Below are 72,089 nucleotides of genomic sequence, written 5' to 3'. Positions count from 1 at the left end.
GACAGTCAATCTTGACTGTCGACTGATTTGTCGCGCGTCGTATTGAGCGTCGAGAGAATGTCTTGTGTCGACCTACTGATTTTAGGTCGACAGGCGACATTCTCGCGATATATCATATTGACTGTCGACTGATTTGTCGTGCGTCGAGAGAATGTCGCGAGAATTTCGAGTGTCGCGCTCGAAGGTCGACACACGACATTCTCGCGACATTCTCTTGACGCTCAATACGACGCGCGACAAATCAGTCGACAGTCAAGATTTTCTGCATTTTTTTTCTAAAACCCAGCGCGATATGCGACACTCAAATATTGACCTTCGACTGATCTGTCGCGCGTCGAGAGAGCGTCGAGAGAATGTCGTGTGTCGACCTAGGGGTTTTTAGGTCGAAAAGCGACAATTGCGCGATATTGGCTCGATATATCGTATTGAGCGTCGAGAGAATGTCGTGCGTCGAGAGAATGTCGTGTGATTTTTAGGTCGACAGGCGACATTCTCGCGATATATCATATTGACTGTCGACTGATTTGTCGTTCGTCGAGAGAATGTCGCGAGAATGTCGAGTGCCGCGCTCGAAGGTCGACACACGACATTCTCGCGACATTCTCGCAACATTCTCTCGACGCTCAATACGACGCGCGACAAATCAGTCGACAGTCAAGATTTTCTGCGATTTTTTTTCTAAAACCCAGCGCGATATGCGACACTCAAATATTGACTGTCGACTGATTTGTCGCGCGTCGAGTGAGCGTCGAGGGAATGTCGCTTGAATGTCGTGTGTCGACCTTGAAGGTCGACACGCGACACTCAACTTGGCCCTATCCTGATTCCGTAGTATACCCCCTTAAATGTGGATACGGGATGTCACTTATTTTCGCGATGTACGCGCACAGATTGTTCCATGCAACATTTTCTGGGTATTGTACAAATGTAACAGAATATTCTTTAAAATGAATCAAATACATGAAAGTATGTGTTTACACTAGCGCAGTGGTCTGCAATTTATGTGCAAGTTTAATGAAGAGTATCGAACAAATGCACGGAATTGGCATACATTTGGATTATTTCAGTTGAAGTTAGATTTTTAAATGCATAAAACTGTTTTAATCCTTATTTTAGTCGTGTCTGTAATTATTTTCAAGCGAAGTTATGTTAGTAAAACAAAATACTCGGAGCGCATGCGTGTGACATCATCACGAGAGCCGCGTTCTTAATGTAAACAAAGTGGTCGAAATTAGGTCATGCTCGAAATAAGGATATCGTACGATAATTGTAAAAAGTAATTGTTTTATATATTTTGAGTACTCATGCTAAATGTATATATGTTTTTTGTATGAATCATGGACGAATAGTTTGAACGATATTAATCAATGTGGATAGTTAGTTTTCAGCTTTTAAAAAGCAATTTCTAGCATAAAACACTGTTAGATATAGTGGAGGCATTGTTCTGTATAACAATAATGTCGAAGCTTATTGTATTGAAATTTAAAAAAAAACAATACGATGACCCATTTTTTTGTCAATACTCGATCATAAATTTTAATTTCACAGATGATTTTTAAATCTGTGCCACATAATTATGAGAGCATGTGTCTCCAGTATATAACACGTTTAATCCCGAAAAATAAAAGGGTTATTATCCTCTTGTATAAAATGGGTACTGTTACCGATGTAAATATCTTTATCATACCACCGCATTGATATCTGCCTGATATAACGTTGTCTGAAATATTTTTTATATCATGGTCAACAGGAAGTTTTTATATAGTCAATGTTTGGAGTTACGTGGGATTTGCAATAAAGTCGACAATTTCTATCAACATGAATCAGGTTCAACGAAACAAACAATTTGATACCAAGAACGTTCATATTTTATTCTAGTTTAAAGTCATAAATCACAAAAACGTTTATTTAAAAAAAAATCACCACAGCCCGCACTACAGAAGTTAAATGACGTCATCAAATGGACAATATATATTAAATATCGATATAGTAATTGCACTCGCAAGTGTTGCACAGAAAGTCAAGACAAATGATAACTGTATGCTAATCCTCAACTATTTAAACAAACGATTATACACGCTCATGTCAATATTGACACCATCATCAAAATGTCAATTTCAATACACATCTCCAAAATGGCGTCTCCAAACAATTCGGTACAGGGTGTTCTTCGATTAAATTTGTCGCTGCAGTTCATTCCTGATCTCCAATTCAAGACGTTTATAATTAAAGCGGGTGTACTATTTCCCTTCGTAGTTTAAACAACTGTTTTCTCTATACGATGTTTAAAATAAGCGATTGTTCGTGTCGTCTTTTCGAACGCCCTTGCTACATATATGTAAACGTGTAAAAGCCGGACCAGCAAAATCATCGGGGATCCGTACATTTTAAATATACTAAATGGATTGTTTTGAAGAATTTTAGGGAAAGATGGTATGATAAACAGAAAACCAGGTAACTGTCTCATCGTTTTGTAATATATCAGGCTCGGCGCGAATAAAATAACGGCTCGGCAAGCCTCGCCGTTATATTATTCTAAGCCTTGCCTGATGGGACAGTAACCTGTTATTCTCTGTATAGAGGGTTGACTCTAGTAAGTTGCTTTTTAAAATTGTTCACATCAATATCGAAATGGTAAGAGATAGATAATGTACATACGTTATGTTACTAACTGTCGTTTTATGGAAACTGTTCATATTACACACTGTAAATATATTTACAGTGTATACACGCATCAGTATTATATTTCAAACTCACATATCAGCTTTGACTGTTTTATTGTATTTATATAAAAAGAGAAATGTTTGAATACTTTAAGCTTAATTTTCGCGTTTTTTCCCGCGTTTTCTGCGCTAAATAAAAGTTTTCTTACATGTAACAATTGGTTCTTCCTGATGTGTTGGTTTCATAAGGGTCATTGCTACATCATTCTGCGGGATTTCATAATTTAGAGGCAAAGCGGGGAGCCAGCAAGAAAGAAAATTGTGCAAGTAGAAGATTGTGTAACGATTCTTTAATTGATGTCGTTGTCGTTGTTTATGCGTAGAAAATTATGTGTGCGTTTATGTGTGGAACAGATATGGTATGTTCCCCTGTTTAAATTAATGTGGTAACCACTCTTTCCAGCTGCGTTTTATCTAACCCTCGGGAAAAATTGTGTAATTCATAGCAACAAGGTGATGTTGTGACGTGGTTGCTACTCGAGGAAGTCGTGGTAATGACATCACATCAGAATGCACGTTGTATAGCGTATGTTTAGTAACGCCTTGTTAGGTTGATCACACAAATTAACAAATTGGTAAAATGCCTTACAAAATAGTGGAACAACATAAATTAAACATGCACATGTCATGTCTGTTCCGCCGATGGCTTATGGTTATGGTTCTTCTGTATTTAACTTAAAATCTTGCTGCTGCTCATGTTTGTAGTTTTGTAATTTGTTAAATCAGAAAACAAGCAAAGTGTGAGTCGGAGTTCGATAATACGTTTGTCTACAATGAGGAACTCACAGACACGATTATCTCTCTTGCTGTTGACGTTCTTGGTGAGTTATTAACAAATTTCAGTGTCTTGTTGACTCTGTATAATGTGCCTGTGACTAAGCTTTGAAGGTATTTCAAGAATAGAGAAAACTGACGTTGTACATATTGTGTATGGAATATAGCACGTAAAATAATGGTCTGATATTACACGATATGGTCAGAAAATGCCTATTTAAGCATCGAGCATTTTTATAGTGCGTTTCTCTAATAGAGATTAAATGGTTTCTCAATCAAACATTATTTCTTTTTTGCATCCCAGGTCTTCCCCGTGAACCCCTTTTGGAGATGCTGGGAAAATACTGCTAGACCTACGAGACTATGACGAAATGTACGCGCTCCAAAAGCGAGATTTCCCAGATGTTGTTGCGCCATATTTTCGGTGCGATGAAGATTCGACGACCGACAGAATGAGCCTGCAGTATGACTCAAAGCGTTCGGCTCTTCATTTTATGGTGAAAGGTACGTATGCGCGTACATTATGAAATCATTCTGCTCATGTAATCTAGTAAAGATATATTCAAGAGTCAACGCGTCACAGTGTGTAACATTGACACAGTTTTGCTTTTAAAGAAATGCTTAACCTTAAACATTAAACAGACTCTTCTTAATGTCTCCTTATTTCAACTGAGTATCAGCATTAATGCCTTGTGAGGTCGCAGTGGTGAAGTGGTTATGGTGTCCGCCTAGCGATCGGGAGGTCGCCGGTTCGATCCCCACTGGAGCGTTTTTCACGAAACATTTTTTCTATTAAGAAGTAGCTTGGTGCAAAATTTTCTCAATATGTCCTTATTATAGGGGCATATCAATGGCAGTCACCCTATATTCAAATGTAAACACGTACATTAACATCGCTAATTACCAATATGAATATTTGAATTGCAGCATAAAAAAGTACTCCCTAAACAATGCTAAACTATTATTCGATATATGATTCAAACGAGATGCAGCAGATTTTCTGTTTTAGTTTCGATATTTGTATTATCCAAACTGCGTGCAACGTGGTATTATAGAATCGAATTATGTTCGATTCTTTCGTTGATTTTTTGCTTCGACTGAATGTGGACGCCGTTTGTTCAGTTGAAACCGCGTGATCCGATTATTTTAAGATTAATGAATAATTGGCTTGGCTAAGCGCGCCGATATTATTGATATTGGCCCGCTAAATATGATTGATGGCCCGCTCGCGACGTCATTTTGTTACTATTTATAGAAAGGATATGTATTATAAATGATTTACAATAATTATCCTCGATACGCTCTTTTCAAGTATAACTTTAGTCGCAATATGATTGCACAGGAAGTACATCGAGAACAACGTGCGCGCAAGTATGACCGGCTCGGAAATCCCCACCCGCCGGGCGTCCGCTTGATCGCGGCGTGGTAGTCTAGGGGTGTATTCTGTGCTCCGGGACCGGATATTCCGGTTGCAGCGGGAGCTGGGCAATGAGCGGCGGCGGAGCGACGCCTTTTACCAGACCTTCCTCCCAAAAGCCGCCATCGATCTGGTGTATCGAGACATGGCGCCGAATGGAAGAACACACAATGTTTATTTTTTTTTAAACTATACTAAAAATGCCTTTTATATTCGACGGCATGATTTGTGATTGTTTTGGTTTGTTAAATTACGATTTCGTAGACACAATATTTATTAATAACACTTTTAAGGAAATTTTAGGCATTTTATTCGGTCCTTTGCCGATGCTTTGCTGAAGTCGTCATATTTAAAGCTTAATAAACGCTTTGGAACTTAATCATAAACATTCGCCATTCAATTAAATTAATTGATATTTACATAAAAGAAATGTAATTCATATACAAATGATTCTATTGCTTTATCAAAAGCATGTCAAAATACCCCCAATAACCCTTGCAATACGCAGCACAAGTAACACCTTATTTTCTGTTTGCGGGTAAATATAATTGTCATTTTGCCATTTTGCTATTTATCTTTTTAATTGAACGAGTATCTTAGTGGGGGAGGGGTGAGTATAGCATTATATTTTGGGAACCAATTAATTTTTCATAGTATTGTTTATTTAGAATTCTACCAGCTGGCGACAGCGCTGTTCTTGACGTCGTTTATTTCCTGCCTATGATGGCCTTATGCGCACCCAGTGACGTCATAATTCTCCTCAACACGCTACAGACGACTTTTGACAATATCACGAAGATTCACACTTTAATAAAGTAATTTCTGTAAAATGTTGAGATATATTTATTGATGCAATCTATAGTGGCTCTAAAGTTGTGATTGCTTTACTGAGAAACATTACAGGTTTACAAGTACATGGACATCTATTCACTGACATCGCCATTACTTGCATAAAAAGGCAGTAGAAACAATTTGTATCACGACCCCTGGATGGCATCTACCATTAAAAAGGCACTGACATTGTTTTAATCTGATGTAAGTAAATTCGTACATTTCTTCACACTTAATTTAGTTTGCAGTTAAGCGGATTAAAAGCGCTCTGGAAAACGGGGCTTAATGCATGTGCGGAAAGTGTCCACAATTAGCCTATGCAGTCGGCACAGGCTAATCGGGGGCGCCACCTACCACCTTAACTTAACTTTCGCTAGAAAGAGACTTTCTTTAAGAGAAAAATACCATAAAACCGGAAAGTGTCGTCATTGATAAGCGTGTGTGGACAAAACCGACTAATCTTGGACGACACTTTACGCACATGCATAAGCCCCGTTTTCCCAGAGCAAGGCTCAAACATTTAGGTGACAGATTCTCGAACGAACGCAATCTTACTCATATTTCAGGTCGAGTCTGTCGGGGACGCCTATCTGGCGGTTTCCGGCGTCGGCATCAGTGAGAAGATGGAGCAGCATGTGGAGAGGGTCGCCATAACCGCTTGGAACATAACCTCGCCCCTGTATGGTGAATCAATCCAGGTAATTTTGTGTTTGGTTCTTAATTATTTAGAATTGCTATCTATAATGGCTGTCGCAAACACAGCATTGGGCATGCGCATTATGGGTAGGGACCTGACGTCGCCGCTTGTTTGCGAATATATCCAAGTAATGTTGTGTTTGATGTTTTGTTATTAAAATATGTAAAAAGGATGGCCGCATGGTGATAATTTCGTAACAATGATGTAGACGTCACTTTTTATGTTTTGTCCGATTCTTTCCCTTTAAACGCCACTGCTAGATGGTGAATATATCCAGGCTATGTTTTGTTTGATATTTTGTTATTTTGAATAGCTGTTTATGATGTTCATGATTATAACTAAGCAACGATTATGATGACGTCATTTAAAATATTTTCTCTTCAGTCCTGTAATCACCAATAATATAACAATCATTATAGAATGCGATTTTGAAAACAAAATCTTACATTAGTAATTTCCGAAACCTAGCTTCGTTTTGGTATTCACACTGGTTCTTTGGTTACCGATGTGCTTGGTCAGAAAGTCCCTCGGTTTGTCGCCATGGTCGAGATGTGTTCTCGCCCCCAGCCTTGAGAGTCAATGAGAACCCGAAAAAATTGACAACAGCCCCACGACATATCATTGAGTTGTAACCGAGTGTAGTTTGTATTGATATGAGTCTCACTCTAGAATAACCGGGCTTAATGCACATTGATGAGCCTCTGCATTCCGCACAAGTACAAAGCAGAAAGTGTTGCCCCAGATGAGCCTCTGCAATCCGCACAAGTACAAATCGGAAAGTGTTGTCCCAGATAAGCCTCTGCATTCCGCACAGGTACAAATCGGAAAGTGTTGTCCCAGATGAGCCTCTGCATTCCGCACAGGTACAAATCGGAAAGTGTTGTCCCAGATTAGCCTCTGCATTCCGCACAAGTACCAATCGGAAAGTGTTGTCCCAGATAAGCCTCTTCATTCCGCACAAGTACCAATCGGAAAGTGTTGTCCCAGATAAGCCTCTTCATTCCGCACAAGTACAAATCGGAAAGTGTTGTCCCAGATAAGCCTCTGCATTCCGCACAAGTACAAATCGGAAAGTGTTGTCCCAGATAAGCATCTGCATTCCGCACAAGTACAAAGCGGAAAGTGTTGTCCCAGATGAGCCTCTGCATTCCGCACAGGTACAAATCGGAAAGTGTTGTCCCAGATGAGCCTCTGCATTCCGCACAGGTACAAATCGGAAAGTGTTGTCCCAGATGAGCATCTGCATTCCGCACAGGTACAAATCGGAAAGTGTTGTCCCAGATGAGCCTATGCATTCCGCACAAGTACAAAGCGGAAAGTGTAGTCCCAGATGAGCATCTGCATTCCGCACAGGTACAAATCGGAAAGTGTTGTCCCAGATGAGCCTCTGCATTCCGCACAGGTGCAAATCGGAAAGTGTTCTCCCAGATGAGCCTCTGCATTCCGCACAGGTACAAAGCGGAAAGTGTTCTCCCAGATAAGCCTCTGCATTCCGCACAGGTACAAAGCGGAAAGTGTTGTCCCAGATGAGCCTCTGCATTCCGCACAGGTACAAAGCGGAAAGTGTTGTCCCAGATGAGCCTCTACATTCCGCACAAGTACACATCGGAAAGTGTTGTCCCAGATGAGCCTCTGCATTACGCACAGGTACAAATCGGAAAGTGTTGTCTCAGATGAGCCTCTGTATTCCGCACAAGTACAAAGCGGAAAGTGTTGTCCCAGATGAGCCTCTACATTCCGCACAGGTACAACTCGGAAAGTGTTGTCCCAGATGAGCCTCTGTATTCCGCACAAGTACAAATCGGAAAGTGTTGTCCCAGATGAGCCTCTGCATTCCGCACAAGTACAAATCGGAAAGTGTTGTCCCAGATGAGCCTCTGCATTCCGCACAAGTACAAATCGGAAAGTGTTGTCCCAGATGAGCCACTGCATTCCGCACAAGTACAAATCGGAAAGTGTTGTCCCAGATGAGCCTCTGCATTCCGCACAAGTACAAATCGGAAAGTGTTGTCCCAGATGAGCCTCTGTATTCCGCACAAGTACAAATAGGAAAGTGTTGTCCCAGATGAGCCTCTACATTCCGCACAAGTACAAATCGGAAAGTGTTGTCCCAGATGAGCCTCTGTATTCCGCACAGGTACAAATCGGAAAGTGTTGTCCCAGATGAGCCTCAGCATTCCGCACGGGTTAATCAGGGATGAAACTCAATGCCTAAACTAGATTTTCATTTTGAAGAGACTTCCTTTAAAAGAACATGCTACAATTGCGGAGAGTTGCGTCACTGATTTTCACGTGCTGACTGCTATGGAACGACTAATAACGCCCAGGCGGTTTAATATTCAAGTTTGTCTACACATTTGTGCATAAATCTAAAATCTAAGTTCGAATCTTAGTTCCAAAGGTTAGCTTAGTGGATCAGCAATTCGTTTTTGTACACCTATGATAAGCTTCTTTTTTTCCACAAGAATCTTGTGAATAAAGGGTTCTTTTTCGAAAAGCGGGGGAAAATGGAGTTGAGAGGCTATGGAATGTTGAAGACGTATTACCTGTTGTAAAACGATATTCTGTCGAGGACGATTTGCTCGGGCGTTCACACAACAGCCTGGGAGTGATGTAGAACGGATGGAGGGGTTGGCATATGCGCGGAACAACCGAGAGTATCCCAGCGCTGAGAGCACTTCTTCAGGTGGTTAAACACGTCATTTCCGCTTAAGACAAGTAACATCCGGTATTTTATGGAAATTGTGATAGATCTACAAGTGCCGAAGCTGGTGCTCTAAATGAGGGATGGGTAGGAAGCAAACGGGTTTGATCAAAGTTGAGCGTCACTTGTGTATATCTCATTATATACATACCGTGACGGCACTACGTTATTGTCATATTTGAACGGATGCGTAAGAATGGACAGAATGGACATACACTTTGATATAATTATAGCCTGCAATTCGATCGGAAATTTAAAGTAAAAGATGCTTGATCGATCGTTTGTTAAAATCAAAACTACTTTGAATTTGTTGCAGTCAGAAAGTGACGACTGTTCCTTGTTATTGTATTCTTAAACAACGATAATTACCGGTTATTAACGTCATATATATATAACAAATCCGTGATTTATCAATATGAGTTTCATTCCAACTTTTTCAGGCTTATTTTGTTACCATTTCAGTCAGTCAAAGACCGGTTACCGGTGACAGCGGATACGGATCGCTGCAGACGAAGTTACTTTCGGTCCAATCGTAAATGGACAACGCCGCACGTTCCAAAGGCTTATAAGTGTGCGTTGACAATGTTCGGAAATACTTTAACTGGTATTCGCGGTTCTTGTTACCAGGGTAAAGGTATGCAGCTAACCCTAACTTTTTCGAACTCAATATAGATGTAAAGATGTCTTAAAATTGCTCGACCATAGACACATGTATTTAATTGGTTTGATGGTTTTATTTTATTTGCTATTTAACTTGATATTTTTGTTTTGTTTTGTTTACATATCAGTTTTAAAGCCCCGTTCCCCAACATGCAATAGCTAAGAAATTGCTTCTTAAAACAAATCCAACTTCATCAAAGTCGGTAAAATAATAAAATAATAACGATTTGGTAAACAATAATAGTTTATTTGCACGCAAAAGATGCCATTGGTGAAAATCGTGTCATTATATTTCTTTCTTCTGCACAAGGCTTTTACGAACATAAACATTATTAAACGCATTTCTTACAAACAAATCAGATTTATTAAACGACTGAACTTGTTCAGTAGAGAACCAGAATTTATATGGTTGTATGTAACCTTGATCGATTAAGACATGTGCAATATTCGATCGAGCATGATGGCGAATAAACGAAATTGCACACGTGTTGTTTTGTTGAATTATTATAAAAAGTATAGTATATCTTTGTTGGTACGGACTATTAAAAGATTAAATCGATTCACTAGAACAGAACTCTAGTTTTTTGTAGAATGTTTAATAAGTCTAGTATGAATAGAAAGTACAGAATAACAATATTCTTTTATCATCTCAGGAATATCACATTTTTATTACACTCTTGTTTGCCACTTAAATGGTGCTTCATTTTTTAGGAAAAATAAAAATAGTTGTATATTTTAAAAGTCTTGATTTTGTTCTTTACCTGTAATATATATTTGAATGCATAAATTACTACCGACAGTTTTTACTGTGTGACACACTCGCACATACTAATCAACTGCGGAGGGTATTAAGTTATCCATTTAACAAGTTCCCAAGTTATGGTATATTCAAACAGAAAAATCTGCGCAGGCAAATATTAATTTAAGAAGAATTTATCGTTTATATCCGTCCAATAAAACCGATATTGATTTTTGGTTGGAAATATTGAAATCACGTTAGGTTAACTCGTGATGTTAAACAGACACCGAAACACAAAGACTGGATCATTTTCCGATAAATTGCGACACTATGGAAATAATTATTAAATGTTGTTTAAAAATAGCACCTGTGCTAAGAACTACATTTTACTATGCGAACTCGCAGGCACATTGTATTAATAGGAAGATTTCCAGATACGCAGAATGTTATCGTGTTATTTATTTTCAGAAACATAAGCACGTATCATATGAGTATATTTGCTTCACTCTCGAAAAACGGGGCTTAATGCATGTGCATTAAGTGTCGTCCCACATTAGCCTTTATTGTTCGCACAGGCTAATCAGGGACGACACTTTCCGCTTCTATCTAAGTTTACGTTTCGATGAAGTCTCGTCTTATCGAAAATCCAGTTAAGACGGATAGTTATGTCCCTGATTAGCAGAATTTAAGAACATGTATTTAGCTCCGTTTTCCTAGAGCGAGGCTTATATGAAGTGATCACGTGATGCATTTAGCCCCGTTTTCCTACAATGATGCTCATATGAAGTGATCACGTAACCTGTATTTAGCCCCGTTTTCCTAGAGTTAGGCTCATATGAAGTGATCACGTGACATGCATTTAGCCCCGTTTTCCTACAATGATGCTCATATCAAGTGATCACGTGACATGTATTTAGCACCGTTTTCCTAGAGCGAGGCTTATATGAAGTAATCACGTGATGCAGTTAGCCCTGTTTTCCTACAATGATGCTCATTTGAAGTGATCACGTGACATGAAGTATCGTCTTATCGAAAATCCAGTTAAGACGGATAGTTATGTCCCTGATTAGCAGAATTTAAGCACATGTATTTAGCACCGTTTTCCTAGAGCGAGGCTTATATGAAGTGATCACGTGATGCATTTAGCCCCGTTTTCCTACAATGATGCTCATATCAAGTGATCACGTGACATGTATTTAGCCCCGTTTTCCTAGAGTGAGGCTTATATGAAGTGATCACGTGACATGTATTTAGCACCGTTTTCCTAGAGTGAGGCTTATATGAAGTGATCACGTGACATGTATTAAGCACCGTTTTCCTATAGAGAGGCTTATATAAAGTGATAACGTGATGCATTTAGCCCCGTTTTCCTAGAGCGAGGCTTATATGAAGTGATCACGTGATGCATTTAGCCCCGTTTTCCTACAATGATGCTCATATGAAGTGATCACGTGACATGCATTTAGTCCCGTTTTCCTAGAGTAAGGCTCATATGAAGTGATCACGTGATGCATTAAGCCCCGTTTTCCTACAATGATGCTCATATGAAGTGATCACGTGACATGCATTTAGCCCCGTTTTCCTAGAGTTAGGCTGATATGAAGTTATCACGTGCGGATTTTATGATAAGTTTGTAGCAAACTCTTCGACATTTACGCTAGAATATTATTACAAAATCCAAGACTGACCTTGCATTAACCTCAATCTTTTTGAAACTTTGTCAGAATGCTTATTTGGACGATATATTGAAAGAATTCGAATCTTTGCACCACATTAGTCCAAAATTAGATCACCGGGCTAAATCTTAGAAAACCTTCTTTACCTCTCTATAAACACATCATTTAAGACTCAATTTTCATAAAACTTGGTCAGAATATTTATACTGAAAATAACTAGGCCGAGTTCGAATTTGGGCTATGCGCGTCCAAAGCCGGGTCAAATCTTAGAAAAGCCTTGTTACCATTTAAGAGGCCACGTCTATAACTCTGTATTGATAAAACTTGGTCAGATTGACTAAATGCGCGATGTCTAAGCCAAGTCTGGACCAAGTGCGTCATATTGATTAAAAAAAAACGTGTTACCACTCTTTATGATATTTGTTCAGAATGCGTTTGTTTGTGTTTATAAATACAATAATCCATCGATACATATCTATAACAATATCCCTTTGTATGCCCTATCTATATGAAATACTAATAGTAATACTATAACTATAACTTTTACTAGTAATAATATCTTTATTTTCTCCAGGTAACACTTTAAGATAAAACATTTAACATTTATAACAAAGTGTAACTAAAATCTATCAAACTGTTATTTTATTTGTAATGTAGCCAACATAAACACAATGCAAGATTACCACCAAATCTATCTTAAATAAGTTTATCTATGAATGTTATTATTTTACGAGAAAACAAGTAAAGAAAAATAATATATGAACATTCAAAAATAAAATTTAAAAATATTAATTATAATAATGATAATAATCTTCAACTAATTAATTTGGTTTATAAAACTAACATAAATCCAGCTAAGAATAAAAGTTAAATCAAAAGTGTACTTCATATGTTAATACTTAACCTTCTTTAAAAGAGAATTATAGCGATTTCACAGTTTACCTTTTACACGTACTTCTTAATCAAACGTTACAGATGCTTTATATGACGGATATATCGGTATATTTATTAATGTGTGAATTTATATCTGCTATGATTATTTAAAACGATTTTCTTGAATAAAAAAAAACAATGTCTTAGAAAAAGAAGACATTATCATTATAAATAAACATAAAATTGAATGTTATATTCAGTATACTGTAAAGGCAAGAGTAAAAGAGGTACTAAATGTGACAATATTGAAGCTTTACAGAAGTTAATGTTACAAGGTACGTGTTATTTCTGTTTACACATATTACTTCAAAATATTAACAAATTGTATACTTTATAATGAAACATGACCGCTCCTCATGGGTTGCACATAACTTACGTTTAACTCAATAAAGTACAAACTATTCGATACCATCGATGTTCCTTCTCCTATAAGGTTTAATTTGGAATTTCGACGCGGGGATCCACTTTTTTATTTTCTCAGTTCAAATGCGACTTTTTAAAGGCGGCGTGTTATGGGGAAACCATGTGTCTGTAGCTCAAATATTAATGTCATATTTATTGCTAAAATGACAAAATTTGCATATTTCAGATGTAAAGGTGCGTTACTTCTAATCTAATGATATGTCTACTGAGTGTGATATGGTTCCTGCCAATTTTAAAACATGTCTGCAATTAAGGGGTGAAGTTTTCTTATGTGCCAAGGGTTAACCCTCTACAAATCACAATGTCGACCCATGCATAACGATAGTTGCTCACAACATTAAAGTAATTGAGTTAGTATTACATTTCGGCTGAGTTCGAAAATGACTGTCGTTTGTCTAAAAACATGGCTGCGAGGTATTAGGACAGTTTTCCTCATAAGTCTATTGTGTAACATTGTTATAAATACCTGCTATTAACAGTTACATTATGTGGCGTCTGAAGTCAGCGCCCTCGGGGCCATACCGGTGATGTTGTCAGAACATTACTAAATCGAATGAAAGGTCATAGACACATTATTATAAGGATACCTAAGTGCTTGTTGTAAGAATGTTTTATACAGCGATCACACTGGGTTTATCAGTTGGTTCATCCGGAAACAATGTCGAGCTTATTTTGTGTGGTAACATTTTACATGCTGCACATTTTGATTGTCAAAACTAGTTGATGTCTTTTCTAAAATAACATGGTTATTTTAAGGTTGCAAAATAAATAGATATTTATCCAAACACTATTCCTGCTGTATATCTTAACAAACTGTTTTCAGTACGGCCATCTGCATAACCTTAAGTATACAATACAAGACTTATCATCTATAGCTTTGCACGAGATTATTGTTTTCATACATACAGATTGTCAAGTACCAAGTCTTTATATTAAACAGTTTACCTAAACAACTAAATTATCGTGCACGTAGCCCTGATACACGCGCGAAATAATCGATTTGATTCATTATCACATAAGCATTCTGTCGTGAATATCAATCAGTTGATTAGCAGAACTGACTGTTAAGAACATTCGTTGCGCAACCTGTATCAATAGATCGACCTGGCGGCTGACTATCTTCTCCAGGATGGAATCCGAGTAATCCACCTCCTCAGTCTTCTCTCTAATTTCCACGCATCGGTTCTTGTACTCCAGCACCAGCATCTCTATCTCCATCCTTTTCTTGCTGAACCACATCATCGGCTCTGGGGACGCGACAATCGCCTTTCTTATCTTCCCCAGTCTCAAGATTACATTGGGCCCTTCCTCTAGCATGTCCGTGATATCTGCTACCCATTTATGTTGCTGGTAATCATGCATACCACAGGCTTCCATAAGATTTCTTTCCGGAATCATGTAATAGCAAAGTCGTTTTTTCTCAATAGCAGTCCTAAGTTTTTTCAGTCCGTCATGCAACCAGTAAAGTAAGCTGCGTGAATGAAACTCTGTCTGTGGAGTATTTTCAGCTTGCCATAATATGATGTTTTTCAACACGTACGATGTTATTTCTTTATTATTTGGTTTTATTATATCTCTGAGGATCATTTTAAGAATGACATATACTTTTGCTTGTGTGTCGTTAAGGTTGTTTACAAGTTCTGCCTCGCCGGTGTTGAAACAAATCCTCCACTCCATGTGCTTGCAATCGCTTCCCTTAAACCCTACCGGAGTAACAAAGGCTCCTAATGATACTACTTTCTGAACTATAGTTGGTGATGGCCAATTACGTCGTCTGTCAGCCCATCTCTGTAGGATGCTGGGGCAGTAACAACGCAGTGCGATTACTCTGTCAAAATGAAGTACGCCTCTAATTGTTTCAGGCATCGACGGCCCTGCTCGTTCATGATGTCCCTCATACGCATTACTTTCCGAATATTCATCTAGCAATAAGCTACTACTTAATAGAACGCCCCCATTGCCATTATCACACAGAGCCTTGGTAATTATATCATAACGTGCGTGAGCAGCTGGTCTCTCTTGTAACAGTCTGCAGTGCCCTGGATATACACATGTATCCATCGTATCCATCCTAAACACATCTATGTCGTATGAAATAGTGAGCAGATTGATATCAGCTTCAACACAGAGGTATTTCGTCAGCACAAATAACATGTCCCAGTCGCTTTCCAAAAAGCAGGTCAGTCCCTCTGCCTTGCTCCCAGCTGTGATTTGTTCTCCGTTTTTTTGTTTATTCAAAGATCGTGCATTCATCAGCCTATCAAACTCCCTGTACTTCTCAACGCGCCACCGTCTCATCATCTCGCCGTAACCCAACCGGGTCATTATAGTACAGATCTCCATGGACACGTTTTCAAGATGATTCTATGAACAAAATAATACGATCTTTAAGTCAGTTTAAAATACGCAATTGTATTTGATTTAAATCATAAGCACTAACAAAAAATACAATTTGGTATACATATGTTTAAAATAAAGTTTAAAGTTTGCTTTTTAATTTCATGGAAAGAAAGTTTATTGAAGTTTATTTGAGAGACTTTTGATTTAACCCTGTGTGTCTGTCTGTGTGTCGGTCACACTTGATGTCTCAACTTAAGTTCTTGTTTGTTTTACATGCACTTTTATCATGCAAAAATGATAATAAGACAGCAGAAAATTGCATCATTTCAAGATGTTATTAAAAAAAATTGACAACAGGAGGGGACCCCCTCCAGCACCCTTCCCAGTTGAGCCCCCCCCCCCCCCTCTGAATAATTTCTGCGTAGGCCTCTGTAGTATATGACTTACCCGCTTACTTACTGACGACTGTACAGGCTGCTATGCCTACAAATGCTTTCAGTCTCAGACTTATCCGAGAGTGACGACTGTACAGGCTGCTTTGTCTATAATGCTTCAAGTCTCTGACTTACCCGATAGTGAGGACTGCACAGACTGCTGTGCCTACAAATGCTTTCAGTCTCTGACTTACCCGAGAGTGACGACTGTACAGGCTGCTGTGCCTACAAATGCGTTCAGTCTCAGACTTACCCGAGAGTGACAACTGCACAGACTGCTGTGCCTAGAAATGCTTTCAGTCTCTGACTTACCCGAGAGTGACGACTGTACAGGCTGCTGTGCCTACAAATGCTTTCAGTCTCAGACTTACCCGAGAGTGACGATTGTACAGGCTGCTGTGCCTGCAAATGCTTCTAGTCTCAGACTTACCCGAGAGTGACGACTGTACAGGCTGCTGTGCCTGCAAATGCTTCTAGTCTCAGACTTACCCGGGAGTGACGACTGTACAGGCTGCAGTGCCTGCAAATGCTTTCAGTCTCTGACTTACCCGAGAGTGACGACTGCACAAGCTGCTGTGCCTACAAATGCTTTCAGTCTCAGACTTACCCGAGAGTGACGACTGCACAAGCTGCTGTGCCTGCAAATGCTTCTAGTCTCAGATTTACCCGAGAGTGACGACTGTACAGGCTGCTGTGCCTGCAAATGCTTTCAGTCTTGACTTACCCGAGAGTGACAACTGCACAGGCTGCTGTGCCTACAAATGCTTTCAGTCTTAGACTTACCCGAGAATGATGCCTGTACAGGCTGTTGTGCCTACAAATGCTTTTCGTCTAAGACTTATCCGAGAGTGACGACTGTAGAGGCTTCTTTGTCTATAATGCTTCAAGTCTCTGACTTACCCGAGATTGACGACTGCACAGGCTGCTGTGCCTACAAATGCTTTCAGTCTCAGATTTACCCGAGAGTGACGATTGTACAGGCTGCTGTGCCTGCAAATGCTTCTAGTCTCAGACTTACCCGAGAGTGACGACTGTACAGGCTGCTGTGCCTGCAAATGCTTCTAGTCTCAGACTTACCCGGGAGTGACGACTGTACAGGCTGCAGTGCCTGCAAATGCTTTCAGTCTCTGACTTACCCGAGAGTGACGACTGCACAGGCTGCTGTGCCTACAAATGCTTTCAGTCTCAGACTTACCCGAGAGTGACGACTGCACAGGCTGCTGTGCCTGCAAATGCTTCTAGTCTCAGACTTACCCGAGAGTGACGACTGTACAGGCAGCTGTGCCTGCAAATGCTTCTAGTCTAAGATTTACCCGAGAGTGACGACTGTACAGGCTGCTGTGCCTGCAAATGCTTTCAGTCTTGACTTACCCCAAAGTGACGACTGCACAGGCTGCTGTGCCAACAAATGCTTTCAGTCTCAGACTTACCCGAGAATGATGCCTGTACAGGCTGTTGTGCCTACAAATGCTTTTCGTCTAAGACTTATCCGAGAGTGACGACTGTAGAGGCTTCTTTGTCTATAATGCTTCAAGTCTCTGACTTACCCGAGAGTGACGACTGCACAGGCTGCTGTGCCTACAAATGCTTTCAGTCTCAGACTTACCCGAGAGTGGCGACTGCACAGGCTGCTGTGTCAGCAAATGCTTTCAGTCTCAGACTACCCGAGAGTGACGACTGTACATGCTGAAGTGTCTATAATGCTTTCAGTCTCTGACTTACCCGAGAGTGACGACTGTACAGGCTGCTTTGTCTATAATGCTTTCAGTCTCTGACTTACCCGAGAGTGACGAATGCACAGGCTGCTGTGTCTATAATGCTTTCAGTCTCTGACTTACCCGAGAGTGACGACTGCACAGGCTGCTGTGCCTGCAAATGCTTACAGTCTCAGACTTACCCGAGAGTGACGACTGTACAGGCTGCTGTGCCTGCAAATGCTTCAAGTCTCTGACTTACCCGAGAGTGGCGACTTTACAGGCTACTGTGCCTACAAATGCTTCAAGTCACTGACTTACCCGAGAGTGACGATTGTACAGGCTGCTGTGCCTATAATGCTTTCAGTCTCTGACTTACCCGAGAGTGACGACTACACAGGCTGCTGTGTCTATAATGCTTCCAGTATGTGACTTACACGAGAGTGACGACTGTACAGGCTGCTGTGCCTACAAATGCTTTCAGTCTCAGACTTACCCGAGAGTGACGACTGTACAGGCTGCCGTGCCTACAAATGCTTTCAGTCTCTGACTTACCCGAGAGTGACGACTGTACAGGCTGCTGTGCCTACAAATGCTTTCAGTCTCTGACTTACCCGAGAGTGACGACTGTACAGGCTGCCGTGCCTACAAATGCTTTCAGTCTCTGACTTACCCGAGAGTGACAACTGCACAGGCTGCTGTGACTACAAATGCTTTCAGTCTCTGACTTATCCGAGAGTGACGACTGTACAGGCTGTTGTGCCTGCAAATGCCTCCAGTCTCAGACTTACCCGAGAGTGACGACTGTACAGGCTGCCATGCCTGCAAATGCCTCAAGTCTCAGACTTACCCGAGAGTGACGACTGTACAGGCTGCTGTGCCTACAAATGCTTTCAGTCTCTGACTTACCCGAAAGTGACGACTGTACAGGCTGCCGTGCCTGCAAATGCTTCAAGACTCTGACTTACCCGACAGTGACGACATTACAGACTGCTGTGCCTACAAATGCTTCCAGTCTCAGACTTACCCGAGAGTGACGACTGTACAGGCTGCTGTGCCTACAAATGCTCTCAGTCTCTGACTTACTCGAGAATGATGACTGTACAGGCTGTTGTGCCTGCAAATGCTCCAGTCTCAGACTTACCCGTGAGTGACGACTGTACAGGCGGCTGTGCCTACAAATGCTTTCAGTCTCTGACTTACCCGAGAGTTATGCCTGTACAGGCTGTTGTGCCTGCAAATGCTTCTAGTCTCTTACTTACCCGAGAATGACGACTGTACAGGCTACTGTGTCTACAAATGCTTTCAGTCTCTGACTTACCCGAGAGTGATGCCTGTACAGGCTGTTGTGCCTACAAATGCTTTCAGTCTTAGACTTACCCGAGAGTGACGACTGTACAGGCTGCTGTATCCAGACTCTGACTCTGTACATCCGACGCCTCCTTCTGCCATTTGTAAAACGCTGGAAGTAAATATAAGTTTTAATTATCAAAGATGTGATTAGATTAAAAAAGGCAAAATGAATGGTAATAATATATATTATTGTTTCAATGTGTTTTTTCAGAGTTTACGTTCTTATAAACTGTCATAAAACATCAGCATAACAGCAAGTTTGATCCTTTAATCCTAATGTCTATATGCACCTGGTTGCGTTAAAAAAATAGTGTTTGATGTGTGTGGTGTGAAATAGTACATGTTGTAGTTTTATTTTTTATCATAAGTACCCAGATAAGTATATCATTTCTGTGAAGAAAGTTAAAGACTTGAACACGAGGTTAGTTTCAACTTTAACTGTTATATAATGGTGTTTCATCAAACGAGTCAAGACAATGAAGTCCTGTTCGTATCAATGAACCTGGTAGTTATTGGTGTAACCATTTACGAATGCCCGAGCTTCGTTATTGATTGTTAAAATCACTATATGACGATGTGAGAATCTGCTGGACATCTAAATAAGAACTATATTGTTCATATGCGGACATGGATAAGCTTGGATCAGTCAAGATGTTGCAGTTGGTGATGCAAATTATTTAAATAATCTTTTAAGCAACGCGTTATTGATTGCTGCACGCAAAAATAGGCCGAGGACGTTTTAAACTCGAGTCAATGTCATCATTATAAACATACAAAAGCCTTCATAACATAGAAATGTACTTATCTATTGATTTAGCACCAAATAAAAGATTGCGCTTTTGAAAATCGGGGCCTCAATCACAATGTACAAATCGAACTGGGGAGACGCAGTAATGTACAAAAAGATAACAGAATATGCAATAAATGTTCTGCAAACTAAGTTCGATATCTGGATTGTGAATATCATGCTTATATGCGTGTGTGTGAATATGTTTTAACCAACTATGCCAAGATCTAAGAAACATAAATAACTGAATAATGTAAAAACTATATATACACAACCTGTATGTATTTTTATAAACATGTTCTAGACATATATAACTTTATTTCCTCCAAAAACACGAAGAGTAGAACAAATAATATGACACAAGTTTACAATTATTAACAAAAAAATAAGAGTTATTTGTATACAAAATGCAATATAGTACACTTCTTAAGCGATCAGAACACTAACCATTGAAATGATAAACAGAGTAAACTTAAAAACACAACTATTTGAACAATTATTTATAGGCATGGAAATAAATTTATATTATTAAGGAAAATTAATCGTCTAGAAAGGTAATTGAACCAGAAAAAAAAACAGTACGCATGTGGTGTTAACATTAAACATATAATATTACTTTATATATATTTGAACAAAAAAAGTTCTGAACGGTGTGTTTACATTCTGTCCAGCCCTTGTGTACTCCCCTGAAAACCCTGTTGATTCTGCTCCCTCGTAATGCCTATTGTTGTCATTTTGTCCTATTATAACGTGAATGTTAAAACCAGTCATAACAACGAGTATATATTAATTGTTTTAACGCGTATCTATATTTAGGGGATTAACCGATATACTCTTTTAAAGTATCTCAAACACATACACACAATAAGACGTTTTTTATTACAAAATTTATGGCAATTAAAAACACATTATACTTCTAGTTTGTTCAGTAAACTAATAGATAAGGTAGTTTGACTGGTTAATTAATTTTAATAGTAATAGAAAGTTTGAACTTTTATTTCGGGCATGGAAAAGTATGTCCTAAAAAAGAGAACATTGCAATTGTTTAATGCATATCTGTCCTTAAGGCGGAATACCACCGAAATGCCCCTTCAATAAATCTCAAACACAGGCACACAATACAATATTGTAGTTTGTTTTACGAAATGTAATTTCTATTTAACACATTTTGTTTCATTTGTTCAATTAACCATAGATCGTTATTTTGTTTGGGTGCCTCGTTGTTTCTGCGGTGTATTTATGATTGAATGCATTAAATTTAGAATAAATCTATAATTAAAAACAATGAGAAAATGTCCAAATAAAAATATATAATAAATACTAAACCGCTTATTCTTTACCAAATATATTTGCATTTGTTATATTTTGGTTCAACATATGAAATGTGAAACATCTTAAATACGCACTTATTTTTAACAAAATACATTCTCCTCCAGTTGGGTACGTCAGAAAGAAAGGATATATACATCCCTTATTCTCATAGTATCTGCCCTCCTAATAATATCGTTAATTTAACGATAACTCCTCAAGAGGTGCTGGAAAGTTTTCTTTTTTTTTTCAATTTTTAGGTGTTGTAATTTATTTCATATTTATCCATGACTGTTACGACGATCATTTTCATGATTTCCGGAGTTCATTGGAAAGTAGGTGATGCTTATTCTACAGTGGGGCAATGATTTTTTAATTACGTAGCACACAATTATGTCAGTTTGTTTATGGATCAATATTAGCTTAATCAAATGTTTATATATCGGTTATTCTTATATAAAATATTTATATACGAACAACAAGAGCAAGAGTTTTTCCATTCAGATATTTTTCGAAACAAGCACATGCGCATAGTTACAAATCTTAGCAACCAATCTGACGGGCCATTATTATGAGAACAATAGTACATGATACAGATTACTACAGGGAGCTTAATCTAGCCAGTATTTTGTCCAATAGCGATTTTAATGCAATATTCGTTGATATGTCCCAGAAAACACATTTAGCTTTATATTGACATATAGCACATACGTTTTTTTTGTATTTGTTCACTTCCAAAATTCGTATGTATTCATTAAGAGGGCCGATACTACGGCTGAAACATGCTAATAAAACCATGGTTCAGATGTTATATTCCAATTAAATCGGCCTAATAATGTCAAATCGGTCCCAGTCAAAACCGATCACAGGCACAATCGGTACTCTGATACCCGATGTTTATTTTACACCACACAAAAGCTCCTACGATTAAACAGGTTTAACACTTGCTGACGTCATTGTGTTATCTTTTATAGAGATAAACATTTTTAGAAAATGCGTGTTATTCTGTGCAGAGCATGTCTTAGCCGTTGTGTAAATGAATAAAGCTTAACATTATTTATTTGCTAGTTATAGCTTTACCTCGAATGTTTCTTGAATCGCTCACACACGCATTTGTATAATGCCATAAAACGGCTATATAGAACTTATTCATATTTTTGGTAATTGGTTAAACATGTCCAAACAGGCGAATTGAAATTTGAAACTTGTTTATTTGCTTAAACGCCAATAACTATGAAAATACATATCCAATGGCGTTTTACAATAAGCTGAAAATGATACAAGTTAAACAATATATAAATAATAAACCGATGATAAACCTGATAGAAGAGATAAAATCGGGGTTACTTAAAACATTGAACCATATACGGTATTCCGATAAAAATATATAAGCGGGCATAATCTTGAAAATTGCATAAAAATCACGGAAAATGTAAGTTTTTAAATTCTTCTTTAAATATTCTAAGGAATTCGATTTTCTAAGATCCTGAGGCAAGGAATTCCAAAGTATTGGCCCAGCGGTACTGAAGCTCCTGTCACTTAATAACTTTCGCTTATTGAACGGAACGTCATACAGGGCCATGTTTGAGCCGTATGACCGCAGACTTTTGGAATATGTTTCGTGAGAAGTTCAGTGAGGTTGGCCGGGGCCTCATCATTTGAGCACTTGTACATACATGTAAATTGTTTGAAGATTATATTATCCTTGCTTTGATCGGCAACCAGTGCAACTCATATAACGCTTGCAGAGGGGGGGGGGGGGGGGCGCCGTTGACCGTCTGTCATCCACAAGAACATTGCAACAACGACCCTTCATATATGAGTTCATCCACGCAAGTGCGGTGTCTTGAAGACCATAACAACCCTCTTGAATTCCCATCCCTCGGGGAATAAAATGGTTAATATATATAATCGAAATTGGACAACAATTACACGCTTGTAATGCTTTCATACATAATACAAAACATGATTTTCCGGCATGGTGTTTTAACTACATGTTATCAAAACAATGCGTGGTGAAGTGGTACTCGCTCGGTTTGTTTATTAGACATCCCGGATTCTTATCCCAGTGCATATATAAATATCGCGTTCTCTTTAAATAATGATTATTGAAAACTATTACAAATGGTAACACTTTGCTAGTAAATTCATTTAATGGCATTTATATAACAAATCAAAAACAGATGTGAACAATTCCCTTTAAAAAGCCATATAAGATTCAAGAGGCTAACACAGATGTGGTTAATGACTATATCGAAATCATGGAATTATTATATACCACCACAATATTGATGAATCGTGATCAGATATTAATCGGACCATATCTACACAGAGTATTCACAAAAGTAAGGTCACCAAATCTTAGAAAACCCGTATTACCAGTCGAGCAACCAATTTTATGAATAATTATGTATTACCCTCAGTCAGAATTTTAATCTTGACAAGATCATGTTTGAACCTGGGTTAAGTGGGGTCAAACACTATGTCACCAGGTAAAAACTTCGGCAATATGTGTACCTTGAACTCAAGTTAGCGCTTCGGGACCATCATTGCCCTCTTGCTAATATTTAGAATTTAAAAAAATCAACTGAGGGAACGGACGTAAGTACATTCACAAAAAGCTGCTGCTGACATTGCACAGCTCTTTGAAACATGCATTTTCAGCCGGGTATACGGGGTATCCTTATTTTTGTTTAATACGAGAATAATTTTCAAGATCAAGTAATATTAGCAGAAAGGCTTCCTAAAAGGCTAAACTTTTTTATATCGGATGATTCAATATTATCTTCTCTTCTATGAACATGATATTTATGGGAACTATTATTTGCAAGTGAAGTCGACTATGTAAACAGCAAAACAAAACGCCCTTAATCATTTTTAAGTACGTAAATATTAACGAATACCAACTGTTTATACGTTCCGTTATTTATATGTTTTTGTAAATTTTGTCTTGCTTGTGAGGCCAGGTGCATTGGTGCTTCCAGTGTTTTAAGAAAATAGTTTTAAGGTGTATTGAGTGTTCTAATAGTGCACCAAATACATACTTGTTTCAATGCAACTTTTGATATATTTATTTGCGTAAATTAATCGGGAAATTACATAAATAATATGTGTGAATGGTTGTAAAAGGTTAACGTCAGAGCAGGTGAAGTGTGTGTCATTAATATCTGACATATTATTATGGTTACAGCTCTCTAGGATTATCAACGGGACACTTAATGTAAAAAATGACCATTCTAATGCACAGTAATTCACTATGGAGAAGAACTCTATAAGACTATGTCTTTCGTTCCTATCCTATTCGAACATGTTCGTATTATAAACATTGTTGTAATTATATGTAAACAAAAGTGCATTGTTTGAAATAAATATGTTTAAACTAATGCACAGTAAGAAACAAACATGTGCCCCACCATCTTTACATGGTGCATAATTTTCACACAAAAGGCGGCTTTTTCTGTTATCAAAAATGTGATTTTTCAGTAAAATGCACGGTGATACAGATCTGATGATGATGATGATGATGATGATGATGATGATGATGATGATGATGATGATGATGATGATGATGATGATGATGATGATGATGATGATGATGATGATGATGATGATGATGATGATACTGCTGCTGCCGATGCTGCTGCTGATGATGATTATGAATTATGTGTGTTTTTGGTCAAAAACGTTCGTGGGAAACAAGCGATCGTCCATTTTATGCTTACAATGCAAGGTCGTCGATATCACGGCACCTGCCAAAAGCGCAAACGCTTAAGTTGATGTGTCGAGGGAAAGGGCAACGTGTATATATAATGTGTTTTACAAATCTTCGTTATGAATACATCGCTGTAACGCAACATGACGATGGCCATACAGCGACAGTATGATGTTGATAACGGGACAGTGCGATAAAGAAGGCACGGTACTTTGATACTTTGATAACTATAATGCGATATAATTTCGTTGTATATTCAATGCACTGTTACATTATCGTCATCTTACTGTCGTGTTAGCATAATCATAGAATCTCTGATTAGTTGTGGTATTTTATATAATACCATCAAGTCCAAGTGCCCGCTTTGGTACGGGAGCCATTTGCTATAGCGTATAATTGGATTGATTTTAGAGTCGATACTCGAGAGTACGATGACGAAGACATGATACTATTATACTATGATATTGCGATAGAATTTCATTCAATAACATATGTTATGTCGCAGTATAGCTATTGCGCTTTCGTGTTGTATAGTTATGATATCGTGTTGTCGTGTTGTCTCGTTATCGTCATCGTACTGTCTTGTTACCATTTTCGTAGAATCTCACTCCGATGCCCATGTACATTTTTTTTTCACACGAGGGTTGTTTCATTACTATACATAAATAAAAAGGGACCATATCAAGACATTGAAATGTAAGAAATGGGAACATTTTATTATTATTATTGAACAGACGTTGGTATCTTTACTTGCGCGCATGAATTTCAGTATCGATTTAAAGGTGAGCTAATGTCCGGTTGTGATTTGTTTAGAGTTTGAAGAAAGACGGGTAAGCTTTTGTCCGGCGTAGTTAAATCACTGGATAACTTTCGTCCGCACAAGCCTCCCTCTCCCCCTCAACATTATGTCGAGGTGAGCTTTTGTTATACATTGGATTTGTTCTCTTACAATGATTTTTTTTCAAATAAAATACCAACAATAAAATACAAATACGTACAAGACAAAATCTATGTATATTCCTTATGGAAACATATATGAAGAAACCGCTTACCGTGTCCCGTAATATCTTAATAAAAAACAGAATACAATACAAAAGGCCTAATGAAAACAACACGCAGATAATTTATTATTTTAAAACAAACACGAGACAAAAGCAGAACAAAATCTCAAAACGTATCCATATCATTTATACGCATGAAACGCATCTACGACATAAATAGACGGGTAAATGCATATGACACTTCAACAAATTATATACAAAAAGTAAGAGCAAATAAACTGGCTTATCAGACGCAAAACGTTATCATTATACAGGCGAATAATGTACACATGATAGGAGACGCTGAACTGTACACAGGAAGTTCTATATAAAATAAACACATTCGATGTTGAAAGTAGAGGCAAGTAGAGACTTAATGACAATTTTTTAAAGCAAATATTTAAATAAACGAAATAAAGCACACACGACTCAAAAGTAACTTTTGAAACGCTGACAAAGATTAAAATAAGTGTACAAAAACGCAGAACATATTTTGAGCAGTTCATTTATGTAAGATATATTTATGATGAAATGCTAAGAAATCAACAAGCAAACATATACTAATTCACACGAGATCTTTGCCTAAAGCGCGGATTTAACGCATTCTACTTTCGGAGTGCATAAATTTGGCGATAGTTTGGTTTATTTCGCATATTTACCTACACTGTCGTTACCGTATTGTAACAGTTTGCTCATACTGAAATTTCTTTCAATAGTTTAATTTAAATAAAATGAGTGATTAAATACAATATAAATATAACATATTTATTTTGTTTTTGAATTTAAATAGGTAACCATCAACAATTACCATCAACTATTTTGTTAAACTAAATGAAAACTAAACATAATGCAATAAATGTACTTACAACGCAATGTTATCGCGATTGCCGTCTGCGTGTTCCTTCTTTGTGAATATTTTGTTCGTTTTCCATTGTTATCTTTTTCGTTGAGTTTAATTGAGACCCAAGTCTGGCGCACTGACAAGACAAATTTAATATGATTTAAGTTCACATTCCCCTCGAACAAGTGACATAAGCAAACACACAGATTAGATAGCACAGATAGTATGCTTTGGACACCGGCACGATTTACCGAAATCTATCTAAATGTGCCCAAATCGACCAACATATTCGCAAATATTTGCAAACCAAAGATAATGCAAAACAATTTAGTGATAAATATATCAACTTCATGTATACTACTTCACACTTGTGTTATACTTTAAATAAGTATAATAACTATAATAATATATTTTTATAAATTGCGATACGAAAACAAAACGGCAGATAAAATGCAATTTACTTTTTAAATTGTAAATTATTTTGATTATATATAACAGTTATTTAGACAAGTACATAGTAATAATGAAATACAACACGGTCAGGCATTAGATTGTGTTTCTTATTCATCTAATTAAGCACTAGTGCGAAAAACTTCACGCGATGTAAGTCTTGAAAAAGCGAGTTGGTATACATAATTGTGTTTTTGTACAATTTTGTATTTTTAACATGTGAAATATTTAAACATTTCTATACATTGCGAATATCTTAGTATGTTGTGAACTCGCAAGTTATGTATTATTCGGCCGGTTATTTATATTATGTTAAGAGTATTTATACTATGTATTTTGATGATTGTTTCGTACAGTTTTTCGTATGTCTTATCTAGGAAGAAACGTACGTCATGAACTGAATTATTGCGTTTATTTACAATGCATAATCTAAACTCCTGGTAGAATTGCACTTAGCGAGTACTGGACGCGTTTACTTTGCACTGATAAGCGTCTCTGACGTGGTTAGCTCGATTGATTAGGGATTCTTTATGTGATTATATCACGCTGACGTGGTTAGCTCGATTGATTAGGGATTCTTTATGGGATTATATCACGCTGACGTGGTTAGCTCGATTGATTAGGGATTCTTTATGGGATTATATCACCCTGACGTGGTTAGCTCGATTGATTAGGGATTCTTTATGGGATTATATCACGCTGACGTGGTTAGCTCGATTGTTTAGGGATTCTTTATGGGATTATATCACGCTGACGTGGTTAGCTCGATTGATTAGGGATTCTTTATGGGGTTATATCACGCTGACGTGGTTAGCTCGATTGATTAGGGATTCTTTATGGGATTATATCACGCTGACGTGGTTAGCTCGATTGATTAGGGATTCTTTATGGGATTATATCACGCCCTCTTCTTACGATTGATTAGGGATTCTTTATGGGATTATATCACGCCCTCTTCTTATGATTCAAGTAGGCCGCTTGACGCTTAATATGGGTAAAGTTTATGACAAGTTTTTGTGAACTCGCAAGTTATGTATTATTTGGCCGTTTATTTATATTATGTTAAGAGTATTTATACTATGTATTTTGATGATTGTTTCGTACAGTTTTACGTATGTCTTATCTAGGAAGAAACGTACGTCATGAACTTAATTATTGCGTTTATTCTCAATGCATAATCTAAACTCCTGGTAGAAATTGCACTTAGCGAGTACTGGACGCGTTTGCTTTGCACTGATAAGCCGCTTGACACTCAATATGGGTAAAGTTTATGACAAGTTTTTGTGTAATAAAATTATGTTGTGGTAAACCGACTGACGCTAATTATAACTGACATTTTGTTGAAATGTCGCCAAACAAAAATAAGCAAGTTGACTTTCAAACAAGTTTGATCTAAAGATTGATAACAAATAGTATGACGTCAACATATACTACCAAAGGATGTTATTAAAGATCAGGCACCAGAACCACTAGCAACGAAATCAAATAGGTAGTGATGCGTAACCCGCAATTAGATTTCAATGTTTTTAGTGTAAAAATATTTGTTCTCACGAGCTCAAATGCAATATAAATACAAAAATAACGTTTTTTTCAACTAAATCGTTTGAACTATAATTATTTTATATATATGTTTTCGGTACATTTGGGAATATTTAGTTAGATATTGGTAGATTTTGATAATTCATGTCGCTATTGATTTATATAACATAGTCTAACGTACGTAACTCCATTGTTTAATGCCTATTTATCGCCATTTATAAAGAAAATGATAAATGATGAATAATCATAGCGTTAGAGATGTATGACCGTAGGTTGATAATCGACGTATATGCTCTTGGTAAACTACATTGTACATAATGTGTTATCAAATCGGTCCAGGATACAGTCTAAAGTCCTTGAATATTTGAGTAGTTAATTGCAGAGTATAAAAGCAAACTATGCGAAAGCAAACGGTTAAAGGGACTTGTTCACTTATTAATATATCTTTGAAAAAGAAATACAAAATTGTACAAATGTAACTGATGAACTATGTTTAAATACTTACAATAGCAAGGATAAAGACAACATAAGACAGTGTCCATGTACTTTGGTTTTAGCCATTGACCTCTCGACACGAAATCGTACACGCCACGACTTTAACATGCAGGTTATGTAATTTCGGGAATCGTTACAATTCTATGTCGGCAATACACAACTTCGCTCAATTATTAGTGAACAGTGCTCATTACTTTTCCGATTTCGTTTGATATTAATACACGTTTACATACTTTTACATTTTCCTTTTTCTGAATGTTTATTTTAGTTGTTTGAATATAATACATGCATTCCTTTTGGAATCTTTGAAAATGTATTTACTTATTTCTGACGCGTGTGTATTTACACGAGAAAGTTCGAGTATTTATATTAAGATTTTTTTGAACACATGAACTTAAAAAACACAAACAAAAATACAATTTGCAAATCATATATTTAAAAAAACTAATTTCCTGCACTTTCGATTTCAAGACAAGGCTTGCCTGATTTGTTCTTCGTAAACATCGTCTTAATGCCTTCAATATCTGTGGCAAGTTTTATAAAAATCCGCAAAAGATATAGAGCGGACTCGAAAACGTTACGGACAGTTTAATCGACTTACAGAGTAACGGATTGACGGACGAAGGGCATTCCTATAAACCACCACCCCCTTTACCGTTCCGCTTTGCGGCGGGAAATATGAAAACGAAAATGTCAAACATGAGTTTAAAACACAGCTTCTAAGTAATGCAAATTACTGATTAATCTGGGACGACACTTAACTCACATTCATAATATCCACGTTTCACTGAGCGCGGTACTTATATAATGACACCGGTGTTTTCTCATAACACAAATCATACCTTCGACGAATTTGCTGTTACTGTACACAAAGATAATATAACTGTTCTCCAATTGTCTGGATTAGGTTGATATGTTCTTGGTATACTATACTCTGCATATGTATTATTGAAATCAATTAATTAATGTTAATTAATTTAAATAAAAAAACACTTATTTCGCACTTTGGCTACTAAATTGTATTATTCTATATGCATAATTCTTATGAAAAAATGTGGTTATGATCTTGGTTTTAGGAACATTTTTTTAGAAGCCTTCTTGATTCTGCCAGCCATTTTGGACGCCATCTTTATATATTTTATATAACACACGTTCTTTATTCATATTTAACATGTATTAAAATACACATATTACAATAACAAATTGACACACTAATACGTAACAAAATAACGCATATCTATATGTTTAAAAAAATAGGATTGGAAATGGCCACCATCTTTGACGCCATATTGAATTTCTAAAACAAACAAAGATAACAGCCCGACATAATTGGGATTTTTCATCAGTAATATATACGCTTACTAAAAAACTCTTTATTATTTACTATACACTTCAATGTCGGGTTTAGTGAAAATTGGCCACTTTTCTTCCGGACTAGCAAACAACATGATTGACGTAAACATCGATCTATAAATTATTATGTCGCATAAGATATCATTAAGTACTATATAAAACACACAAAAAATATCTGAAGAGTTAAATGCTTGAGAGACAACTCTTCTCTAGAAAAATAATGGGCCTGTGGGTCTGTGGAATTAGAACGGTGTTTCATATACGAGACTGCATGGTCCTGGTCATATCAATCAACGTGATTGAAAACTACAAACACTAGTGTCACTATTAATATCAAAAAAAAGCTTGAGTGAAACAAATCAAATCTGATTGTGCAAACAAGACAACGGCTCGTAGTAAAACTCTTAAGGTACGTCTTCGTAAACGTGGATCTGCGCGATACAGGAATAGAAGATCCTTCAGATTAAGTATTCCGTCTATTTGATCCATATTTAAATCTCTTTGGCTCCTCAAAGTATTCTTCAGGGTCTACGTCATCAATTGTTCGTTTCGGCATTCTTAATGATGCGCGCGCATACGCTATGCTCTATTTATAGATATTGATTTCTAGTAAATTAAAGTAAGATTCTGATTGGTTGAAAAAATGGTTCCAATTTAAAATAAAGTAGGTGCAAGAACTAGGTTTAGTAGGTGCCATTGTGATAACTGGTGTTTAGGTTGATTACATCAAAAAAATACTACAGAACCACACATAGAAGGAGGTGAGATAGATAAAATATTATTGCAGATTCGGATAGCCACTGAGTTAAATCATCAGAGAAAGTGCAATTATAATGAGCCCCAAATGTTTAATAAAAAAGTTATGAAACAAAATAGGCAAAATGGTGCCACATTAGTTAGGGTAATATTGTCCTAACCATGTATGGCACACATTCGACTATGGTTCAACAAAAACTTTAGACTTTAGCACAAAGTGTTTTTTCAATGAAATGATATATAAATCCAAGGGAGATAATCCTTGATAGTAAATCGAAGAAAGCTATTGATTGAATCCATTGATCTGGTTTGACTTTGATAGTGCGGATTAGAGAATCTTATCGTTTCGTAACCTACGGTTATTATATAAAGAAGGCTTTGACACCGATTATGAGCTGCGCTCACAACTTTCGTCGGCCTACGGCCTCGACTTAAGAGAAATTGATTGATTGAAGAGAAAATGATTGTTCTATGATAGTATATTTATTCTCATTCTTAAGTAATTTACAGACAGTGTATTCTCCCCTCAGTCCCCCAAGGGGGAGGTCTGTATGGCTGTTGCGCTTGGTTTTAATATTCGACAGTTTTAAATCGTTGTAAAGACACATGTGAATTTGCACACATGTGCATGTATGTATATTCATCAATCTTAAGATGAAGTTAGAATGCAGGACACGAATTAACATGACAAAAATTGCTTATTCGCCCCAATATACACTATTTGTTCATAAAACACGTACACAGTTACTGTTTGAAGTTACGGTAGTGTTAAAAAAAAATTAAATTTATTATACTTTCGATTTTAGGACCCATTGGCTAGAGTTTGTGATATTTTTTTTTCGTGCATTTAATATTTTAACAATTATTTCTTTTATTAAACCTTCAAGTCTACTGCCAGGACCATTTGAACGATAAAAGTTCTTATTCGTCTCTAACAAATCACACGCAGATACACATTGAAGATATTTGTTTTTATAAAATGATGGTACTTTCGATTTAAACAACCTTTTAAGGGAATTTATGAGTAGGAATGCTATGCGATAGGTTAACCATAAGCATTAAGAAGATAACAGTCTACTTACGGAACAAATGCACGCGAATGGATTTTATTTTACACCGGTCTTTTAAGCTCTTTTAAGTTAAAAAAAAAACTTTCTTCTACGGTTAATCTATGTACCTTGAGTCATTCTTTTGACAGATAATATGTTAAAGATATAAGGATATATTCATATAATGCCCAAATGCTCTTTTATAGTATATCAAACACATCTCATTTGTTCAGTAAACTATTGTTTGAAAGTTATTTTGAGTAATTAGTTGTGTCTGCGGTAAATTTACATTAAGGTGTGTATGCATTTAATTGCGAACAACAATTTATGGCATAACTGTGAGCAAAAGTGAAATTTAACAAGAAAACATAACCTATGACTAAAATGCCAATTTATTTTGACACCAATAATAAAATGGCTCGTCTCAAATTCACAAAAGTCATTCCAATAATGTTATTTTTTCTTTATCATTTTTTATCATTTTCATTTTTAAAGGAAGAACACTTGAATATCACAGTTTTTTGGGAAACAACCCACGACCGGAAGTTTAGATGCGTAGTTCTTAAATCAAGAATAATAAGCCTACCTAGGGATAAGGTTACATAACTTAAATGACTTAGGAAGATCCGCCCGTAATCGTGACTTAAGGCTGTTCAGTTGCATAATATACTCCTTTATTTTCATTAAACGCTGGCAGTTATCAATGCAAACAAAACATTTAAAACAATATACTTATCCATGACAATGTGTAACGTATGTATTGACTGCTGAGTCTTGAAACGCTCTCAGTCTCTGAATTGTCATAGAGACTGCAAAACTTGATGTGTCTTTAATTTGAGTTGCAATGCTATGAGGTTAAATTTTATTTCCACTTATATGTATCATGAATATTGCTAGGCCAAGTGTGTGGTTGAGCGCTTTGCATTGACCGTTCCAAGCCATTGACCCCAGCTTTATGTGTTTATGTTGTTTTCTATTGTGCTGCTTTGTACTGTTTTGGTAATTGGTCACTTGCCTTAAATAAAGGACCAACTAATTGTATATAAAGAGAATGCAATACTGCTCCAGCAGCTGGAGTTTCACTTCTTTATATTGGAACGCATTTAGTCTTTAATTTATCTGAGAATAACAAAAGTACAGTCTGATGTGTCTGGGTGCGTTTTAGTCCCTAAATTTATTAAGAGTGACGACTCCAAAGGCTGTCGTTATCGGAACGCTCTTATTCTATAATAAATTATACAGATCAAAGTGAAGACTGTACAGACTATGGTGTCTTGGAGCGCTTTTTATCCTTAATTTTCCTGAGACAACTGCAGAAGTTGCTGCATCTGTAAAACCCCTCAGTTTATGGCTACATTTAGAGTGACGACTGTACAAGTTGTTGTGCCTTGGGACGCTCTTATGATTATGACTATGATTATGATTATGACTATGATTATAATTATGATTATGATTATGACTAAGATTATGATTATGATTATGATTATGATTATGACTATGATTATGACTATGGTTATGATTATGATTATGACTATGACTATGATTATGATTATGACTATGATTATGATTATGACTATGATTATGATTATGATTATGATTATGACTATGATTATGACTATGCTTATGATTATGATTATGACTATGATTATGACTATGATTATGACTATGATTATGATTATGATTATGACTATGATTATTGTGACATAACGGTATATGCTTATCGTTTATTCTTATGAAAGAAATTTAAGTAGATTTAATAATAGGGAAATATTTTAATAATATGTTTGAGTATGTAACGTTGCTGTACGTTGCGGGTATTTAAGAATTAACATAACAGATGTCAGTTCGGATAGGAAGTAATGAAGTTTGAAAAAATTGATTTTGGAAGTATGGTTTCATTTCTCCAATGTAGTTCATTTATCCGGAACACATGTTGATTTGTATTAGTCCTTGATTAACAATTTGGCTCGTATTACTTCAAACCAATACATAACGAGTCCCATTTCAGATATAGTATATAATGAAATTTAAATAATTGATTAAATAAGTGTAATTCCAATTTCCCAAGGTACATATCAGATACAAGTTCAGATTGAATGTGTATCGAATGTATATCGGGGTTTACATAATTGATTATAGGAGTGTTAGGTTTCATATTACCAATGAGGTTTGTCCATAGATAACATCTGGTTATATGATCAAGTATGCTTAATGAAATGAGGCTTCCTGTTCCCAAAGTGATAATTGTGTATTGCACTCTTCATCTGTGACATGTGGTAGAGGGTTATTCGAAGGGGTGGGTTTAGTAAATCAAGGGAAAAGTACAGTCAACCAATCATGAATGGGATAGGAAATATCTAAATTTTATGTTTATGTACCCATGAATAAAATGCTGTGGTGTTGTTGTAAGAAGGAAATCCTGCGGTTAGATTTGGAAAAGAACTTTGAGAGTTGTCACGTCTTCTTGACGTGGTGGCAATGTTGGCCGCCACGCTGTAACATCGTACTTCATGAACATTAGAAGCGTTGTGTTAGAAATTATGTAACAGAAATAAATCTCGATGAAAACAGAAATGAACTGTGTTTGTTACTGTGTGTTTTCCACGAACGATACATAATTACGTGACATTATGATTATGATTATGGCTATGATTATGATTATGATTATGGCTATGATTATGATTATGATTATGATTATGAATATGATTATGATTATAATTATGATTAGGATTATTACAATGATTATAATATTGATAATGATTATGATTATGATTATGATTATGTCTATGATTATGATTATGACTATGATTATGATTATGACTATGATTATGACTATGATTATGACTATAATTATGACCATGATTATGACTATGATTATGATTATGACTATGATTATGATTATGTTTATGGTTATGACTATGATTATGACTATGATTATGATTATGACTATGATTATGATTATGATTATGACTATGATTATTACTATGATTATGATTATGACTATGAATTTGATTATTACTATGATTATGATTATGACTATGATTATGACTATGATTATGATTATGCTTATGACTATGATAATGATTATGATTATGACTATGATTTTGACTTTGATTATGATTATGACTATGATTATGATTATGACTTATCTGATAATAATGATGCTGTGTTTATTATTGTTCAGTATCTGATTGACCTGAGAAATACGACTCTGTATGCCTCATTTGTCTGAGAACGCTTTCAATCTCTAACATACACGAGAACGACGACTGAATATTCTGCTGTGTCTGGGAACTCTTACATAGCCGAGAGTCATAACTGTTCAGGCTATTGTGTCTGGAAACAAATCAAGAAACGTATTTGTCGAGTTTTGTAGAAGTTGTAATTGCTCTAGAAAAACTGTACTTTCAAAATGTTGTTTCAAATTGGTCTAGGAATACGTCTAACATCCTTGCCTAATCAATGAACCTGGTGGTTAACCATTTACCGTACTACGATGATTATGTAATTGTGTAACAATTAACGAGTAGTTGAAATACAGCCTTAAAACAAAACTGAAGGAAAGCAATCCGTTAAAGGGACTTGTTAACTATTTTCTTTATTTAAAAAAAAATAACTCACAAAAATGGATTGTTTGGAATATAAAAAATAGTTACAATAAGAAGTAAAAAAAAAGACAAAATAACTAAATGGGTCAGTCCCGGCGTTCGGACACCAGGATCTCTCGAAGCAAGGACGCTCCACCACTGCACCACACCGGTCTTTCAATTTCGACATAAATTGTAAACCCTATGTCGGCGATAATTTCGCTTAATTATTAATGAACAGCGTTAAAACGCTTTATTATTTTTCCGTTTTCGCTTGTGAATAAAGAATAAACGGACATATAGATTTACCATTTCCTGCGTCTGAAGTGTTATCACGTGTTTGAGTATTATGCATACATCCTTTTTTAATATAAGACGATTTGGCTTTATTGCTAATTTACTTAAATGTGAAAAAGTCGTTTTAAATTCATAAGCAATATGATTCGACTATTTCTATTTGTTTTAAACACAGGTTCGGACGTGTGTGCATATATACGTACATGCGTTATAGTATTTATGTTAAATATTCCTTACTATAACGCCCTACATAGAATATGCTTGAAATAAGATGGCACAAACATGACAACATCGACGGCAGAAGAAAGTATAAAATTTTAAAATTATTTAACCTCCACAAATATTTAAATATCCTTCACTTTCGATGTTTAGCCAACGCGGCAAGAGCGTCCCAGTAGTAAATTAATGCATTCTTTTCACAAAACATATGCGTAATTATCATTTACAATGTTATTTCACACAAAGAACGAGATATAACAAACAGTCTACTTACTTAAAATTTCAGTCAGAAAGGAAATGTCCATGATGTGATAACCTCGTTATATAAAGGCCATTTATGGATTAGTGATATATCTATTCTTAAGATGGTTGTTATCTTGAACAAGTTGAAACATAATAATCAATTCGTGATCACGTTTAAACGCGCATGTAGCACAGAAAAATAACAGGGATATCTTATTTGATACGTCCTGAAGAGTTTATGCAAATAGTATTAAAATGAATATTGTCAATATCATTGTTTAACAAGATTGATGATCCAATATTCATTACTAAGTGGACTCCGGATATTGTAAATATAAGTAACTACATATACTTGATAGAAGCCTGTACATATTGCGGATTTGTACATCTCCAAGAAACATGCCATTAATTGGTATCTGGAAAATGTGATTGGAAAACTGCAGTGTGGGTTGAATAGCAATGTTCATTTTGGAAGTGTTGCAGCAGAGGAATGGATATGTTGCTGTTACTACCACCAGTCCCACTACCACTACCACCACTACCAGTATCACTAACAACACAGCTACTATTACTACTTCTACTTTTACTACTACTTCTACTACTACTACTACTACTACTACTACTACTACTACTACTACTACTACTACTACTACTACTACTACTACTACTACTACTACTACTACTACTACTGCTGTTACTCCTGCTACTGCTGCTACTGCTACTACTACTGCTATTGCTGCTGCTGCTTCCACTACTACTACTACTACTACTACTACTACTACTTCTACTACTACTACTACTACTACTACTACTTCTACTACTACTACTACTACTACTACTACTACTACTACTACTACTACTACTGCTACTGCTACTACTGCTACTACTACTACTACTACTACTACTGCAGCTACTTCTGCTACTACTGCTACTGCTGCTACTCCTTCTTCTGCTGCTACTGCTGTTACTCCTGCTACTGCTTCTACTGCTGCTACTGCTGCTATTGTTGCTGCTGCTACCACTTCTACTGCTACTACCACTTCTACTACTTCTACTACTACTACTACTACTACTACTACTACTACTACTACTACTACTACTACTACTACTACTACTACTACTACTACTACTAATACTACTTCTACTACTACTTATAATAATAATAAAAATAATACTGCTGCTGCTACTGCTACTGCTGCTGCTGCTGCTACTGCTTCTACTGCAGCTAATACTACTACTACTACAGTAATTAGTACTACTGCGACTGCTGGTGGTGTTGGTACTGCGACTACACTGCTATTGCTACTATTACTACTCCTGATTATGTTACTACTACAACTACTACTACCACTACAACCAGTCTCACTACCACATCCACTACTACCAGTCTCACTACCAATAACGCTACTACTACTACTACTACTACTACTACTACTACTACTACTACTACTACTACTACTACTACTACTACTACTACTACTACTTCTACTACTACTACTACTACTACTACTACTACTACTACTACTACTACTACTACTACTTCTACTACTACTACTACTACTACTACTACTACTACTACTACTACTACTACTACTACTACTACTACTACTACTACTACTACTACTACTACTACTGCTACTGCCACGACTACTACTACTACTACTACTACTACTACTACTGCAGCTACTTCTGCTACTACTGCTACTGCTGCTACTCCTTATTCTGCTGCTATTGCTGTTACTCCTGCTACTGCTGCTACTGCAACTACTACTGCTATTGCTGCTGCTTCCACAACTACTACTACTACTACTACTACTTCTACTACTACTACTACTACTACTACTACTACTACTACTACTACTACTACTACTACTACTACTACTACTACTACTACTACTACTACTTCTACTACTACTACTACTACTACTACTACTACTACTTCTATTACTACTACTAATACTAATACTACTACTACTACTACTACTACTACTGCTACTGCTACTACTGCTACTACTACTACTACTACTACTACTGCAGCTACTTCTGCTACTACTGCTACTGCTGCTACTACTTCTTCTGCTGCTTCTGATGTTACTCCTGCTACTGCTTCTACTGCTACTACTGCTGCTATTGTTGCTGCTGCTACCACTTCTACTGCTACTACTACTTCTACTACTTCTACTACTACTACTACTACTACTACTACTACTACTACTACTACTACTACTTATAATAATAATAAAAATAATACTGCTGCTGCTGCTACTGCTACTGCTGCTGCTGCTGCTACTGCTTCTACTGCAGCTAATACTACTACTACTACAGTAACTAGTACTACTGCGACTGCTGGTGGTGTTGGTACTGCGACTACACTGCTATTGCTACTATTACTACTCCTGATTATGTTACTACTACAACTACTACTACCACTACCACCAGTCTCACTACCACATCCACTTCTACCAGTCTCACTACCAATAACCCTACTACTACTACTACTACTACTACTACTACTACTACTACTACTACTACTACTACTACTACTACTACTACTACTACTACTACTTCTACTACTACTTCTACTGCTACTACTACTACTACTACTACTACTACTACTACTACTACTACTACTACTACTACTACTACTACTACTACTACTACTACTACTACTACTACTACTACTACTACTACTGCTACTACTACTAATGCTACTACTACTACTACTACTACTGCAGCTATTTCTGCTACTACTGCTACTGCTACTACTCCTTCTACTGCTGCTACTGCTGTTACTCCTGCAACTGCTGCTACTGCTACTACTGCTGCTACTGCTGCTACTGCTGTTGCTGCTGCTACTGCTTCTGCTACTGCTGCTGCTGCTAATGATGCTGCTGCTACTGCTTCTACTGCAGCTACTACTACTACAACAACTACTAATTCTTTCACTACTGCTACTGCTGCTACTACTGCTGCAGCTGCTGCTACTGATGCTTCTGCTACTGCTGCTGCTGCTTCTACTGCTGCTGCTGCTGCTACTGCGGCTAATGCTGCTATTGCTGCTGCTGTTATTGCTGCTACTAGATGCCGCTATTTTACTTAAGCTGAAAACGTTACTATAACACCTTGCTTGCAGATGAAAAAATACTCCCACACCGGTCGACAAACAACATTCTCTCGACGCTCTCTCGACGCGCGACAAATCAGTCGACAGTCAATCTTGACTGTCGACTGATTTGTCGCGCGTCGTATTGAGCATCGAGAAAATGTCTTGTGTCGACCTAGAGATTTTAGGTCGACAGGCGACATTCTCGCGATATATCATATTGACTGTCGACTGATTTGTCGTGCGTCGAGAGAATGTCGCGAGAATGTCGAGTGTCGCGCTCGATGGTCGACATACGACATTCTCGCGACATTCTCGCGACATTCTCTCGAATGCAGCAGTAGCGACATTATCTCGACGCTCAAAACGACGCGCGACAAATCAGTCAACAGTCAAGATTTTCTGCAATATTTTTTTTTCTTAAACCCAGCGCGATATGCCACACTCAAATATTGTTGAGAGAGCGTCGAGAGAATGTCGTGTGTCGACCTAGGGGTTTTTAGGTCGACAAGCGACAATTCCGCGATATTGGCTCGATATATTGTATTGTATCGTGCGTCGAGAGAATGTCGTGTGATTTTTAGGTCGACAGGCGACATTCTCGCGATATATTATATTGACTGTCGACTGATTTGTCGTGCGTCGAGAGAATGTCGCGAGAATGTCGAGTGTCGCGCTCGAAGGTCGACACACGACATTCTCGCGACATTCTCGTGACATTCTCGCGACATTCTGTCGACGCTCAATAATACGCGCGACAACTCAGTCGACAGTCAAGATTTTCTGCGATTTTTTTTTCTAAAACCCAGCGCGATATGCGACACTAAAATATTGACTGTCGATTGATTTGTCGCGCGTCGAGAGAGCGTCGAGAGAATGTCGCTTGAATGTCGTGTGTCGACATTGAAGGTCGACACGCGACACTCAACTTGACCCTATCCGGATTCCGTAGTATACCCCCTGAAATGTGGATACGGGATGTCACCTATTTTCGCGATGTACGCGCACAGATTGTTCCATGCAACATTTTCTGGGTATTGTGAAAAAGTAACAGAATTTTCTTTAAAATGAATCAAATACATGAAAGTATAGTATGTGTTTACACTTGCGCAGTGGTCTGCAATTTATGTGCAAGTTGATTAAAGAGTATCGAACAAATGCACGGAATTAGAATACATTTGGATTATTTCAGTTGAAGTAAGATTTTTAAATGCATTATACTGTTTTTTCCTTATTTAAGTCGTGTCTGTAATTATTTTCAAGCGAAGTTATGTTAGTAAAACAAAATACTCGGAGCGCATGCGTGTGATATCATCACGAGAGCCGCGTTCTTAATGTAAACAAAGTGATCGAAATTAGGTCATGCTCGAAATAAGAAAATCGTACGATAATTGTAAAAAATATTTTTGTATATATTTTGAGTAATCATGCTAAATGTATATATGTTTTTTTGTATGAATCATAGACGAATAGTTCGAACGATATTAATTAATGTGGATTGTTACTTTTCAGCTTTTAAAAAGCAATTTTCAGCATAAAACACTCTTATATATAGTGGAGACATTGGGCTGTATAACAATAATGTCGAAGCTTATTGTACTGAAATTGAAAAAAACAATACGATGACACAATTTTCTTGTTAATACTCGATCATACATTTTTAATTTCACAGATGATTTTTATATCTGTGCCACATAATTATGAGGGCATGGGTCTTCAGTATATAACACATTTAATCCCGATAAATTGATAAAAGGGTTATTATCCCCTTGTATAAAATGGGTACTGTTACCGATGTTAATATCTATAAAGGGTTGATTCTAGTAAGTTGCTTTTTAAAATTGTTCACATCAATATCGAAATGGTAAGAGATAGATAAATACATACGTTATGTTACTAACTGTCGTTTTATGAAAACTGTTTACAGTGTATACACGCATCAGTATTATATTTCAAACTCACATATCAAATTTGACTGTTTTAGTGTATTAATATAAAAAAAGTGAAATGTTTGAACACTTTAAGCTTAATTTTCGCTTTTTTTCGCGCGTTTTCTGCGCTAATTAAAAGTTTTCTTACATGTAACTATTGGTTCTTCTTGATGTGTTGGTTTCAGTACGGTCATTTCTACATCATTCTGCGGGATTTCATAATTTAGAGGCAAAGCGGGGAGCCAGCAAGGAAGAAAATTGTGCAAGTAGAAGATAACGATTCTTGAATTGATGTCGTTGTCGTTGTGTATGGGTAGATAATTATGTGTGCGTTTATGTGTGGAACAGAAATGGTATGTTCCCCTGTTTTAATTAATGTGGTAACCACTCCTTCCAGCTGCGTTTTATCTAACCCTCGGGAACAATTGTGTAATTTATAGCAACAAGGTGATGTTGTGACATGGTAGCAACTCGTGGAAGTCGTGGTAACGACATCACATCAGAATGCAGGTTGTATAGCGTATGTTTAGTAACGCCTTGTTAGGTTGATCACACAAATTATCAAATCGGTATTTTAAAAATGCCTTACAAAATAGTAGAACAACATAAATTAAACATGCACATAAAATATAAAGAAGTGAAACTCCAGCTGCTATGGCAGTATTGAATTTTCATTAAAACAATTAGTTGATCCTTTATTTAAGGTAAGTGACCGATTGCCCAAACAGTACAAAACAGCACAATACAGCACAATACAAACCAACATAAAAACAAAATATGAATAAAGCTGGGGTCACCGCCTTGAAACGGTCAATGCAAATCATTGGGGGTTTAAACCTGGTTATAGAGCGCTCAACCTCACACTTGGCCCAGCAATATTCATATTACATTTAAGTGTAAATAAAATTTAACGTCATAGCATTGTAACTCAAATTAAACAATAATAAAAGGGAATTAAAACGCATTCAATTTAATTACTATTTAATTACTCAATTGCATTGAAGATACAAGAGTAACAGAGTTACAACTTTTTGACGAACGATCAAATAAAACTATTAACAACTGTCAACTACATTCCTTCTTTATAGAAAAAGATTTGAGAATATAGCGTCATGGAGTTAATATCTCAGATAATCATCGCGCAAATACAGGAAGAAGCAGCAATAATGGGTGTAAAAATTCCATATTACATAGCTTGGTTGTTTATGTGACTGCTAAAAAAAAAAAAATTAAATCAAACAAGAAACGCCTATCAGAGAGAAAATATAAATAAAATGGAACGTGTCTTGTCTGTTCCGCCGATGGCTTATGGTGATGGTTCTTCTGTATTTAACTTAAAATCTTGCTGCTGCTCATGTTTGTTTGTTGTTTTTTTGTAATTTGTTAAATCAGAAAACAAGCAAAGTGTGAGTCGGAGTTATATATTGCGTTTGTCTACAATGAGGAACTCACAGACACGATTATCTCTCTTACTGCTGATGTTCTTGGTGAGTTATTATCAAATATCAGTGTCTTGTTGACTCTGTATAATGCGCCTGTGACTAAGCTTTATAGGTATTTCAAGAACAGAGAAAACTGACGTTGTACATATTGTGTATGGAATATAGCACGTAAAATAATTCTCTTTTATCACATGCTATACGCTGTTTCCCATGTAATACAACCATTACATATTTTTTTTAGTACACATGTGTAATACAACATTTTTAAGCTTTTAAATTGGCTTAGTTTTCGTGTATTGACCAATCGCATTTTGTTATTTTGCTGAAATGACGTTGCAACATCATATGACGTCACGAAATGTAAACAACATTCAGGATTTATCATTATGTTTGCGTAAATATTTGATAAAAAAGAACTGACACTCGTTGTCATATCATACCATATTTTATTAAACTCGTCCAGGAAATTCGTTAGTAAGCTCGCCAAAGGCTCGCTTACTAACACAATTCCTGAACTCATTTAATAAAATATGGTATGATATGACAACTTTTGCCTGATCCTATATATATTACACGATATGGGCAGAAAATGCCTATTTAAGCATCGAGCATTTTTATAGTGCGTTTCTCTAATAGAGATTAAATGGTTTCTCAATCAAACATTATTTCTTTTTTGCATCACAGGTCTTGCCCGTGAACCCATTTTGGAGATGCTGGGGAAATACTGCTAGACCTACTTACAGAAACGAGGCTATGACGAAATGCTGCGAAATCTTGGAAACAATATTATAGAATTCCTTCAAAATCAGGATTCCATGTACGCGCTCCAAAAGCGAGATTTCACGGATGTTGTTGCGCCATATTTTCGGTGCGATGAAGATTCGACGACCGACAGAATGAGCCCCCAGTATGACTCAAAGCGTTCGGGTCTTCATTCTGTGGTGAAAGTAACGTATGCGCGTACATTGTGAAATCATTCTGCTCATGTAATCTAGTAAAGATGTATTCAAGAGTCAACGCGTCACAGTGTGTAACATTGTTTGACACAGCTTTTCTTTTTTAATTAATGCTAAACCTTAAACATTAAACAGACTCTTCTTAATGTCTCCTTATTTCAACTGAGTATCAGCATCAATGTCTTGTGAGGTCGCAGTGGTGTAGTGGATATGGTGTCCGCCTAGCAATCGGGAGATCGCCGGTTCGATCCCCACTGGAGCGTTTTTCACGAAACATGTTTTTCTATTAAGAAGTAGAGTGGTGCAAAATTTTCTAAATATGTCCTTATTATAGGGCATTCACCCTACATTCAAATGTAAACACGTACATTAACATTGCTATGCTAATTACCAATATGCATATTTGATTTGTAGCATAAAATAGGACTCCCTAAAACAATGTTTATTTTAAAAAAACTATACTGAAATGCCATTTATATTCGACGGCATAATTTGTGTTTGTTTGTTTTTTGGTTTTGTTTAATTACGTTTTCGTAGATACAACCATTATTTATTACACTTTTTAAAGGAAATTTTAGGAATATTAGTCGGTCATTTGCCGATGCTTTGCTGAAGTCGTCATATTTAAACCTTAATAAACGCTTTGGAACTTTATCATAAACATTCGCCATTCAATTAAATTTATTGATACTTACATAAAAGGAATGTAATTCATATACAAATGATTCTATTGCTTAATCGAAAGCATGTAAAAGTACCCCCAATAACGCAATACGCAGCACAAGAAACACCTTATTTTCTGTTTGCGGGTAAATATAATTGTCATTTTGCCATTTTGCTATTTGTCTTTTTAATTGAACGAGTATCTTAGCGGAGGAGGGGGGAGTATAGCATTATATTTTGGGAACCAATTAAATTTTCATAGTATTGTATTTTTTTAATTGTACCAGCTGGCAACAGCGCTGTTCTTGACGTCGTTTATTTCCTGCCTATGGAGGCCTTGTGCGCCCCCAGTGACGTCATAATTCTCCTCAACACGCTACAGACGACTTTTGACAATGTCACGAAGATTCACACTCTAATAAAGTAATTTCTGTAAAATGTTGAGAAATATTTATTGATACAATCTATAGTGGCTCTAACGTTGTGATTGCTTTACTGGGAAACATTACAGATTTATAAGTACATAACATCCATTCACTGACATCGTCATTACTTGCATAAAAAGGCAGTAGAGACAATTTGTATCACGAACCCTGGATGGCAACTATCATGAAAATGGAACTAACATTGTTTTAATCTGATGTAAATTCGTACATTTCTTCACACTTAATTTAGTTTGCAGTTAAGCGGAATAAAAGCGCTTTGGAAAACAGGGCTTAATGCATGTGCGGAAAGTGTTCACAATTAGCCTATGCAGTCGGCACAGGCTAATCGGGGGCGCCACCTACCGCCTAAACTTGATTTTCGCTAGAAAGAGACTTTCTTTAAGAGAAAAATACCATAAAACCGGAAAGTGACGTCACTGATAAGCGTGTGTATACAAAACCGGCTAATCTTGGACGACACATTACGCACATGCATAAGCCCCGTTTTCCCAGAGCAAGGCTCAAACATTTAGGTGACTGATTCTCGAACGAACGCAATCTTACTCCTATTTCAGGTCGAGTCTGTCGGGGACGCCTATCTGGCGGTTGCCGGCGTCGGCATCAGTGAGAAGAGGGAGCAGGATGTGGAGAGGGTCGCCATAACCGCTCGGAACCTAACCTCGCCCCTGTATGGTGAATCTATCCAGGTAATGTTGTGTTTGGTTCTTAATTATTTAGAATTGCTATCTTTAATGGCTGTCGACAACACAGCATTGGGCATGCGCATTATGGGTAAGGACCTGACGTCGCCGCTTGATTGCGAATCTATCCAAGTAATGGTGTGTTTGATATTTTTATCATTTTAAACGCCACCGCTAGATAGCGAATCTATTCAGGCAATATTCTGTTTGATATTCTGTTATTTAGAATAGCTGTTTATCATGTTCGTGGTTATAACTAAGAAACGATTATGATGACGTCATTTAAGTATTTGCTCTTCAATCCTTTTATCGCCAATAGTATAACAGTCATTATAGAATGCGATGCCTATACTAGATTGCTATTTTAAAGAGACTTCCTTTAAATGAAAATTCTTCAGATGCGGAAAGTTTCGTCACTGATTTGCACGTGCGGATTGCTATGAAACAACTAATAATGTCCAGGCGTTTTAATATTCAAGGTTTTCTACAAATTTGAGCATAAATCTAAAATCTTAGTTCGAATCTTTTTGTACACCAATGATAAATGTCTTTTTTTGCCGAGTTGAGAGGCAATTGAATGTTGTAAACGTATTTCCTGTTGAAAAACTATATTCTGTCGGAGGACGATTTGCTCGAGCGTTCACACAACAACCTGGAAGTGATGTAGGACAGATGGCGGGGTTTGCATATGCGCGGAACAACCGAGTGTATCCGATCGCTGAGAATATTCTTCAGGTTGTTAAAAACGTCATTGCCGGTTAAGACATGTCACTTCCGGTATTTGGAAATTTTGATAGATCTACAAGTGCTGAAGCTGGTGCTCTCAATGAGGGATGGGTAGTAATCAAACGGGTTTGATCAAAGTTGAGCGTAATTTGTGTATATCTCATTATATACGTTATTATCATATTTGAGCGGATGCGTAAGAATGGACAGAATGGACATAATGGTCATACACCTTTATATAATTAAAGCCTGCAATTCGATCGGAAATTTAACGTAAAAGATGTTTGATCGATCGTTTGTTAAAAACTACTTTGAATTTGTTGCAGTCAGAAAGTGACGACTGTTCCTTGTTATTGTATTCTTAAACAACAACTATTACCGGTTATTATCGTCAAAAATATAACAAATCCGTGATTTATCAATATGAATTTCATTCCACGTTTTTCAGGCTTATTTTGTTACCGTTTCAGTCAAAGACCGGTTACCGCTGACAGCGGATCTGGATGGCTGCAGACGAAGTAATTTCCGATCAAATCGTAAATGGACAACTACGCACGGTCCAAAGGCTTATAAGTGCTCGTTGATAATGTTCGGAAATAACTTAACTGGTATTCGAGGTTCTTGTTACCAGGGTAAAGGTATGCAGCTAACTCTAACTTTTGCAAACACAATATAGATATAAAGATGTCTTAAAATTGCTCGATCATAGACACATGTATTTAATTGTTTTGATGGTTTTCTTTTTTTTTTATATTTGACTCGATATTTTTGTTGTGTTTTTTTTTTACATATCAGTATTAAAGCCCCGTTCCCCAACATGCAATAACTAAGAAAATGCTTCTTAAAACAAATCCAAATTCATCAAAGTCGGTAAAATAATAAAATAATAACGATTTGGTAAACAATAAACGTTTATTTGCACGCAAAAGATGCCATTGGTGGAAATCGTGTCATTATATTTCTTTTTTCTGCACACGGCTCTTACGAACATAAACATTATGAAACGCATTTCTTACACACACATCAGATTTATTAAACGACTGAACTTGTTCAGTAGAGAACCAGAATTTATATGGTTGTATGTAACCTTGATCGACTGAGAAATGTGCAAAATTCGATCGAGCATGATGGCGAATAAACGAAATCGCACACGTGTTGTTTTGTCGAATTATTATAAAAAAGTATAGTAAATCTTTGTTGGTACGGACTATTAAAAGATTAAATCGATCCACTAGAACGGAACTCTAGTTTTTTTTGTAGAATGTTTAATAAGTCTAGTATGAATAGAAAGTACAGAATAAAAATACTCTTTTTATCATCCATCTCGGGAATATCACATTTTTATTACACTCTTGTTTGCCACTTAGATGGTGCTTCATTTTTTAGGAAAACTAAAAATAGTTGTATATTTTAAAAGTCTTGATTTTGTTCTTTACCTGTAATATATATTTGAATGCATAAATTACTACCGACAGTTTTTACTGTGTGACACACTCGCACATACTAATCAACTGCGGAGGGTATTAAGTTATCCATTTAACAAGTTCCCAAGTTATGGTATATTCAAACAGAAAAATCTGCGCAGGCAAATATTAATTTAAGAAGAATTTATCGTTTATAACCGTCCAATTAAAAAACAATATTGATTTTTGGTTGGAAATACTGAAATCACTTTAGGTTAACTCGTGATGTAAAACAGACACACCGAAACACAAAGACTGGATCAATTTTCGATAAATAGCGACACTATGGAAATAACTGTTAAATGTTGTTTAAAAATAGCACCTGTGCTAAGAACTACATTTTACTATGCGAACTCGCAGGTACATTGTATTAATAGGAAGATTTCCAGATACGTAGAATGTTATCGTGTTATTTATTTTCAGGAACATGAGCACGTATCATATTAGTATATTTGCTTCGCTCTCGAAAAACGGGGCTTAATGCATGTGCGTTAAGTGTCGTCCCACATTAGCCTCTATTGTTCGCACAGGCTAATCTGGGACGACACATTCCGCTTCTATATAATTTTACGTTTCGATGAAGTCTCGTCTTATCGAAAGTCCAGTAAAGACGGATGTCCCTGATTACCATAATTTACGCACATGTTGTCACGTAATTATGTATCGTTCGTGGAAAAGACACAGTAACCAACAAAGTTCATTTCTGATTTCTTTGCGTTTTATTTCTGCTTATTAACACAACACAACGTTTCCAAAATGTTTGATAAATACAAGATACATGCGAAGCCCGCAACGGGCCCATTCCGCGAAAGCCAGCAATAATGCGATTTGTATATATTCGGCCGTTCAAGTAAGACTGTCTATAAATATAGATATAAACAACGAAAGCTTTGATAATTGTTATGTGTACAATTCTGATTGGCTGTGTAACGTCACGTGTCTACATGTACAATTCTGATTGGCCGTTTGTTAAGTCACGTGTCTGCAACCTAAATATACGTATGCAACGGACACCTAACGAATACATACGGAAATGACCGAAGATTGGCACATACGGTAAGCAAATATTCGTGTCCGGTAATTATAACCCGAGGCTAATGATTTGTTGATCCAGATGGCTGCCTATTTAAGATTGTATGAAATGTGGTACAAATTTCGATCATTATATAAATCCAACAATGCCCCAAATGTGCGTTTTGTGTGCGTTATGTTACACAACTTTCCCCCTTAATTTGATTTTTTTATATTTTATGATTTAAAAAAATCTTTTAAAATTTTACTATTGAATTACTAATTAAATAAAAAAAACTACATTCATATAAACACACTCAAATGATGGAAAATATGCGGATAACAATATGACTTCCTTGACAAGCATCTCTGCTGAAATAAATAACATTAGTAATTGTTATACAATTTTAATGTCAATCAAAATGTTGTGTAGAACATCATCTGTTGATCGTTGGCCATCTGTACATCTGGTGTCGTCCATGTTGTCTTGAAGTTGTAGCTCGCGGCGAATACGATGTTTCATTGAAGTCATTGCCGCCGTCATGAAGATAAGTCGATTGTAGGTTCGTCCGTGGCGATTGGAATGCGTTTGTTGATTCAGCTCTGCTTTCCGATGTTTAACTTGCGTCGTCGATTGTCGTTTCCGTTGTATTCATCGTTGTTGATGTTTTCGTTGTCGTTTGTACTTTTGTTGATGGCCCCAGCGTCTTCATTTCTCTCGGGACATTAAGATCTTCTATTGGCCATAATGCTCACGAGGTATTAACTATAGCAGTGTTCTCCTTGATGTCTTAGGCCTCGGAAGTATCATTCCAAATGCGTTATATACGCACGTCAAACAGTTGAACGGCTGCATCTACTCTATAGTGTTTAACGTCACAAGTATTGTGTCCAGTGTTGCGTCACTTGTTGTCCTTCAAAATCTTCTGGCGTTGGTCTTCTTTTAGTGATAGAACCAGGTATTCACTTTGAGAGTAAACGCCGTGATGTTCCATTCTAATTATGTTGTTTGTTTCTTCTATTCGTTGTGGAAGGCGTTGTCTCGCGAAGTCGCTCTTCTTCGGCGTTGTCTTCAAATCTCGATATTTTTATCTGCGTCGTGGTGATACAAGTATCAGATGTTCAAAATCATGGCAAACATTTATAAATATCCCCTTAGTTATTGTTAAATATCGTCATGACAACTTATTGTGATATCTTATTCAAAAAAAAAATTCTTTACAACGAAAAAATATTAGTCAATTCCTCAAAACATACTTCGGATAAGTACATGACAGTTTGACATCTGACAAGCCATTTACTTAAAATGACCTGTGTACCGCCTTAGGCTGTCATTTTACGCACGTGCAGCCAGTAAATTTTTGACAGGCGCGCGCCACTTTATTGACCTAGAGTAATGGGTAATGATAGACGTACCTGTTCATATCATGGTTTCATAAACCTCATATTTATCACTATAGTTTTGCCGTTGGGCATAGATTTATTGACATGTTTGACCTGTGCACTTGTAAAAATGCGCAAATATGACAAGGCAGACTTTTATATATATGCATTCATAATATAAGAACACGTATCGGTATACTTCAAAATTCAGGTCTTTGCTCCTAATCGAACTACTCAAATAATTCTTATGCGACATCGCATCTTCTGTCCATAGCGTAATTTGCTTCGATGGCACAGGGATAGATTCTCTTACTCATGAGGACGCTAAGGTTATCAGAACCTCGGGCTCGGTATGTCCGAACGCTGATCAGTCAGCCGTGCTCATAAAATATAATTGTAACCCTTAAACAATTATATTAGAAATTTAATGCGTACATATCGTTATATTTTAACTGCGCTATACGCGTCAGATCGCATTAAATTCTTACTTAAAATTACTCAAGACCTTCAATATTACCGATATCCTACATATATTTGCAATCAACACAATGACGTATATACATATTTACAGAATATTTTTTTAAGTGCCTGCCCTATTCATATTCGCAATTACCATTACTGTTCTTATTTCCTATTTCTTACTTTTACAATTCTGAAACTATTTTTAAATTTTCCAATAATTTTATTTATTCGTCCTCTTTAATTTTCTTTATCATTCTAATAAACAAAACCCGCCTTATTTTCTTTATTAAAATAATAAACAAAACTGTTTTGAATACTCTTATTTTTCTCGCACATTTTAATTTAATGAAAATTTACAAACATTCTTACAATTTAAAATGTATTGGTATGCAAAAAAACCCATATGTCCGTACATAATCCTATATTCTAACAATACCAAAAATATATATAAATATTATTTAAATACTCTCTGTGTGTACACCTTTAATTTAATGATTTCCATAACTCATAAAAATAATGTAAAACTCAAATATCTCTTTTTATTCTCGATTCACCGCTATTTATAAAAATGTACCGATAAATGCAAAATTGGCATGATTTTTATATTTGCAAAATTTGTTCATACATAATTTATTATCATCATTATTATGTTTAACATCTAACTACATAAAATTCTTTAAAACAATTCTTAAAAATTTCGTTGTCATGACGCCTTTTACTTTCATTTTCTACTTTATAAATTTTGAAATTCCCTCTCCAAGTTTGCCATAATTGTTTTAAACAACTGACCTGAATTCATGTCGCGTTGTGGTTGTGATGTTTTCATTTTTTCGGCACGTGATCGCACTTGTGATCGTACTTCGGTCGTATCCATGGTACACGGCTCCATAAAATGTACTGTGTAGCGTAATTACAATTACGTATCGTTCGTGGAGAACACACAGTAACCAACAAAGTTCATTTCTGATTTCTTTGCGTTTTATTTCTGCTTATTAACACAACACAACGTTTCCAAAATGTTTGTCAAATACAAGATACATGCGAAGCCCGCAACGGGCCCATTCCGCGAAAGCCAGCAATAATGCGACTTGTATATATTCGGCCGTTCAAGTAAGACTGTCTATAAATATAGATATTAACAACGAAAGCTTTGATAATTGTTATGTGTACAATTCTGATTGGCTGTGTAACGTCACGTGTCTACATGTACAATTCTGATTGGCCGTTTGTTAAGTCACGTGTCTGCAACCTAAATATACGTATGCAACGGACACCTAACGAATACATACGGAAATGACCGAAGATTGGCACATACGGTAAGCAAATATTCGTGTCCGGTAATTATAACCCGAGGCTAATGATTTGTTGATCCAGATGGCTGCCTATTTAAGATTGTATGAAATGTGGTACAAATTTCGATCATTATATAAATCCAACAATGCCCCAAATGTGCGTTTTGTGTGCGTTATGTTACAATGTATTTAGCCCCGTTTTCCTAGAGCGAGGCTTATATGAAGTGATAACGTGATGCATTTAGCCCCATTTTCCTACAATGATGCTCATATGAAGTGATCACGTGACATGTATTTAGCCACGTTTTCCTAGAGTAAGGCTCATATGAAGTGATCACGTGCGGATTTTATGATAAGTTTGTAGCAATTTCTTCGACATTTACGCTAGAATATTATTACAAAATCCATGACCGGCCTTATAGCTGTAGCATCCGTACATCTCCAGTCTGAACGCAGACCTGTATGACGTATTCCACGTTAGGGGATTCACACGGAAGTAACGTGCCGTAATCACTATCGATAACATTTCAATGTGAGTTCCCCTATCCGTGTTACCGCTTAGCATCTAGAAAAAAGGTTATAGTAAGAAACTTTTAAATATTGAATCAAGGTATTGTAAAACGTAAATTTAAGAAACTATTACTGTTTCTGTCGTACCCTCTGCGTGCCGATTTGTCAGACAGCATATTCATTTCAGTTTAAACAATGGTTTCAGTAAAATGCATGGGTCATTCCTCGGAAATTTTGCCTTTTTACCTCATACTATATGCAATTGGCAAAAAATTTAGCATTAATATTCACACGTGTAACAACGGTTAAAGTGGATTTATGAAAACAGTATTTCTGGCTAGTGAGCACTGCACATCCCGTATTTAAATTGATCTACCTACGACACGTCATGTTAAAGGTGGCAATAAATGCACCATCATAAATCGAAAAAGCAAAACAAATAATAATAAATCCTACAACCGGAGTACCGGACGGCGACGATGACGAGCAAACAACATGATACCAGTATATCCTTTACAACTGCTATTGATGTTAAACCTAACATTCAGTTTCGATCGTATATCCTAAGAGCATTTTCAGTCGTACCTGTGTATTTCCGGTATAGTCTGTGTAGTTGTAGAAGTGGTTCCCGTCTATACTGTACTGGATGTAGAAGTACTGGGTGAAGTAGTTGGCGTATGCGTACTGCACACCGACTGCGAACACATCCGTCTCATTGCATTCATTAACCTCAATCTTGTTGAAACTTTATCAGAATGTTTATCTGGACGATATCTTGAAAGAATTCGAATCTTTGCACCACATTAATCCAAAATTAGATCACCGGGCTAAATCTTAGAAAACCCTTCTTTACCAGTCTATAAACACATCATTTAAGACTCAATTTTCATGAAACTTGGTCAGAATATATCTAGGCCGAGTTGGAATTTGGATTATGTGCGTCCAAATCCAGGTCAAAACCAGGTCAAATCTTAGAAAAGCTTTGTTACCATTTAAGAGGCCACGTCTATAACTCAATATTGGTGAAACTTGGTCAGATTGATTATCTGCGCGATGTCTAAGCCATGTGCAAATCTGGATCAAGTGCGTCCGAAAACTATGTTCCCATATTGATTCTTTAAAAAAAAAAAGTGTTACCACTTTTGATGATATTTGTTCAGAATGGGTATGCTTTTGTTTATGAATACAATAATCGATCGAAAAATAGTTTTTAAAGTTGTGATCTATAACAATATCCTTTTGTATGCACCTTCTATATAAAATACTAATAGTAATACTATAACTAGTACTAATAATAATCTCTTTATTTTCTCAAGATAGCTCTTTAAGACAAAACATTTATAACAAAGTGTAAATAAAATTTATTAAACTGTTATTTTATTTTTAATGTATCCAACATAAAAACAATGCAAGATTACCACCAAATATATCTAAAATATTTATATCTATGATTATTATTGTTTTACGAGAAAACAAGCAGACAAAAATAAGTTATGAAATTTTAAAAAGAAAATTTAAAAATATCAATTATTATAATGATAATAATCTTCAACTAATTAATTTAGTTCGTAAAACTAACAAAACTCCAGATAATAGTAAAAGTTAAATCAAAAGGCTACTTCATATGTTACTACTTAACATTCTTTAAAAGCGGATTATAGTGATTTCACAGTTTACAAGCACTTCTGAATAAAACGTTACAGATGCTGTCTATGATGGATAAATCGGTATATTAATTAATGTGTGAATTTATAGTATCTGCTATGATTATTTTAAACGATTTTCTTGAATGAAAAAACAACAATTTCTTAGAAAAAAAAGACATATGATCATTATAAATAAACATAAAATTGAACTCAATACTCAGTATACTGTCAAAGCATGAGTAAAAGAGGTACTAAATATGACAATATTGAAGCACTACAGAAGTTAATGTTACGATGTACCTGTTATTTCTGTTTACCAGATGTTTTTCCCAGATTTTCGAACACATATTAATACAAAATTTTAGTCAATGGTTTATTTTTTAATGGAGCATGACCGCTCCTCAAGGATTGCACATAATTTACTTTAAACTCAATAAAGTACGAAATATTCGATAACATCGGTGTTCCTTCTCCCATAACGTTTAATTTGGCATTTGGATGCGGGTATCAAGTATTCAGTGGTTAATAAATATTTTCTCTAAATGATTTGTGTCTTTGTTTTTAAGCTATTTAAATTTACTTTTGTTTTATTTACTCACTTCAAATGACAACTTTTCAGAGGCGGCGTGTTATGGTGAAACCATGTGTCTGTAAATCAAATATAAATGTCATATTTATTGCTAAAATGACAAAATGTGCATATTTGATATGTAAATGTATGTTACTTCTAATGTAATGATATGTCTACTGAGTGTGATATGGTTCCTGCCCATTACAAAACATGTCTGCAATTAAGGAGTGAAGTTTCCTTTTGTGGCTAGGGTAAACCCTTTAGAAAGTCACAATGTCGACCCATGCACAATAATAGTCGATCACAACATTCAAGTTACGTCAGTATTATATTTGGGCTGATATCGAAAATGACTGTCGTTTGTATAAAAAACATGGCTACAAGGTATTAGGCCAGTTTTTCTTATAAGTCTTTTGCGTAACCGTTGTCACGTAATCGTTCATGGTTCATGGACGACACATAGTTATCCAATGCTCATAACTCTTAAATTACTGGTGTGTAGCCTATCATTCCATTTCTCGTCATGCGCATATTGTCATGATGACGAGATTTGCATTAACCACCATTTTCCCGTGTCACGCATGGGACAAGTCCGTCCCTTTCTATTTATGTTAATTTCTCTGCATAATGTGGGATAAAATATTCAACATCACATATATCAGTTTCTAATCCAGTTTATGGTCTGGCATAACTAATATTTTCAGTTGTACAAAAATATTATGATTGCTACATGATTTAGTCTTTTTCCATCTGTTCACCTCTAGATCTAAATGCTAACTCACTATTTCCCTCTAACATTTGCCCCGTGAAGCTCAGTTATGAATCCCATTGGTCAGTGTTCTATGCGTGCTTATTGCTGGTTGGCTAGATTACTAAAGATACTGAGTCAATGAAGCCCTGGGAACGGGATAAACAAACCACCCTAATATTTACAATCTTTATCTGTATAAACACTTTTGCTTGACCAATACAAACATACCCGGCCTTGTGTCAACTATACTATTTTTTAATCTCTCCCTCATCGATAAGCTTATTTGGTACATATGTGCACTTTGTGACTGTCATGTTTCAATACAGTAATCCCAAAATATTCCGCCTACAAATTCCTACCATAACGTGACACCGTGTTATTTATACCTGCTATTAACAATTAAGTTATGTGGGGTCTGATATTAGCGCCTTGGGGCCCTACTGCTTATGTTGTCGGACACATTACTAACACAATTGAAAGGTCACCGACAGAAGATTATAAGGATAACTTAAGGCTTATTGTAAGTATGTTTTATGTAGCGAGCACACTGTGTTCATCAGTTGGTACATCCGGAAACTTTGTAAAGATTGTTTGCGTGGTAACATTATACATGCTACACATTTTGATTGTCAACACAGATTTACGTTTTTACTGGAATTACATGATTATTTTAAGATTGCAAAAAATAAATATTTAACACAGCACTAGTTTCGCTTCGCATCCTAAGAAACTGTTGTCAGTAAAGCCGTCTGAAAATCCTTGAGTATATCCAATACAAGACTTATCATCTATAACTTTGCACGTGTAAATTGTTTTCATACACACAGTTTGCAAGTATACAGTCTGTATATTAAACAGTTTACAGCGACTAAATTATCGTGCATGAAGCATTTGTACACGTGCAAAATAAGCGAATTTATTTATTATCACATAAGCATTCTGTGGCCAATATCCGGCAGTTCATTGATATAACTGTCATTCAATATCGCAACCACTTTAACCTCGTTGATAACATCAAATATGCGGTTCTCTATCTTCTTCAGCATGAAATCGGAGTACTCAACCTTCCCATGCTCATCTGTACATTGCATAGATCTATTCCTATACTCCAGCCGCAGCATCTCTAGCTCCATCCTTTTTTTGCTGAACCACATCATCGGCTCTGGGGACGCGACAATCGCCTTTCTTAATTTCTTCAGTCTCAAGAATACATTGGGCCCTTCCTCTAGCATGTCCGTGATATCTGCTACCCATTTATGTTGCTGGTAATCATGCATACCACAGGCTTCCATAAGATTTCTTTCCGGAATCATGTAATAGCAAAGTCGTTTTTTCTCAATAGCAGTCCTAAGTTTTTTCAGTCCGTCATGCAACCAATAAAGTAAGCTGCGTGAATGAAACTCTGTCTGTGGAGTATTTTCAGCTTGCCATAATATGATGTTTTTCAACACGTACGATGTTATTTCTTTATTATTTGGTTTTATTATATCTCTGAGGATCATTTTAAGAATGACATATACTTTTGCTTGTGTGTCGTTAAGGTTGTTAACAAGTTCTGCCTCGCCGGTGTTGAAGCAAATCCTCCACTCTATGTGCTTGTAATCGCGTCCCTTAAACCCTACCGGAGTAACCACGGCTCCTAATGATACTACTTTCTGAACTATAGTTGGTGATGGCCAATTACGTCGTCTGTCAGCCCATCTCTGTAGGATGCTGGGGCAGTAACAAGGTAGTGCGATTACTCTGTCAGAATGAAGTACACCTTGAAATGTATCAGGCAATGACGGCCCGGCTTGTTCATGATACTCACCATATGGTAATTTAGCCGAAAATTCATCAAGCAATAAGCTACTACTTAATAGAACGCCCCCATATCCATTATCACACAGAGCCTTGGTAATTATATCATAACGTGCATGAGCAGCTGGTCTCTCTTGTAACAGTCTGCAGTGCCCTGAATATACACGTGTATCCATCGTATCCATCCTAAACACATCTATGTCGTCTGAAATAGTGAGCAGATTGATATCAGCTTGCACACAGAGGACATCCGTTAGCACAAATAATATGTCCCAGTCGCTTTCCAAATAGCAGGTCAGTCCCTCTGCCTTGCTCCCAGCTGTGATATATGTAACTGCGTTTCCTTGTTTATTCAAAGATCGTGCATTCATCAGCCTGTCATACTCCCTGTACTTCTCAACGCGCCACCGTCTCATCATCTCGCCGTAACCCAACCGGGTCATTATAGTACAGATCTCCATGGACATGATTTCAAGATGATTCTCTGAACAAAATAATACGATCTTTAAGTCAGTTTAAAATACGCAATTGTATTTGATTTGAATTATAAGCACATACAAAAAATACAATTTGGTTTACATATGTTTTCAAATAAAGTTTAAATTCTGCTTTTTAATTTCATGGAAATAAAGTTTATTGAAAACTTTAAAGTAATTAATTATCTTCGATTACTTTATCTATTTTCTGCTCGCTTTGTGCCTGCTTTCCATTCATAGGGACATGGGCATTAACATTTGCAATTTTGTACGTGAATTTGCTTGGAAGCATCCTAGGCGGATGGATCTTCCTGACATCACGTCTGAGTTGTAGATTGTAACCAGACATAGTACGAAGAAATATATGAATTATCAAAGTGATCATTCCTGAGAAAGTACAAATATCATAACATTAAATGAATAGTTGTAAGAACATACTTGTGCATATATTTTGTTGTATTGTTTTTGTTACAAAAATGACATAATATTTGATAGAACTTAAAATAAAGAGTGTTGTTTAAACTGTTATTTTTGTTATTTGTAACAAGGTTTATCAATGACTTTGCCTTGTTTGACAGTTTTTGAACCACAAGACTCAACAAGGTATGCATAATACGATTACAATAAAGTTTGATAAATATCCACTCATCCAACAGGATGACATTGTAGGATATCCAACAAAGTTAAATAGGTGGTCCACCCATCTAACACGGTTAAACAACTTCTGGATAAAGATTATGTCTCCCACCACTTTAGTGGTTTGAGAAACTTTTGATTTAACCCTGTGTGTCTGTCTGTGTGTCTGTCATACTTGATGTCTGAACTCAAGTTCTTGTTTGTTTTACATGCACTAATTATCATGAAAAAAATGATAATTAGACAGCAGGAAATTGCATCATTTCAAGGTGCCATTTATAAAAAAAAATCGACAACAGGAGGGGACCCCCTCCAGCACCCTCCACAGTTGACCCCCCCCCCCCCCCCCCTCTGAATAATTTCTGCGTAGGCCTCTGTAGTATATGACTTACCCGATAGTGATGACTGCACTGGCTGCTGTGCCTACAAATGCTTTCAGTCTCTGACTTACCCGAGAGTGACGACTGTACATGCTGCTGTGCCTACAAATGCGTCCAGTCTCAGACTTACCCGAGAGTGATTACTGCACAGGCTGATGTGCCTAGAAATGCTTTCAGTCTCTGAATTACCCGAGAGTGACGACTGTACAGGCTGCTGTGCCTACAAATGCTTCCAGTCTCAGACTTACCCGAGAGTGATGACTGCACAGGCTGCTGTGCCTACAAATGCTTTCAGTCTCAGACTTATCCGAGAGTGACGACTGCACAGGCTGCTGTGCCTACAAATGCTTTCAGTCTCTGACTTACCCGAGAGTGACGACTGTACAGGCTGCGGTGCCTACAAATGCTTTCAGTCTCTGACTTACCCGAGAGTGAGGACTGTACAGGCTGCTGTGCCTACAAATGCTTTCAGTCTCTGACTTACCCGAGAGTGACGACTGTACAAGCTGCTGTGCCTGCAAATGCTTTCAGTCTCAGACTTACCCGAGAGTGACGACTGTACAGGTTGCTGTGCCTACAAATGCTTTCAGTCTCAGACGTACCCGAGAGTGACGACTGCACAGGCTGCTGTGCCTACAAATGCTTTCAGTCTCAGACTTACCTGAGAGTGACGCCTGTACAGGCTGCTGTGCTTGCAAATGCTTTCAGTCTCAGACTTACCCGAGAGTGACGACTGTACAGGCTGCTGTGCCTACAAATGTTTTCCGTCTCAGACCTACCCGAGAGTTACGACTGTACATGCTGCGGTGCCTGCAAATGCTTATAGTCTCAGACTTACCCGAGAGTGACGACTGTACAGGCTGCTGTGCCTGCAAATGCTTCTAATCTCTGACTTACCCGAGAGTGACGACTGTACAGGCTGCTGTATCCAGACTCTGACTCTGTACATCCGACGCCTCCTTCTGCCATTTGTAAAATGCTGGAAGTATATATATGTTTTAATTGTAAAAGATGTGGTTAGATTGAAAAAGGCAAAAATGAAAGGTAACAATATATATTATTGTTTTAATGTTTTTTTTTTTCAGAGTTTACGTTCTTATAAACTCTCATAAAACATTAGCATAACAGCAAGTTTGATCCTTTAATCCTAATGTCGCATAACATCTTATGAAGCACTTAATAATATATATGCACATGAACTTAACATTTAAAAGTCTTAGATACTACTCTGTACACGATGGGTTTATATGCACCTGGTTGCGTTAAAAAATAGTGTTTGATGAGTGTGATGTAAAATAGTACATGTTGTAGTTCGATTTTTGTATCATAAGTACCTAGATAAGTATATCATTTCTGTAAAGAAAGCTAAACACTTGAAAACTAGGTCAGTTTCAACTTTAACTGTAATATAATGGTGTTTCATCAAACGAGTCAAGACAATGAAGTCCTGTTCGTATCAATGAACCTGGTAGTTATTGGTGAAACCATTTACGAATGCCCGAGCTTCGTTATTGATTGTTAAAATCACTAGATGACGCTGTGAGAATCTGCTGGACATCTGAACAAGAACTATATTGTTCATATGCGGACATGGATAAGCTTGGATACGTCAAGATGTTGCAGGTGGTGATGCAAATTATTAAAAAAATCTTTTAAGCAACGCGTTATTGATTGCTGCACGCAAAAATGGGCCGACGACGTTTTAAACAAGAGTCGATGTCATCATTATAAACATACAAAAGCCTACATTACACAGAAATGTACTTATCTATTGATTTAGCACCAAATAAAAGATTGCGCTTTTGAAATTCCGAGCCTCAATCACAATTTACAAATCGAACTGGGGAGACGCAATAATGTATAAAAAGATAACAGAATATGCAATAATTGTTCTGCAAACTAAGTTCGATATCTGGATTGTGAATATCATGTTTATGTGCGTGTGTGTGAATATGTTTAAACCAACGATGCCAAGATCTAAGAAATATAAATAACTGAATTATGTACATTCTATATTTACACAACCCTTATGTATTTTTATAAGCATGTTCTAGACATATATAACTTCATTTCCTCCAAATACACGAAGAGCTGAACAAATAATAAGACACAATTTATTTGTTCAGCTCAACAAAAGCATAAGTGTAATAAAATTGTGTATACGTAGTACAATAAGTGCACTTCTTTAGCGATCAGCACAGTAAACATTGACATGATAGTGATACACAGAGTAAACTTAGCGATCAGCACAGTAAACATTGACATGATACACAGAGTAAACTTAGCGATCAGCACAGTAAACATTGACATGATACACAGAGTAAACTTAGCGATCAGCACAGTAAACATTGACATGATACACAGAGTAAACTTAGCGGTCAGCACAGTAAACATTGACATGCTACACAGAGTAAACATAGCGATCAGCACAGTAAACATTGACATGATACACAGAGTAAACTTAGCGATCAGCACAGAAAAAATTGACATGATACACAGAGTAAACGTAGCGATCAGCACAGTAAACATTGACATGATACACAGAGTAAACTTAGCGATCAGCACAGTAAGCAGTGACATGATACACAGAGTAAACGTAGCGATCAGCACAGTAAACATTGACATGATACACAGAGTAAACTTAGCGGTCAGCACAGTAAACATTGACATGATACACAGAGTAAACGTAGCGATCAGCACAGTAAACATTGACATGATACACAGAGTAAACTTAGCGATCAGCACAGAAAACATTGACATGATACACAGAGTAAACGTAGCGATCAGCACAGTAAACATTGACATGATACACAGAGTAAACTTAGCGATCAGCACAGTAAACATTGACATGATACACAGAGTAAACTTAGCGATCAGCACAGAAAACATTGACATGATACACAGAGTAAACTTAGCGATCAGCACAGTAAACATTGACATGATACACAGAGTAAACTTAGCGATCAGCACAGTAAACATTGGCATGATACACAGAGTAAACTTAGCGATCAGCACAGTAAACATTGACATGATACACAGAGTAAACATAGCGATCAGCCCAGTAAACATTGACATGATACACAGAGTAAACTTATATACACAAATATGTGAACAATGATTTATAGGCATGGAAATAAATTGATATTGTTAATGAAAATAAAGCGTCTGGAGGTCATTGAAACAGAAAAAAAACAGTACGCATGTGGTATTTATAAACATTAAACATATAATATCAAAGTGCACCAATATATACAGGAATCAGTAAATACGCATAACGCATATACACGTATTCTCAATCAAATGCTGATCAAAACATACGCGAAAACAATCTGGCATTCTAGGAACGAAATCAAAATTCTATAATACCTTGACAACTATGTTATGATCTAATAATAATGTTAATGTATATATAGAATATTATGTGAGTTTTGGATAAAGATCAAGTTTTTATCCCATTTTCACCGCGACATTGACGGTATAACACGTTGTGGGATATACTTGCTTGTATTCAACACTGTGGAATATACCTGTCGCGTGCACGGACTACTTTTTAAATGACGTCATGCGATATGCGCTAAAATTAGGTCGATATTGTTTGGTTCATTGATCGAATTTTAAGGTCACCCATTAGAAGAAAATGTGCACATTTTGCAGAAAAACATATATCTGACATATTCACCAAAAGAAATGTTGAAATAAAATATGAAATTACACGATTTTTGTTTTGTTATTTTTTTATTTATAACAAAGTCGACAAAACTTAAGCTTCAAAATTATACGACCTTCAACCTTTAAAACTAGTCATATGACATAATTTTTCGCCATCCGTATAATGAATCAGCTGATTGATGGCGTCATAAAATGGCATACTTGTTGCGTCATTTTCCTCATTTTTTTGACGATTTATTATAAACGCGACTTATTTCACATTTTTTCTACATGTACTGTATGTCGACATATCTGAATTGTCAATTGATCACATTTTCCTTATTTCGTGTAATGTGCATTGCTTATAACCAAAGCATATACTTTTGACATTTAACTTAAATATTAAGAATGTACAACAAGCCATACACATATCGCACAGTTCATGAAAAATCTGCTATGTTTGCTTTCCTATTTAATTCACGTTAGGCATAGAGCTGTGTAAAGTATAAGATGGTAAAAATAGCACCACACTGGAATTGGGAACGTCCCATTTTGTACACGGGTATTTTCTACTTATTTATCTGTTGTGTACTGGAATGTTTTCCATTCTTTGTGTATTTATATATTAAATTATTTTCTCGTACAATAAGGGCATTTACCATAGATAAATAAAACATTGTGCAAGTTTAAACATAATTATGTTTGTATGCAGAAATCTGCAAATGCAACCGAGTTTACCAACGGCTATTATTAGATAAACTGCTCCGGTTCATTTGAACAGCAGTAATGTAGAGTACATGACGTAGCGTGTGACGAAGAAGAAAGTTTATCGCGTTCATAAACTCATTTGAATAAAGTGATAGAATGGCATAAGGGTCTTTATTTAACTATGCTAAAATAATTATTAAAGACCCTAGATGCAAAATCGTCAATTATTGAGTTAAATGGATTATTAGATGGATTTTAAAGGATAATTAAAGGTAAGATACTAGTTCTTACGTGTTTTGATTTTTGTTTGTACTTTTGTCGTTCCCTGTTCTCGGGGAAATGATTTTAACATGGGCGCCATTGATGCATCGGATCACACACGGCATACCCATAACATTTTATAAAAAACACGTTCTGCGCGTCCTTAAATTCGTCCGAAGTCGGAAAACGTATTGCCCTGTATATTTTGTCAAATAAAGTGTCAGTCGCTGCAATTGTCTGTTTACTCGTCAAAATTGTCAAGGTCTTCGATAGCTAAAGAAACTTCAGCGTACAGTTTATTTAGTATTGAAAGACCTGTACAAAGTCGCGCCAGTCAAAAATCATAAAAAGCGACATAAAGTTATGGTAGCCAGAACTAGGTCGTCGATGGTGTACATGTATGTTGACATCGACAGCATTTTGTCAGGAGCAATCGCCGCCATATTGGATTTGATCATTTTCTTTCGAAAATAAAATGAATTATAGTAAAGTAAAATCTTCTTTTCGCGGTCGTAATGTGTTAAAATTCGCATACTGCGTAAAATTGAATGTAGGCATATGGTGATATTTTTTACTTGTTTTACAGTTTGTGTGTGAATTTTTTAAAGACTATTTTGCGTACCAGAACAAATACATGTATATCACTACGCATGGTTACATTTGTTAGATTTTAAGCGCTTTTATGACTGAATTAAAATTATTGTTAAGGTTATTAGATCTATTTATGTTAAATGTCACGTTGAAAAAATCAAATGGGATAAATAGAATACTAGGATTAGCGTTGAATACAGAGAAGTTTATGTTGCTCGGCTCGAACACCGAAAGCGCTCGCCAAGGCTCGCGCTTCCGGCGTTCTAAGCCTCGCAACATAAACTTCTCTGTATTCAACGCTAACCTAGTATTCTCTATATCATGCGAGGCTTAGATCCAGGGAAGCGCGTGGCTTGCCGAGCGCTAACATGGTTCGTGCCGAGCATGATAAACTTGATCTTTATCCAAAATTCACATAATATTCTATTTATCCTATTATTTCCTCCCCTTTTCCATTAATAATTATCAAATATTTTATTTTTTGACGATTTTATCTTTCCGTAGTTGACAAAAACATATTCACAATATTTTGGAAAAACCCAACTCGGATCTAAAAATAGCGATAGTATAAAGCTCATGTTTATACAGCCTTTGTTATACTATCAATTTTCATCTGGTAATAGGATAAAACTATTTTGAGCCGTATGCCTTTGTTTACAAATTTACTTTACTTGACTTGACTAGTTTGAGGGTAATGTAGTTTGTATCAATATTAAAATGTTTTGCACTTTCGATTTCAAGGTCCACTTGACTATAATGTATCTGACATAGTTTTTATATTAAATGCATGTGTAATCAAATACACGACCAAATAAATTTTATAAAAGTTCCCATTCAGCTTGGACAAAAGACACATAGAAGGATATGTTGTTTATAATTCATTATTAAAATGCATGCACTTTCGATTTCAAAAACCTTCGAACAAATTAGTAAAGTTATGCGATGGGTTGGCAATATACTGCGCAGTTGATATAAGTCAATGGTTATTTCATATGATATAACACATTTCTAAATACGATAATAAAGGTAAGAGATAACATTTAATCTACTTACGCAACAAATGTACACGAATAAAAAAATTCCCCGATCTAATAGCTTCGTTTAACTACTTCCGTCCGCGATGAATTTATCTACTTCTAATCATTCTATAAATAGAAATTACGTCAAGAATTGCAGTGACAAATTACTTATTAATTATTGAACGCTGTAAGTATTAAGTTTACCTTTTAAGTGAAGAGTTATTAGCCAAAACGTGGATTTAAAAGGGGCAAACTTCGACAAATCCCGTATATAAACACTGCGGGGAATCACGTGATCACAAGTACATCGTACGCACAAAATGGCGGAAAAAGCTCTCGCTTAAAGGGGCCTTTTCACAGTTTTCGGCATGTTTTAAAATAAGTCATTAAATGCTTTATATTGATAAATGTAAACATTGGATCTTAAAAGCTCCAGTAAAAAATCAAGAATAAAAAAAAGTAACCTCAGCTGGACTCGAACCGGTGACCCCCGAAGTCCTGGAGAAACCTGGAATAAAAACGCTTTAGCCCGCTCCACTATTCTGCCAAGAATACTTAGATGAAGTATTTTATGCATTATATGAGCAATCTTCGTAGTTTCACAAAATTTAACGACAACAACAGAACTCTCCAAATTATTCAATCGGTTCGCGTTGCAACGCTTTATAATTGTTAGGTTTTTATATCGTCAAAAGATGCATATATTGGTTATATTAGACCATGATAAATGTTCAGTAATACTGTTTCCTCACGAATATCATAACTAAAACGAAAATTTTCGAATCTGAAACAACTTTTTTCAATTTTGTCAATTTACCAAACCGTGAAAAGATCCCTTTAATGAGGAAAATCAAGGTATTCTGATATTTTATAATATCTAAATTAATGATAACTATGCGCAAAAAACCCGCTTAGTCTCCTTATGTACTCTGGTAATTGTCGTTTTCTTAGATTTCTGTAGTTTTCTCAAACATTCAGACACAATAAACAATGAAAATTGTACATCGTCTGAACATACTTTATTTTGACGCGTTTGCTATTCAAGATGACAAACAAACAAATAAATACAACAGTTTTTGCTTTCTAACATGCTTAGAATATTTCATACAGGTGTTTCCCCGTTGTTTAATCTTTTTTAGATCTGTGGCGAGTAATTTGGAAAATAGTACATCGTCTGAACGTTTTTTTGTTTGAGTACATCGTCTAAACGGTTGTGAGTACATCATCTGCACTGCTTCTGTTTTTACTTTAATGAGATGTTTATCAGAATAAAATTGTAATAACATCTGTGATCAGCCAAGCGATTTTTCGTACAAATGACGTTCAGTTCTATGATCAGAAAACACAAAATCCTGTGTTATTTTTACATGTTTACATAGTGTTTAATTTTATTAAATTAAATTAATTAAATTAAATACAAGTCACGCTCGAAAAAGGTTGTTATTTATATATATAATAGCATAAACATAATGTAATAGGATGTATGTCATTTGGACGAAAGATCCTTTGCTTTTCACATATTTATATTTAAAAAGACCAAATGTAGTTTGCAGTTAAACTAAACTGAACTTAACATTTCTATTTACATACTTGGCGCATGTGACATTTCTTTTTTACATACTTGGCGCACGTGGGAACTTATAAAAAATATAATGCTTGGCTCGAAACAGTGGCAGCTCTGAGCTTGCGGTGATTTTGCCTAGCTTCAATAATATATGTACATGGAGTATATAATATTAAATGTAAATGTTAGTCTGAATTACATAAATGTGGTAATCGATATATAATTATTTTTGTGAATATAAAATATTGATGTCATAAAATAAATTGGTATAATTAGATGTCTCTTATATATAGCTGCTTTTTTATTTCAGAATGCGTCAAAAGTCAAGTCTATCGCTTGAAGAGAAAGCGCTTGAAAACATCGCAAACAATACGATTAGTTACACCAAAATGCATTTCGTCAACTGCATGTCACACTGGAGTTTGTCTGCAACAAATTACACCTGCGCTAACGCCCATTAAGTCACCATTTCGTTCACCATTGTATAAAGTATCTCCACCCAAAAAGCGAGCAAAGAAAAGCATTTCTGCAATGGTTCTTGTTGAGCAGCAGCCATCGTGTGAAAAATATGTCGTGGCATTCACGACGCTACTGGATCAGGTCCTGCATTTAAAAACGTTTGTTTAATATGTATGTGCATAGTATTTCAAAGTTGTCGTATTGCACTTATATGAAAATAGGTGGTACCTAATTTACGGGCAAAAGCTTAGATATTTGATTACCATGTATTGTAATAAATATATGGAATTTATTGTGTACAAAACATTACAAGACTTTCAATAAAAAAGTAACGCATCCAAAAAATCAAATTATATATTTTTTTGCTTAATGACAAAAGTGTTTTACATCAGTCAAGCTTTAAGATCTTTTATCTTATAATTGTGTGCTTTTTTTAGCCTATGTTATTCAAAGCTGGTTCAGTGGATACGGTGTCCGTTAGCGACTGTGGTGTCTTGGTATTGATCCCTTAAGAGGGCGTGTTCTTTAGATGACCCTTAAGACGCCAAGCACTGGTCCTACCCAGGAAACAGGTTGTTTCATTTATGTCTCAATTAAAATAAATGAAGCTAAATTCATTGATTCTAGCATAATATGATTAAACATAACAGAATGTGATTTGTCAAATCAATTTTGAGTATCAATGTATAATTATGTGGAACTGAAGGACAGCGTATATAGTTGTTTTGCAATTGAAGTATGTCATAAATACAGGTATCTCAAAGGATTTTGATTTCCTTTGACAAAGAAGTGTCGCTTAATTGAAATTACGTTACAACTAAAAAACTAGCAATTGTGTAGCAATTCAGATATAACAGTCTAAACTGCATACAATTAGTTTGTAAGCAAACAAACAAAATATTATACCATCCATATTTTTTATTTATACATTTAAGTAACACATAAAACAAACATAGATGTATCAGTAATCGTATGAGCTTATTTAATTGTCAATAATTGTTTTTCTATGTTTAGTCGCAAGCAGAAGTATGTCAAAGATGTTAATATATTTAGTACATATATATACAAATTCAGGTATATTATGGTAATGTTTGGCGATTAAAAACACTTTAATCACTTATTTGCATGTATAAAAATAGTAACAAAATAAATTAATACTAAAACACTGTCTTTAACTTAAAAAGATTAACGTACATGTACTAACAAAGTGATTTTATCTTTTGAAAAACTGTGAAATTAATGGCTTTTGTATCATAAACCATTTATACATGCATGAAAACTAAATATTATACAGCACAGTATTCAGTTTGTTCAAAACAATATCTAATACGTAAAATTGTATTACCTTTTAAAAAATAAAAAAAATTGGTTTTAAACAAGCGTTTTCAAAATTATCATGGAACAATAAGTAACAGCCAATTGATTAATTACACAATAAACAGGAAATCGTCTTTATGCATTAACTAAACAAGCTTGTTGCTACTGTTTAGAATGACAATTTTAACTAAAAAATGATCACAACACATTGGTCTAGGTAGCGAGTCCTTTTAAATATATTTCTGCCTTGAAAACGTTGATAGTGCAGGACTAACCCTTTTGTTGATTTCTGAAAACTGTCAGTTTTACTCAATGGAATGGCTTGTGTGATGCCCAGCACTTGGCAGAACAGCTTCTAAAAATGAAAAACCATCAAAAAACATAAAATTTTAAAAATAAATAAATACAACAGACACATTGCCAATGTACTTTTTTGTTGATTTTGAACAAATGGAAAGGTTTTGGTATTCTAATTTTGATTTTAATTATTTTGATTTTGAAATATTTGTCACTGGGTCAATTAAAGTACGATTCTGTGAACTCTCTAGCGTGCATACAATTTTCTCCATCATGATCTTCATGAAACACACCGGTACTCAGACAATTTGTTCCAGTGACATCTAGTTCAAAAGTCCTGGCCCTTGTCTATTGGAAATCATGGTTGTCAGGGGAGTTGCAGTTCGTCTCTTCGGCTTCAGTAATACATTTTTGTTTTGGCCATTTGTCATGAAAATTGATTAGAAAATGCATTAAAATGCTATCACCGGTCCATTGAAAAACATGGCTCAGGTTGTCATACAAAGTAGGTGGAGTTTTCCGTAATACAATGTACCGTATATGTGTAGTGAAACCTTGTTAGCGCTACCAGTTCATATCAATCGAGTTCCTTGGGGTCTCAGGTGAGCGGTGTAGGGCCTTTGGGCCTCTTGTTCTCCATTCAAAACAGATTCACATTAATATAAGAGATCTTTTCATGGTCATGCAAAAAGGGGTTTTCAACACCGTTTCTGCGTCAATTCAAAAGAGTTTTCTGGACAAATAAATACCTGGGTAGAAAACTTAACTGAAATTTTGAACGAAATGAGCCTCGTTCTGGGAAAACTGGACTTAATACATGTGCCGTCCTGATATAGACTGTGCAGTAATTAAATAAATTGCCGAAATACATGTATCATAGATATTAATGCTAAAACATTCGTGGTTCTGATAAATGGTATTGTGTTGTTTAGATGACTTACAAGATCAAACGAGCCTGGTCCCAGTAATTTTGGATGCAGCACATAACGCCAAGTTGCGCTATTTTCAAGTATTTTTTTCTAATCCATTTCGGATGAATGTTTCAATAACGTGAAAAAGGACGGCATGTAAGGACAGAGTGGCATGCGCAACAAACAAGTGCAAGGTCATTAACACCCCAAATATTGCTTATTTGTTCACAGCATGAATACATTTAAAAAAATGTAGAAATGACAGCCAGTGTTGTATAACAAACAGCCACGCAATGAAAACAGTTCCCTAGGTCAAGGTCACCTCATTGTCTCGAGCAAAACTGAGTCCAGCATGCGCAAAACTGAGTCCAGCATTCACAAAACTGTGTCCAGCATGCGGCGACTTACTTAACAGAAAAAACAAACATACTGTGATACTTTTCAATTCAAGAAAAAAGTCTGAATATCAAAATTCAAAAATAAAATTGTATGAGTTTCACTCTAAGAAAATGAGGTTTAATACATTTGCGTAAAGTTGCATCCCAGATTAAGATGCAGTCTGCAGAAGATGATCAGGGACATTTTCTGCTTAAAAATGGATTGTCGATAAGACTAGCAATTTCATAAAAAAACGAAAGTGTCTGATGCTCATAAGCCCGTGCAGACTGTATGCAAAAAAACTGTTTTAACTAGAGCACATCGCATATTTACAGCAAGTCTTTGAAATTGACTCCAGCATCACGCCCAGACTTTTAGAAAAAGCTTATCCGTCTAAGGTCTGTCTTATATTTGCTTTGATTCGGTCTTAAGTCTGTTTTAATATGTATCGAATCTATTCGAAGTCTGTCTTAAAGTGATATTATGGGCATTGTTCACTGTTGAATTGAGCTGAAAAGAATTAACAGGTCAAACGAGTTAGTTAAAATGTGGTTACTAACCAATTATCTGAAACTCATCTTGCTACCAGTTGTTTATAAAAATATATTTTATATTCGATATTTTACATGACTCACCAGTTCTCTAAGCCGAAATGATCCGTAAAACAAAATTGTTTCGTTGTGTCGTATGAACGAATCTTCACTAAAACTAAAATTAGGTTCACATCGTACATGCATGATCAGTTGTCAAACGAAAGTACGGTTGATATTCAAATGCATTATTTTTCTCTTTCCGGGATATTGTTTTAGATATATATGTTGATGCTGCATTAACAAATATAAGTGTATATGAAGTGAAAACACCAAAACTAAACAACGGTTGCGATAGACACATATAAACTGATAGATGCCCATCATATCACTTTAAGTCAGTTTGAAGACTGCCTTAAATCTGTTTGAAGTCTGTCTTAAGTCAGTTTGAAGTCCGTCTAAAATCTGTTTGAAGTCTTATGAAGCCTGTTTGAAGTCTGTATGAAGTCTGTCTTGAGTCTGTTTGAAGTCTGTCTTAAATCTGTTTGAAGTCTGTCTTGAGTCAGTTTGAAGTCTGTCTTGAGTCTGTTTGAAGTCTGTCTCGAGTCTGTTTGAAGTCCGTCTTAATTCTGTATGAAGTCTCTCTTGAGTCTGTTTGAAGTCTGTCTTGAGTCTGTTTGAAGTCTGTCTTGAGTCTGTTTGAAGTCTGTCTCGAGTCTGTTTGAAGTCCGTCTTAATTCTGTATGAAGTCTCTCTTGAGTCTGTTTGAAGTCTGTCTTGAGTCTGTTTGAAGTCTGTCTTTAGTCTGTTTTAAATCTGTATGAAGTCTGTTTTGAGTCTGTTTGAAGTCTGTCTTGAGAATGTTTGAAGTCTGTCTTGAGTCTGTTTGATGTCTGTCTTTAGTCTGTTTGAAGTCTGTCTTGAGTCTGTTTGATGTCTGTCTTTAGTCTGTTTGATGTCTGTCTTTAGTCTGTCTTAAATTTGTATGAAGTCTGTCTTGAGTC

At 36.2% G+C, this 72,089-nt stretch overlaps 1 protein-coding gene across 16 annotated transcripts; it reads right to left on the bottom strand.

The window, feature by feature from the left end:
* Nucleotides 1–12,762: 12,762 nt before the first annotated feature.
* LOC127849511 (uncharacterized) lies at nucleotides 12,763–65,931 on the bottom strand. 16 transcript variants are annotated; one of them, XM_052382118.1, is made up of 3 exons: nucleotides 65,664–65,757; nucleotides 60,300–60,381; nucleotides 12,763–15,941 (listed from the first exon to the last, which is right to left on the bottom strand). In XM_052382118.1, exons 2-3 carry the CDS (start codon nucleotides 60,369–60,371, stop codon nucleotides 14,589–14,591), a joined length of 1,425 nt encoding a protein of 474 aa, XP_052238078.1. In that variant the 5' UTR covers nucleotides 60,372–60,381; nucleotides 65,664–65,757; the 3' UTR covers nucleotides 12,763–14,588. The 16 variants fall into 16 exon arrangements, with proteins under 16 accessions (XP_052238078.1, XP_052238077.1, XP_052238073.1 ...); XM_052382117.1 differs by lacking the exons at nucleotides 60,300–60,381; nucleotides 65,664–65,757 and adding exons at nucleotides 19,426–19,507; nucleotides 37,106–37,172; XM_052382113.1 differs by lacking the exons at nucleotides 60,300–60,381; nucleotides 65,664–65,757 and adding exons at nucleotides 19,426–19,507; nucleotides 30,172–30,505.
* Nucleotides 65,932–72,089: the final 6,158 nt, after the last annotated feature.

Source organism: Dreissena polymorpha, chromosome 11 (genome assembly GCF_020536995.1).
Source record: "Dreissena polymorpha isolate Duluth1 chromosome 11, UMN_Dpol_1.0, whole genome shotgun sequence".
NCBI classification, from domain to species: domain Eukaryota; kingdom Metazoa; phylum Mollusca; class Bivalvia; order Myida; family Dreissenidae; genus Dreissena; species Dreissena polymorpha.
The sequence above is the reverse complement of the archived record's forward strand: the minus strand, read 5'-3'. Positions and strand labels throughout refer to the sequence as shown.

Coding starts and splice junctions, on each gene's coding strand:
- LOC127849511 (XM_052382110.1), bottom strand. CDS start 58,771: ATGATCACTTTGATAATTCATATATTTCTTCGTACTATGTCTGGTTAC. Junction 58,393..58,582: donor GCGAGCAGAAAATAGATAAA/GTAATCGAAGAT, acceptor TTTTGTTCAGAG/AATCATCTTGAAATCATGTC.